Source organism: Cryptomeria japonica, chromosome 5 (genome assembly GCF_030272615.1).
Source record: "Cryptomeria japonica chromosome 5, Sugi_1.0, whole genome shotgun sequence".
Taxonomy (NCBI): domain Eukaryota; kingdom Viridiplantae; phylum Streptophyta; class Pinopsida; order Cupressales; family Cupressaceae; genus Cryptomeria; species Cryptomeria japonica.
The window spans coordinates 601,068,267-601,140,355 of NC_081409.1; the positions used below are offsets into that span (position 1 = coordinate 601,068,267).

Sequence of the window (72,089 nt, forward strand, 5' to 3'; positions counted from 1 at the left end):
AGGGGGTTGTGGATAGGGGGTTTTCCTTAGGTCAAACCTCAAGTTTGGAATTAACCCTAATTGAAATAGAAATTGAACTTGGAGTAGATTGGAAAAGCCTATCTTTTGAGGGCAAGACTAAAATGCTTGAATGTAGATGATTATACCTTAAATAGGTGACACAATTCTCTTAAGATAAGTCCTCCATCTGTTGATGCAATAACATGATAAATCACATAAAATTCATCATGAAATCATAGATAAAACATAAATGGAAGATGCCTTGATATAGTTTGCTACTCCTTGAATCAAATCTACTCTTGAGGATGAATAATTGCTCTTGAATTGATGATAATGTTAGAATAAGATTAGATTATGAAAATGAATTGAGAGGGATGTTTTATAGGGATTTCATAATTAAAATCACCATCAGGCCAACTTAGAATTGATATATTTTTGCACAAAGCGGGATTTAAATTAGATAAGGCTACCAAATTATCCTCCCGAAATTCGGGGAAAAAAGTATAGGACCAAGTAGTATACTACTTACCAATCCTATCAACTTTTTTTGAATTTTTATGGATGTGAGACAACATGATTCTAATGACAATTCCAGCTCAATGGCTCAAACGATAATGCATAGGTATGTGAAATGTGCTTTGATAGTTGAAATGAGGGTGAGATTAAGGATAAATTAGGATAAAATAATAAATGGCACACCTAGAATTAAGGGCCCAAATAAGAGTGTGATGATGTAATAAAGAGGAACAAGACCCATAATATTAATTTAAATCAATAAAGGTCCTATAATGCATAGAGGAAAGGGAAATATTAAAATAGGTGCTAGTAGAGTGAAATTAGACATACTAATAAAGGTGTACAATTTACGATGTTGTAATTATAATGCTACATTACCATACTTTTTAAACTTAACTTTACATTTTGGTACATCATACCTTCATCCTTGCACCATAAGCTATCATTGCCACATATTTACATTGGGAGACATCATGTTTTCCCCATACACACTTATATGCTTTCATTGTTCGACCTTCACATTTTGGGGTACCGTGCCTTCCCCCATTACACATCTCTTTGTGTCTTACAACATCATTTCACCTATTTGACATCAATTACTATAACATTGTGCTTTCATGCTTACACTTTCACAGTTTTGTATTTGTGTGAACTAACCATGTTCTAAGAGTTCCAATAGGGACATTGTGAACCTTCCCCGCTTTACCAATTACATGGTATGCCATGTATTGAATTCTTTATTACTCTAAGGACACTACAAGCCATCCCCACACTATCAGCTATATGTTATTCCATGTATTAATGTTTTTACTACCATGAGGGACCCTATCATCACCCTTTTGTTTCTTATGCTACTACATTGGGGGCATGTGCCTTTCCTAGTATCCAATATGCTTACACGAGTGTTTACGATCGTTAAGGGCCACATCACCACTATTTCTTATGATGGGGATCTCATTCCTCAACGTTTTCTCTAGCTCATGTGCTTGTATCCATGATTATCATTTGACATATTTTATTTTTTTGATATACAATTCATTCATTTACAACTATTACTTTACATGATTTACATGCTTACACCCCTATCTCACATATATATTTCATGTACATTTTTCCTTCTACAATTCCTCATATCTTATAGATGCAACCAATTATAGTGGGGACACATTATGTCACTAACACTCTCATGTTAAATTTTGTAGGCAGATATAAATGCCTACAAATGTGTCATTAACATGTGACTTGCTAGAACCCTAAACACCCTATCACCCAGCAACCACCAAGTGAAGTGGAGAATCATCACTTGTGTATAGGAAAAGTCTATTTAACCCTATTTGGACTCTCTTTTGATAATTAACAATGAGATTCATATTTTCATTGTCCTTGGTTCTACTTGATATAGACTACTTATGGCATATTCAGTTTCCCCAATTTTGTGAATCCCCATGGAGAGTGCATGCCAAAGAATGTACCTATGCAATCACACTTTACAATGTTCAATACTATATATGAACCTGTTGGAATCAATGAAAACTAAGAGAGGGGGGGTGAATCAGTGTTTTATAATTTGCAAACTTATTAAGCTGATTCTTAAACCACCAGATGCACAAGAAAGCAAGTGAAATGCAGAAACATAAAACAATTAACCATTCAACCATAACACCAAGATTTTTACGAGGAAACTCGGAAAGGGAAAAACCACGATGGGATTTGAACCCACAATATTATTATGCTATGGCCAGGAGTATGATAATATTACATGAGGGGAATGCATTTGCATTTAGGCACACTGCATAGAGCTCATTGCTCAATTACAAAAAGGGCTGCAAACCAAAGGAAGGCTCACTGCCTTAGAAGCTAATACAAATGATTAAAATAATGAATGAACTGAAGTATAGCATCTAACTATGCTAGAATGCAGTTCTAGTTAGGTTCAGATTCTCTCCTGCACCTGATCTGTCACTCTACTATGTTTTCCTGCTCTCTCAATCACCAGACCACCAAAACCTCCAATCGCATTCACCAGACTTGCAAATTCGCTCATACAGACTCTCTTCACTCACAACATGCATCAAAATGATCAACCAATTCAATCTTATACATCTGCACCAACAAAAAGAATCATTTACTAAGTCGGCTTCCAAAAACCGCATAACACGCAACATGAAACTTGTATCACCAAGTCGGCTCAATCTATCCACAAATCCGAATGCGGACCAAAACAAGATGATAATAAGCTTCCCATAAGTCGGCCCAATCACCTCAAACATGGAACTGATCACCAAAATCAACCCAACAAATCTGCAGCACATGTTACACCAAAATAGCTCTGCCCTAACTAAATTATCGGATATCAGACCTCTAAACTTGCTCACAAATCAACACCGGATATCAAAATCACGAGATAATCCACCTCGAACCTTGAATCAACTTCCTTGATCACCGCAACCCAAAATACATCACCAAAATCAAGATATACACAATGATCTCATTCTCTACCTGTTACTACATTCCACCTTCTTGACTTATGCCTCATAAACAATATGACTTCCGGTAAACCAATTCTATGTACACCGGATGTGATTTCTGAATTGAGTTGCCATCAAGGACAACCCCTAAGCATTAATCATGCACCAATCTTCACCGGACAATGTCTCTTGCCAACAATATCCCCCTTTGGCATTGATGACAACACTATGAAAAATAAATGTACACTCAAGACTGCAAAACTTCAAAAAATTTAAAGTTTCAAACTCACTAAGAATGTACAAGATCCCCTTGAGAAAAAGCACCATTTTTCACTTTGCTCTCTCCCCATTTGACAGCAATGCCAAAGATAGAAATCCGCCAAAATCTATATACAAATATATGTACAACTGCTCACAAAAACTTGAATATGTCTACAAAAATTGTTCTAAGGGACAACAAATGATTATCCCATGCTTTCTTTAAGCTCTCCAAAATGCTTATCATCCCACTAAAAAAGGTAGACATGCATCTCTGCTCCTCTTCTGTCTACCGGAACAGGCTTATCCAAAACATCCTTAGCATATTGCACGCTACTCATCAATGAATCTATCTGGGTAGTGATAAGACTTCTCACTTTTGACACTCTACCCAGAACTCTTTCCTTTTCTTGATTTAAAATTTTAATCTTGTCTAATATACTCAAAACTTGGGGTTCAAAATTGCTAGTCGGGACTGATTGTGGTGCGTATGACTGTGATCTGTGAGCTAGTTTCCCTTCACATTCCCTTATTTTCTTGTCAATATCTATAGTGAACTTCGACAAAATCAGGCATGATTTGTATAACTGACCACCTTCATCAAAAGCATCCTGAATACTTTTCATAGCAGTCACTAAACTGACTCTATCATCCTCAATCATCTTCAAAAATTGTTTTAATCTCATAACATTGAATTGATTCAAAATTTTAGTGTCTGCAGCCTTCTCCAAGGACTCAAAATGGGAACCTACAGCATTCAACAAACCTTTGATCTTCCTGGAGGGATCGGATGAGTCTGGTTTGAAAGATGGCATTATTTTCTCCAACAAGTCTACTGCCAATGATATCAACTCTTTGTCAACAGAATGGGACTTAAGTAAGTCCTTACTAGCTTTTTCTTGCGTAAGAGTTGCCAATTTTAGTGCTTGAATGGGAGATAAAGAACTCAGATCAATCAGCCCTTGACCAAAATCATCTAAATCAGTAGCAATTTGTTTCCCTTTATTAGGTATAGTGTCTCTTGCCATTGTTGTCGGAGCCTGATCTGCCTTCTCCTCTCCTTTCTCCTTATTTGCAACCTCTGCACTCTCTTCTTCTTCACCTTTCTCACCATCATCCTTATCCTTATCCACACCAACTGTCTCCACAACAATCTTTTCTGAAACAACTTCAATTATCGGAGGTTACTGTACAACATCACCGGAGATATATCAACATTGACATGAACTTCTGGAACAAATGTGTCCTGAGATGGTTCTTCCGGATTCACATCAATTCTTTAATCTATCAAAAACTGTTTCAAAATTTTCTCTCTTTGGTTACCTCATCTATTTTGCCGAGCATAAGCTTATTTACCCTCTTCTTGCTTCGAAATTTATTCTTTGCAATCTTTAATAATCTAATAACTTCATCTTTAGAAATGATTGAGGATAGATTTACTAGTACATACTCCTTTATTCTCTCATCCTCTAGACTAGTCGTATGCCTTCTAGCATCCAAAATGTCATACAAACTTTTGGGGATCATAGATGAAAGTTCTATCAATGTCTTACTATAAATATCCACGTATTCAACAACTGCTTCCTCAATTGCCCTATGATCTTTATCATCAAATTTTTCATAATATATAGGTACGTTTTTCAAATTCTCATCCTTAAGAATTTCATCAATTAACTCTTTCAAGGTCAATGGGGGCACAACTTCAAATGTACCTTCAATTTTACCAGATTTGAGAGTTGCATCCAATTTTGACTTCTACTTCTTGCTTGCTCTAGCTTTTCTGGATGACTCAGTTTCTGCTCTTGGCTTCTTTGATTGCTGGGGTCCATCGGTTTGTTGCTTCTTCACCACTCTAGCATAGGTGGTTGTCTTCTTCACCTCTTTTACTACTTCATTAGATTCAGTTTCTATGTCCTCGGCAGTGGCAACAACATACACTCTTTGGGGTTTCTCCTTCTTCCTTTTCTTCGCTCCATCGGATGATGTTGTTTGTGACTTGGGTGGAGGAATGCGCTTTTGCACATTGGAGGTAGATGCAGATTGAGACTGTCTAGGCTTCGCCTTCTTGGGAGGAGTGGGGATCGATTTTGACTTCTTGGGCTTTGCCATGTCCTCATCCTTCAGTATGTTTTGTTATCTTTCCCTCTGCACAACCTCCTTAGATAGACCCATTTGTTCTGCCAACTCCTCAACCTCATTTCTTACTTTCCTCTTCCTTGCCGGTTTGGTGAATTTCTTATGCAAGTCTAAGTCATTTTCCTTGTATGTTTCAAACCTTTCTTCCTTATCATCCACCGGTTGACTCAACAAATGTTGAGCATATGCATCAAGAGTATTTGCATCAACTTCATACCCCATGGGCATGATCCAAACAGTTCTCAGCTCAACTGCCTCCATGTGACATTGGTCCTTATCAATCATGATTCAAATAGTTTTCTCATATTTCTCAACAATCTCTTTTGAAATCCTCTCTCTATTTTGCATTGTTGCTTGAAAGGATTTGAAATATCCCCACAAAGTAGATTTTTGTGCAACTGTATCACCTAAGCCCTGCAAACCTTCCTTTATTTGAACTGCCACCAGTCTATCATAAGTCCATTGAATCTTCCCAATATTGGGGATCTCATTCAGGAAATATAGTGCTAAGCAAACAATCAAGGAACCAAATTTTAAGACATGTTTCTTGTCTTGGTTTATCTTCTTCAGATTGTTTAATAACTCATTTAGAAGAACCGCACAAAGATCATACCTTTTGCCTTCCTTAAGAATCTCATAGGTTGCAAATATAGCGGTGTCGGATACAGACTTTTGCTTGCTAGATTGATATACCTTATATCCAATTACCATTGAAGAAAATCTTACGTCATCGGCTATCATGTTGGGATCTGGTAACCTTTGTTACCATTGTGTTCTGAACTTTCCTTAATCTGGGGATCTCACCGGTTTCATTTAAACAGGTAACTGCTTGAATGACTTACTTGGTGATTTTGTAAGGTTGGTCCAGCCATATGAACTCGTCATGGACTCTGCTTAGAATATATCGGACCCATTTGGGTTCATCAAACACCGGGAACTGTACAAACTAAATGAAACCCTTGTCCTACAATGACTTGTATTCCGGCTTCAGATTTCCAAATCCATCCATCATATGCTTGGTATAGAGGGATAGCATATCTACATTTCCAATCTCTTAGATGTTGCAATGGATGTATTCCCTAATGTCCTCGTTATGAAGCACACCATACGGAATAGAGGAAAAGGCACCTCCCGGATCATCTTCAACAAATTTAAATGGATGCCTCTTGAATACGGGCCTTGCCCTCTCTGTAATCTCTACCACCAATGGGGTCGCAACACTGGATGCAGATGCCATTTTGAAATTAGGGTATGAATAGATAGCCTCGAGAACGGATAAATACCTTTTGATTCTCAACCAGATGCAAGGAATCTCTGTCGAATCGCTACAAGCTCGGATTTCACTGCTAAATCTTTTTTGCTCACCTCTTTACTCTTCGTTCGCAATGTGAAGAATGAATAAGTGATATGCCTTTTTATCTTCCAAAAACCTAACTTTAAGTTGTAATAAATGCATAACCCTAAAATCTTTTGTATACCCTGCATCTTCATAAATTCATCACCGGATACTCAAATCGCCATGAAATCTACTGGATATCAACAACACAGCTAATCTCCATCAACTGCAACCGTCCTTGACCAATTACAGGGCTCTGAAAATGGGCATTGTAAAGATTTGCATGAAAAACTTCCCCCTAAGGCCAATATGCATTAGTTACCAGATGAGGTTACAACACCGGAATCAAGTGTGGAGCCATTCGGCACATTTGAATCTTCCTTCTTCACCCACATCTTCTTATACTGATATCTTATCTCTTCCACCTTAGCTTTACCCTTTTCATTTGATTTAATCTTATCTACCGGAGCATTCCTACTTTTGCAATATCTTGCAATATGACTGGGTTTGTTGCATCCATGACAAACATCACTTGTTTGCATAGGCCTGAAGTTCATCTGATTTGCTCTCATCCTGCATTGGTTAGAAATGTGTCCAAACATTCCAGAAGCATAGCATCTCTTATTTTGAAAGTTATTTATCATTGTTCTACACATGTTTGATTTATGACCAAAATTGTTGCATATGAAATATTGACCAGTAAAAGTAGAACCATTATTCATCATGTTGTTCATCATCCCATTATTCATCTTACTTCTACATTGACTTGCCATATGACCAGATTTATCATAAACAAAACATTTACCATTGAATTTATAAGCATTAGGTTGTCTTACTAGAGGTTTCTTGTTCTTCTGTTGATGATTGCTTTGTCCAGAACCAAAGGATTCTCCTTTCTCAAATCCAGGTCCTCACATGTATTTCCCATGTCTCTGACTTTCCAGCATCTCATCTAACCAAGCTAAACTTGCTTTGAATTTTTCTTTGTACTTATTAGCAGTAGAAAGCTCATCTCTCAAAATTATGATCTGCCTTTCAAGTTCCTGTCCATCATTCTTGCATTGCACTAGTTCAAACTTCAACTGATCATTCTCATATGTCAATTTGCAACATTCATCAAATCTATCCTTCAGTGACTGAGTCAAGGATTCTTCATTTTTCTTCCGGTCTTCAATCTCCTTTGTCAACTTCATCATAATAGATTGTATCTCATTCTTTAGGACTGCATTCTCTCTAGCAAGCTTCTCACATTCATCTGTCTTGTCTTGTAGGGCTTGATTGTCAACACTTTGTTCTTCTTTGTCATTTAGCTTATCCATCAGCTCCTCCCTCTTTTCTCTAGAAGTGCTCACTTGATCTTTCAATGTCTCAATGAGGTCTTCAGCTGCATTCAAATTTATTTTCAGAGAACTTACTTCGTTTCTTGTTGCATCAAGATCTTCAAGTGCCACACTAAGTTGTTTCTACAAACCGGAGTCCATTGATCCAATCTTCCAGATCTTCCTCGAGCTATTAGGCTTCTTTCGAGGCACAAAGATCTGATACCAATTATTGGAATCAATGAACAATAAAAGGGGGGGGGGGGGGGGGGAGCGAGCCGAGGGTTAAATCAGTGTTTTGTAATTTGCAAACTTATTCAGCTAATTCTTAAACCATCAGATGCACAAGAAAGAAAGTGAAATGTAGAAACATAAAACAATTAACCATGCAACCATAACACCAAGATGTTTATATGGAAACCTGCAAAGGGAAAAACCACAATGGAATTTGAACCCACAATATTATTATACTATGGCCAGAAGTATGATAATATTACATGAGAAGAATACACTTGCATTCAAGCATACTACCTAGAGCTCACTGCTCAATTACAAAAAGGGCTACAACCTGAAGGAAGGTTCGCTACCTTACAGGCTAATACAAATGATTACAATAATAAATGAAATGAAGTATAGCATCTAACTATGCCAAAATGCAATTCTGGTTAGACTCAAATTCTCTCCTGCACCTGATATGTCACTCTGCTCTGTTTTCCTGCTCTGTCAATCACCAGACCACCAAAACCTTCAATCACATTCACCCGACTTGCAAATTCGCTCATACAGACTCTCTTCGCTCACAACATGCATCAAAATGATCAACCAATTCGATCTTATATATCCACACCAACAAAAAGAATCATTTACTAAGTCGGCTTCTAAAAACTGCATAACACGCAACATGAAACGTGTATCACCAAGTCGGCTCAATCCGTCCACAATTTCTAATGCGGACCAAAACAAGATAATAATAAGTTTCCCATAAATCGGCCCAATCACCTCGAACACGAAACTAATCACTGAAATCAGCCTAACAAATCTACAGCACACGTTATACCAAAATAGCTCTGCCCTAACTGAATTATCGGATATTGGACTTCTAAACTTGCTCACAAATCAACACCGGATATTAGAATCACGAGATAATATACCTTGAACCTTGAATCAACTACCTTGATCACCGCAACAAAAATTACATCACCAAAATCAAGATATACACAATGATCTCATGCTCTACTGGTTACTGCGTTCCACTTTCCAGACTTATGCCTCATGAACAATATGACTTTCGATTAACCAATTCTATGTACGCTGGATGTGATTTCTAAATTGAGTTGACATCAATGACAACCCCTAAGCATTAATCATGCACCAATCTTCACCAAAACAATGTTTCTTGCCAACAGAACCCTCATAATATCCTTTAATTTTTAGATACTTTACATGAACCCTCATAATATCCTTTAATTTTTAGATACTTTACATGACTGTTTGTGATATCTTTATTTTAAGATAATAAACCATGCCTACATTCACATGCACCTCAAAGTGGGGGTAAATATAATGTTGAGATTTCCATATCCATGTCATTTCCTCCTTGTATAGTACCCATTTTGAAAGAATGGTTTGATATCTTTACAAATCAACAAGCAGCACAATCTCGTACAATGTTGTCTCGTTTCTACATACCATTGCCCACCTACCTACACACATTCCTATACATTCCATCTCTACACCACTCCTATGTGCACACGTTCCAATGTATTCACCTAAGCTACACATTAATTATATTGGTCCACGAACATATCCATGTACGTTCAACATCCACTTAGATATAATTGTTTTCATGTCGAGTCATTTTTACAAACGCAAGGTTGGTCCCATGACCACGGACTTAACCCTGGGACGCCTCACAGCCATTCATTTCCTACCAAAGGCCAACTAAACACACTTTGTGTAATTTGATAATATATATAATTGTATTTAAAGGCCTTCATTTCATATCTATTCCATTCCGAGCATCTCATCTGAATATCAGTTGTGTTACAAGTAAGAGCACTTCAATTTGGTGAAATATAACATATCTAGATCTTCACATCCTTTCTAGAACATTTAGATGGTTGAAATCTTGTCTTCAATTATTCACATATTTTGTCCAAGGTTTGATCTAGGAGACGTGTCCCCTTATGATATATCAGCAATTCTCTACTGACATTTTTAAATACTGTCAATTCAAATATTAGAAAAGACAGAAGTAGAGGCAAAACAAGCAACTCGACTGGCAAAAAGGTGCAAAATACTAGATAATTCCCACGGAAGCGAAACCAACCCTGGTAAGCAAACTTGACCCCACACAATGCAAACCAAATATCCAAATCCCCGGGCAAGCAATAGAGCGTCATATCTTGTTTATAGTATGAGGTATCTAGAATTCAACGTATTGACATAATTATTCTTCTCCTTCAAACACACAGCAAATATCTTTATTTTATCACAATTACTTAAATATACAGCTGAGCATTTACTATTTCAAAATACACATTGCCTATAGCTGTCGATCATTTAATCTAGATTATTTATGCCTACATGTTTGCATCTTATTGGATTAACCTTGATTGAGTTTAGGGAATGTTTATTTTATCTTTCCAATAATTGGCTATAGTAAAAGAGTTATATGTTGCTGATTTTAAATTATTGGTCAAGGAATCATGCACCATGTACTGTTAACTGTATTACTGCCATGGGGTATGCTAAATGAAATTTGTCCCTTGAAATGTTCTATCCAGTGCAAAGGATAACCTCCACTATTTTAACTCAAGCCATTTTTCTCAATAAAATTCCAGCTTCAAACTATTAAAAACATTTCAGCAAACAACAGGTTATATGAATCAAATTTGTCATATCATCAAATTAAAGGAAGCACTCGTCTCAAAATTATCTGAACAAATAAAAATGTCCCAAGGAACAATTTGGATGAAACTCGAGAACACTATTTATTAAATGAAAAAATATTGCAATCAGCAATTGGTAACTTACAATTTCTACTGCATGGTCACACCCACCAAGCTTTCTTTTCTTGGAAATCCATATTTGACATTAAAAAAAATAATTTCTAGGATAAGTCCTGAAATGCAGGAGGTAAATTCTCAATCTTCTTATCGCTAGAAGCAGCCCAAATTGGTGGTTTTCTGTTTTGGCATTCTGGCTCTGGCTAGTCCTTCAAAATTTAATGGCTATTTAAATGACAAATCTTAGCAGAAGCATGAATAGGCTATATGATTTTTGTCAATTATATAACGTGAAATGGAATCTGACAACATATCAGTAGAACTTTGTCTGGTTGTGGGTACAAGTATTTGTGTTCGCCCTGCTGCTATCCTCTGTCCAGCAACATTTGCATAAAACATACCAGAAATTGCAGGCACAAAGACGTCACTTTGTGAACAAATGTAAAAATCAAGCGCTCTTTCAAATTCTGTTTTTCCTGAATGAAAAAGCTTCATCTTTTCATCAGAAGGCATACTAGTTTCCTGTCAAAATAGAAGATCAACGTAGTTAGATAATGGAATTCTTCCATCTATACATTATGAACGCATACAAATGATGAGTTGGCATGATTCAAATAAAACAGATCAAAAATATCAAGGCCAGAAAATAAATAAATACCTTGGTATAGACATTTGGAAATATATCTTTAAGAGAATTGAGGTTTTCATGCCATGTTGACTCTGTCAAATAGAGCGGGGTGTCTTCTTGGAACCCAATTTTTCTCAAAAAAATGCCAACATCTTGTGCTCCAAAACATTTTTTGGTTCCCGATTTGAGACTCCCATCAGCATTTTCACAGCCCCTGTGGAGCAAAATGTCCATTCTTAAATCTACTGCAACAAAATGCCTAGACGATCCATCTTCTGCATCACGTAATTTCTTTAGCATTTTATCTCCCACCATCCGAATCTCTGGGCGAAATTCTAGTGCGCCATACATGCCAAGGCAGCGGATAGATTCCATTTCAGAGTTTGACCCTTGCTTGATTTTCATATCTATTGATGGAAAGACAATACTGAGCATGATGCTGCGTTTCTTTCTAAATAATGGTTCAACATTTTCTGAAATATATTGTTCGGTGACCCTGTGTGGAATCCTCACAATAACAGTTTTTCTGGCTATCTTATTATTAGGTAATTGCCTTGCCACTTTAACCACACCACTGAGACTGTCGATAAACTTATCAGCATCATAAATTTGCTCAAATTTACTGTTCAAGATAAGTGCACATAAATGCTGATCAGGTTAATTGCATAAAAGCAAAGAATAACAGTTTACATGAAACTAGAGATCTTGAGTCCAACATACAAAGATATTCATTGTTAGTATAATTTTGAAATCACTTACAGTGCAACCCTCTATGCACAGATTACAAAAGGCAGTAAAAAATCTGTCATAGCTATCTCATTTATAGCTGGTCTGTTTTGACAATACATAAAGATTTAAAAGGACATGTACACTATTCTATTTCATCGATACCTTAGCTACACTAATTAGTGATTATATTCATCTGGAGTGAATTTAATGGGATAAGGTGATAATTAGTGCAGTTCACAGGCAATTTATATGCTTTGTCTACTCTCATATTCAGCCACAAAAGCTTATGCAAAAGATTCAAGCATGATTACTACTGTCAAAACTGGAAGAAACAAAAGATGAATTGCCCCAGCATCTTATTCTCTCTCAAACAAATGTCACACAATCTAGTAGGAAAAACTCAAAAAAACTTGGTAGTACATGCCCCTTTCTCAATACTTTCCCCATCTTATGTGTAGCAATAACCTACCATTAGGGCATCTACTAGGCTGGTTGATTTTAGAGGCATCCCCAAGACTAATATATTACCAGTTCTAAAGTGATCTCTTATCAATTCTTTCTCCATTTTTTATATGTACCAATCACTTAGCATTAGGGCATCTATTAGACTGGTTAATTTTAGAGGCATCTGAGAGACCAAATAAGTAATAAAAGTGATCATTATAGAATTCATCTTTGTTATGAAGGGTACCCAGTGCTTTAATGAAACTGTAGAGAAATTATTATACATAGAAAATGGACTATTAACACTTTTAGGTCAAGTGACATGGTGGCCCACAGCATTTCCCATTCATTAAAATATCATGGGATCAAGGTGGACTCAACTAGAGTAAAATGTTGCTGTAATCGAGTAGGTGCTCTTAATGTGTCCTTATAAACCTCCTTTGACATTTGAAAAACTTTATCATCTCATGCTTACCTTTCATTAATCACTTAGCCTCCCTAATCCTCCTTTCATTCATTTTAGTGTGCCTCTGGAGCATTTTTCAACCAAGGTTGAAAAATGCAACTAATTCAACTCTGGGTGAAAATGCCCAAAATGCCCCTTCGCTGATTTTCTCTAGAGTACACAGATTACCTCAATCACAGTCAAATACATTGGTCACCTTGGAATTAGATCTAGCAATCGACATCTGAAAATAATAAACAATTTGCATCCTCTAGCACATTTACAGCAAGTCTTCACAATGGCTCACAAGTTCATCTTGGGAGGACAAATAGAGACTTCACCAAAGGAATCTCATCATGTGCTAATGATGGAATAAAATTTAAATGAACACTGTCAATCACAACAATCTTAGGCATCAATAAGTGTTGAAGTATTAGCAGCGTGAGACTTAATTTTTATGATCGCCGACCAAGAATTATTTATAGGCCGACTTTAATTGAGTCGCCACTCTTCTAATTGAACAGTCGTCCACTCATATGTAGGGGCACGATGCACATATAAATGCATATGGCAACTTCATTCTTTGATATCGAATTCATTCACTCACTCAGATCGCTCTCCTTCACTTATCATTCATACTTCAGCAGTTCAGATTTACTTATAGCAGTTCGATTCTTATATCAAAGAGGTCGATATATATTATAAAGTGGTGCCATTATTATAGTCTAAGTTACCGATTCGGGTACAGGTATGGATACAGATACAGGTACGGATTCGCGGGTACGGCAAAAAGAATTGTTCCCTGGGTACAGATACGGGTATGGGTACGTCCGTACATACATACATACATGTTCAAACATTATAGACTATATCATTGTATAACTACAAGAAGAGTGATACTCATAAATCCATAATTGCCAATAAATATCAAAGAATAGAATATTTTGATACCTCATTCATAATTTGCAAAAATGAAGATACTCAAGTTTCAAAATGTCGTTACACAATGAAAATTCAAATTATAATTGATTTTAAAATTCATGTTCTTCATCAGAAGAGTCAAGGTCAATATCAACATTTGGTTCAATTTCATTTGAACCACAATCAATTGGATTGCCACTACCACTAGCTGTGTCAAGTGCAGAAGCTGGTTCGATTTCATTTTTCAAACATTTGACAAAATGCCAAATCATTAACAACACAAGGAAAGTGATTTCACAAAACATAAGCAAACAGCTGCTACGTATGCATAATGTAAATCAACTGAAATCAATCTCAGTATTACTGATATAAAGTTTAGTAACCTTGTGTTCATATGTATAGTTCGCAAATGCAACTGAAATGATATTTAATTGCTTGCTTGCTGGCATATTCTGATAAAAAATGCTGTCACAAAGTTATGGGAGCGAAACTGAGGTTTTAGTTTATGAAACTATGCTTGGGTACGGCCCTTGGTACTTCCTGGATGCCTGGATTCTCTGTGGATTCTTCACAAAAGGACCCATAGAGAACCCAGGTACCTAAGAAGAACCCAAGCCGTACCTAGGAAGAACCCGAACAGTACCAGTACCAGGACCCGAGCTAAACTAGAAGAATCCGGTAACTTAGATTATAGTTGCAGATTGGCCTTGTGAGTGGCCTCATAATTGGCTTTGTGTTGGCCATATTGTAATTGAATTATTTCAATATATATAAGAGATATTGTTGCTGGGTTTTTTCTCCCTCAAGTAGGAGGGTTTTTCCAGGGTATATTGCTGTGTTAATTGTTCAAATATTATTTGAGTTCTGCTTAACCTAATTCTGATCATAAAAATAACATGGTACCAGAGCGGGTTTAAGAAAGATTGTGATTAGAATTGATTGAGCATCAACTCTCATTTGTTCTTCTCATTCTTAAAAGTGTGTCTATCCTAGCATCAAAAATGGTCAATGGACTCAAGGTCGAAGATAGATTTGATGGTGCCTCTAACTTCACCTCTTGGAAGTTTAGAGTTCTAATTGCACTAGAAGAGAATGATATTCTCGAATTTGTGGAGAAGGAAGTGCCCAAACCTGATGATGAGAATGAGAAAATTCAATGGAGAAAGAATGGCACAAAGGCCAAGAAGATCTTGATTGATTCCGTAAAGGATCACCTTGTGCCTATTATATCCAAGTTGAAAACGGCTGGAGAGATGTTCAAGTCTTTGGAGGGATTATATGAGATCAATAATACCAGTAGAGCTCTTGCACTAAGGCAACAACTACATCAAATCAAGATGGCTAAAGGAGATTCAGTCACCTCCTTCTTCATGAAGATCACTGAATTGAAGGACCAACTATATGCTATTGGAGATATAGTTGAAGACAGAGACTTAGTGATGTTGGCTTTCAATGGTCTTCCTCAATCTTGGGAACCCTTTATCCAAGGTATTAGTGGAAGATCTAAGATACCAAAGTTTGATTGCCTTAGGGCTGATTGTATTCAAGAAGAATCCCGATTGGCTGCAAGAGGGATTGGTCGAAGCTCCCACAATGAAGACACTCATGTACTTGCTGCTCAAACTTCAAAGAAGAAAGGAAGAGAAGGGAGAAAAGGAAATTTCAAGAGGAATAGAGACAAGAAATCAGATGCTGCTCCTCATTCAAAGAAGAAGAGAAATCTCTCTCAAATTCAATGCTTCAGATGTGACAAGTATGGTCACTATGCTCAAGATTGCCCTACAAGACCAAAGCAACATGCTTCTATGGTGGATGTTGGTGAAGTATCTCCTCAAAGGGAATCTAGAGACAACAAAGAAGGGTTTCTATTCATTTAGGCCCTATCAAGCAATGTTCCAATTGATAGCAACACATGGTTGATTGATAGTGGCGCTTCTTGACATATTACAAGATATAGAGAGCATCTTTCAGATTTGGTGGAAAGAAAAACCAACCTTCAAGTCATAATCGGAGATGATGCTTGCTATTCTGTGAAAAGTGCAGGAACCACCTCTCTTCACCTAGATTCAGGCTTTCCTCTTCACTTGAGTGATGTCTTGTTCGTACCAGGCATCAAGAGGAGCCTTATATCAATTTCAGCTTTAGAGGATAAAGGATATCAAGTTGCATTTTCAGAAGGGAGAGTTCTTGCCTAGCGAAAAACAGCTAAGGTGATTGGTGTTCGCCAAGAGAGTCTTTATAAACCTTCCACCAGCCCAATTCAAGCATTACTACATGATTCTTCCAATTCAAGTGAGCTATGGCATAGGAGACTTGCTCATCTTCACTCCAAAGCTCTTCCATCCATGCAGAAGATGGTTAGAGGCCTTCCGAAACTTAGTGAGGAGCATGATGGTATTTTGTAAAGGATGCGCGATGGGTAAGAATTCTAAAGGTCCTTTCCATAGTAGTGAAAGTAGATCAAAATGCATTTTAGATCTTGTTCATTCTAATTTGTGTGGACCAATGTCTGTGGCATCCTTGAGTGGTTTTTGGTATTATGTAATTTTCATTGACAACTACTCTAGAAAGACTTGGATTTATTTCTTGAAATCAAAAAAGAATTTGAAGAAGTGATTGAAAAATTCAAAGAATTCAAGGCACGAGTAGAAAATTTGTCCGGGAAAAGGATCAAGGTTTTGAGATCTGCTAACGAAGGAGAATACACCTCTGGAGGCTTTCGTAACTTTTGTATTGAGGCGGGGATTAAGAGGGAGTTTTGTGTTCCTTACAATCCTCAACAAAACGGGGTTGCAGAAAGGAAGAATAGATCTATAGTTGAGCCAGCCAAAGCCATGATCCATGATCAAGATCTACAAACCTTCCTTTGGGCAAAAGCATCTAGAAATGCAGTGTATGTTCAGAATTGAAGCCTTCATCGAATATTGGAAAATATGACTCCCGAAGAAGCATTTACAGTTGTGAGACCTGAGGTTAGTCATTTGAGAAAATTTGGTTGTCCTGTTTATATTTGTGTGCCTAAAGACAAAAGAAATAAGTTAGAACCATCTGGCAAGAAAGGAATATTTGTGGGTTACAATGAATCTTCAAAAGCCTATAGGATTTATATTCCAGGACAGAAACAGATAGAGATTAGCAGGGATGTCTTTTTTGAAGAAGATGTTGCATTCAAAAGATCCAAAGGTTCACACATGGAGATAGACAATGAAGAACAGGAGACTCTTCAAGACATGGGCGTTGATCATACTCCTGAGATTCAGAGGGAGTCTACTGATCCGATAGAGACCATTGATCCAGTTGAGCCCTTGGAACCTACTGATGGTCCGAGAGACATTGTCATAGGTCGGAAGAGACCTCTATGGTCTAGACAAACTATGCAAGAAGCAGAAAATTATGTAGCTCCTCGAGGCACCCTTAGAGAAAGCAAGAGACCTCAAAGGTTTACAGGATATGTGGCATTGATGAGTCACATCATTGATTCTGAGCCTTCCACTATTGAGGAAGCTTCAAGTCAGCATGTATGGAGAGATGCTATGGATGAAGATTATCAATCTATTATCAAAAATGATGTTTGGGACATTGTTCCGAGACCTATAGTAAAATCAGTTGTATCTTCCAAATGGCTTTTCAAGATCAATCATGCAGCTGATGGAAGTATTGAGAAGTACAAAGCAAGATTTGTAGCTAGAGGATTCTCTCAAAAAGAGGGAATAGATTATGAGGAGACATTTGCTCCAATTGCTCATTGTACATCCATCAGGACAATTATTGCCATTGCAGCAGCAAAGGGATGGAAGCTCCATCAAATGGACATGAAGACAACATTTCTTAATGGCGTGATTGAAGAAGAAGTATACATTGAGCTACCTAATGGCTTTGTGATTCATGGGAAGGAATCTCATGTTTGCAGACTATAGAAGGCTTTGTATGGCTTTAAGCAAGCTCCTCGTGCTTGGTATGAGAGGATTGATCGATATTTGATGGGCTTGGGCTTCTTCAAGAATGACGTAGATTCAAATCTCTACTTCAAGGTAATTGATGGCGAGGCTATAATATTGGTTCTTTATGTTGATGACTTATTTATCACTGGAGAAGATCATCTCATTGACAAATGTAAGGAGGAGTTAGCTTTTGAGTTTGAGATGAAGGATCTAGGTCTTATGCATTACTTTCTAGGATTGGAGGTATGGCAAAGACCCAATGAAATTATTCCAAGTCAAGGGAAATACACCATTGATATTAAAGAGATTTGGAATGATGGACTGCAAGTCCATGTCTACACCTATAAAAAACAAATTTGAAGAAGTTGAGGGAGTCTGCAACTAGTTCAGATTTAGTAGATCCTACCATGTACAGGCAGCTGATTGGTTCATTGATGTATCTAGTCAATACTAGAGCTGACATTTGTTATACAGTAAGTGCTCTCAGTCAATTTATGTGAGAACCAAGACATTCATCTAGTTACAACAAAACATATCTTGAGGTACTTGTGTGGCACAATAGGATATGGTTTGAAATATACTTCCAGTGCAGATTTGAAGTTACAAGGTTACACTGATTCTGATTGGGCCGGGAGAGTGACTGACTGAAAGAGCACATCTAGTTGTTGCTTCAATTTGGGGTCTGCCATGATTTTTTGGTGCAGCAGGAAGCAGACTTCTATAACACTTAGTACTGTAGAGGTTGAGTGCATTGCAGCATGTGTTGCAGCTCGAGAAGCAATGTGGCTTCGAAAGCTCCTTGCAAGATTGTTTGGACAGTCAGCGGAGCCGACTGTCATTCACTGTGACAATCAAAGTTGTGTGAAGCTATCTGTCAATCCAGTGTTTCATGACAAAACAAAACATGTTGAGATCAAATACCATTATATTAGAGATATGGTACACAGGAAAGCTATTCAGTTGAGATATATTTGCACTGATGAACAGACGGCTGACATTCTCACCAAGCCTCTCTCCAGAGTGAAGTTTGTGTACTTTCGAGACAAGCTTGGAGTTGTGGAGTATATAGCCCTTGCTGAGAGGGAGACTCGGCATGAGTGATCTTTTGTGACTTGCCTTAATGCATCTTTCTCTAAGACGGAGAAATTTGAGGTGAAAGCCCTTGTTAATGCATTTTTCTCTGAGACAAAGAAATTTGAGGTGAAAGCCCTTGTTAATGCATTTTTCTCTGAGACAAAGAAATTTGAGGTGAAAGCCCTTGTCCATCTTTGAGACGAAGATGTTGTTCCTTCCACCCTCTGGGTGTAGCCATGGTGGATGTCATGTTGAGAGACTCCATGACAACATCATGTTGAGAGACTTCGTGATGAATTCTTTATACTTGTGTTTTTCCACATGGGAGTAGCCATGGTGGACATCATGTTGAGAGACTCCATGATGACATCACATTAAGTGAGTCCGTGATGGGCACTTGTACCCATGTTTCTTTCCACATGGGAGTAGCCATGATGGACATCATGTTGAGTGACTCCATGATGATATCATGTTGAGAGACTCTGTGATAAACCCTTTTCACTAATGGGTGTAGCCATTGTGATTGTCATGTTGAAAGACTCCATGACATGAGTATCTGAGAAAATATCTCCCTAGCTAAGAGGGAGTGTTAAAGTATTAGCGGTGGGGGACTTAATTTTCATGATCGCCGTCCAAGAATTATTTATAGGTCGACTTTAATTGAGTAGCCACTCTTCTAATTGAAGAGTCGTCCTCCTTGTGAAGGAGGATGACTCATATGTAGGGGCACGATGCACATATAAATGCATAAGGCAACTTTATTCTTTGATATCGAATTCATTCACTCACTCAGATCGCTCTCCTTCACTTACCATTCATACTTCAGCAGTTAAGATTTACTTATAGCAGTTCGATTCTTATATCAAGGAGGTCGATATATATTATAAAGTGGTGCCATTATTAATTTATTATAGTTGCAGATTGGCCTTGTGAGTGGCCTCATTATTGGCTTTGTGTTGGCCATAATGTAATTGAATTATTTCAATATATATAAAAGATATTATTGCTGGGTTTTTTCTCCCTCAAGTAGGAGGGTTTTCCCAGGTTATATTGATGTGTTAATTGTTCAAATATTATTTGATTTCTGCTGAACCTAATTCTGATCATAAAAATAACAATAAGTACTGATGTGTAAGGATTTCTATATCCGTCTGTATGTCTCCTATTGCTGTTAAACTTCACAATGTGGTTACTCCAGTCAAAGATGGAGATCTCTGTGCGACAAGTCCCCCAGTTAAGTTTCTCTTTGCCATTCTTTATGTTATTTAGTCAGTTTATTTCGTTTTCTTTACTGGACGTTTTGGACACTCTATCTCTTTGCATTGATTACAAACTGCCTATTGAGTCTATGCCAAAATATTCCCCTCCTCTTATTAAAGCTTAGAGACTTGACCATGCAATTCCTTAGGTTTATACATTTGGGTGAACCAGATGTGAACCCTCCTTTTGATTGGTTTGCTTTCTTATTTTCAACCATATTACTCAAATCTTTTATCTCAAACCTTTTAACTTCAAGAGTCCCAAAAGCTATTCATCCATTCTCACAGTTTACCATGTTGAATTTAGTATCGCTGATGAGTACCCAACTTGGACTACTTTCACTCAAGATTAACCTACATCAAACATAGATGCAATCATGGTAGGAGCCACAACTCATAGAAACACCATAGAAAAATTGGACGCTCAAAATAAGCAAGTTAAAACTAGGTCCTACCAAAAACTCTTTGGAATTGACAGTACGGAAAACCTGTCAATGTCCAAACTTTACCTGAGGATGAAGTGTACTATGACAGTGATATACTAGAGGAAATTGAGTTGGATCCACATGGTACTCAATAAGATGACGACCATTGCATTTCTCAAGGTTACACTCCTGAAATGATCAGTTATATAAAAAAATACCCCCAAGTATACTGCAAAGAATCCTAAATCTCTCTAAAGGTCAAATGCTATTCACATGCACACAGAAAATATCCCTGCATTGTTAATGTCTTCCTTTCCTATCGCTTCTCCTTATGCTATTGCCTACACGATAGCTTTTTTACCAGGACCAATACCACTACAGCCATAAACACTTCCAGAATGGCAGGAAGGGCTACAGAAATAGGGAATTTTACCCAAATCAATATTCCTCAGTTTACACAATCTTTACAAACTTTTACACTGCTCTGTATACTTAACCACTGCAAAGTCAGAAAATCCAAAAATTTCACTACCAAAAGAATCTCATTTGGATGTGCACAGTTTCATGCTTCAAATGATTGACTGAGCACATCAAATGCAAAAAGTAACTAATGACCAAATGCTTCAAATGAGAACTCAGAGAAATAACATGTTTAGGGTCCCCACTTGCTTTGTCATGCCCCATACCCTGTACCTCTTAGTGATAGATTATCCAAAACAATAAAAAATGATACCCTATCACTGTGTGTAACTTCCATGGATATAAAAAGTGTCACTGCTAGTATCACTTTGAAAGTATTCAAGATCGCATCGCCCTTCTAAAGGAATTTGGCAACATCTACATAAAATGGACATTGCCAATCAATACTCTGTAACTAAAAAAATTGCCATAACACTTACTAGAGATGCCCTAGAATGGTAGAATACTATAATCAATTGAAACCTCGTACAATTTGGAAATCGAAGATCTCATCAGTGATTTTGACAAGGAATTCACAACTGAGAATCTACCTGAAGAGAACTAGGGGTGCCTCATCAAAGAAAAACAAATAAACAATGAAGCAGCCCACAATTTTATCAAATGCTGGAGAAACTGAGGTCACAGGACCAAACAGAACATGGTAGACAATCTTCTATTCAACTTCTTCATGATAGCCTTGCAACCCAAATTGCAATACAAAATTAGGTCATTCACACTTAGAACCCTAGAAAAAGCCATTAATAACTGTGGAGGATGAAAATGTGAATCAAAATAGAATGGAACAATGCAATGAAGCATCAAATTCACATCCATACTCACTCAATAAATCCTGAAATCTGTGCATAAAATCAAATGATAAATTATAATACCATAGCAAAGATCTTAGATTGTTATATTGTTTCTTTGATATTTGCTTGAATGCTTGATGTGTGGGTTGCTCTTAAAGTAAGATAACCATGATAGCACAAAAATAGGATGATAGCTTGATACTTAATACTTGATAGATAGGAAAGCTTGCTTGCTTGTGTAGATGATTATGCTCTTGCTTGGTAATAATGCTCTTGATAATGATCTTGCTAGCTAGGAAAAGATGTGAAATGGAGGATTTTATTTATATGATTCACTTAACATTTGATCTACAATGGAGACAAATTAGAAAGATCAATGGATAAGAAAATTTAAGATACGGAATAGCACATGGATTGATGGAGTGGAAGAATTAAAAGGGATAAAATGTGTAAGTCTGGTTAAAGAAATAAATAAAATATTTATTTTATTTATTTTTTAAGAGAATGAGATATTCAAATAATTATTTAAAATTTATTTAATTTTGGAAGAAGTGTTAGCTAGTCAAATAGTTTTAAAAAAAAATTTAATTAATATAATAAGAAATTAGGATAATTAATTTTTTTATTATTATAGCTGAAAAAGGAAAAAATTATTTGATTATTGTGGACCAAAAGATGAATTAATTAAGTACTTAAATTATTTCATTAATGTTGGGGGGGAATGATGAATTATTAAATAATTAAAATAAATTTAATTAAAATAAAAAAGAAATTGGGATAATTAAAATTATTTTATATTTAATTAAAAATAAAAAAAATTGGAATAGTTAAATAATTAAAAACTATTTAATTATTATAGATGAAAAAGGGAAATATTAGCTCAATTAAACAATTAAAAATTATATAATTTTTATGGATAGAAGAATAGATGGGAAAATGATGAGATAACAAGATGAAAATGCATTAGTCATTTTTAGGTGTTTACAATGACAAACAACTCATGAAAACATACTAAACAACCACAAACTAGGGTTCTTCAAGGAAATAAAAATTGTCACAGAGCTGTGATTATTTGCAAGAATTCGGTATTCATAACCCACATCTGAGTACATTCATGTATAGAATCCGTAAGAGACCAACTTTTATAGGGATTAAAGACATTTGGCACGAGCTTAGTAAGTGATTGTTTTAATGATTTCGATATATAACTCATGCCAAAGTAGATTCATAAATTCAGCAAGCGACCAACATTTATCAGGATCAAAGGCATTTGGTACTAGATCATAAAAAATGTTTCTGAAATTCTTTCTTTAAGGTTGTGCATGAAATGCTTCAGTTTTTTCAGGAGTTGTGTATATCAATCTTTTTATGGCAACCAAATGTGTAATGCTCAACTTTCAATCGGCAGTAAAAGGGGGCAGTTGTTTCCAGTACTTTAGGCCAAATCAAGCAACTTTGACCCATACAAGCTATATCCAGTCATGTTGGGGCCTGCTTGGAAGTTTAACATGTATTCTATCATTCTATCTTAAAGAGGCAAGATGAAGATTAACTAAATGCTAGCAGGATGAAACTGACAATATCTACCCTTAACTATTGATAATGATAGCAATAAAGGGAAGTGAAAGCGGCAATGGCAGAGTAAAAGGATTATGCAAATAGCAGTTTGCAGTGCTTTTCCTGAAGTTGCAAGCTTTTAGAGATGCACAATGCTATGCCTCAATTATATATTACTGACCAAATCCTGAAAGAAAATTAAGTTAGGGTAGGTGAAGGCTTCCCTTTAGAAGCACCACCAATGGGTGACCAAAATTTTCTTCTGGGAAGCGAATATGCTAGTCAAGGCTAACACATCATTATAGATCAGTAATCTGATATCCTTCATTACTTAAAGATTAAAGTCTATGTAGATCTCTTGGTTGATAAGCATACATATCTAGGGCAAATAACTTACCTTGATATTAAAAGCTGAAACTACATTGTTGATTTACAGCTTAACAGTTGTTCCGCATCAGATGTCAGTACTAATTTTCTTTTTCATGCTAACGGAGGATGTTATAACCAAGATATGTGAATTAAAACTGGTATCCTTCAAGGCCTTTTGTGATATATGAATCACATTACTTTAGTATGTTGATGTTTACTTTCCAAACCCTGGTTTGCTAATAATAGAATCAGCTAAACTTTTAAACAACTAATCCATTGATTCTTCTCTGGTACACTGCACGAAACTAATACTGGAAAAAGAATGTTAGACTTGACTCTTGAGGGCAAAGTTCTGATGCACAGTCTCCTTTGGCTAGCTTTCAATCTTTGGGAATTAAATAGGCAACATATTCTTTGGCATAAATATATGATATTTACATAGTCATGCACAAACTTGTAAAATCAATCAGATGATTGAAAAATCTGATATGGGGCTTAACATAACAAGATCATGTTTCATGGATTGAGTATATAAACCATACGTCATGCATTAAGCTCATGTGTATTTGCAACATGCATACACAGACCTTCAACAGGATCCTAACAATATGGTGTCCTCAGAAATGTTAGGTCTTAATCACCTGGGAACTCAAATTTCATCTGGTTCATAGTTTGGTAGCCAGTATCCTCAGTAGATGTTAAAAATTAAGCTACCAGAGATGGCTTAGCTTGCAAGGTTCAATTTAAAATACAAAACGGGCACATATACACCCAAGAAAGTCACTCAATGGAAAATCTTTCTGCTTAAATCTGTTGATAGCATTTTCATCAAGAAAACTAGTTATCACCATCTACCAGTACTAGGTAGGATTTAAAATCAATACACTAACCTGTTTTCATCCTCTGAACTTTCTTTTATCTGTGGAAGTATCAAGGTTGCTCCTAAATACTTAGCAACCACCACTGCATCTGCAACCTGGTCAGTGAAGGAAGTCAGATAAGAAGTTATGATGATAGAAGATCGCAGAAATGACTAAGTAGATACAAGCAATACAAAGAAATCTTGATACTTAAACCAAAGCCATATTCCAAAGCATCCAACATCCAAAATGAAGGCACCACAAAGCTAAGTGCAATTTACAGATCATCCCAAGATAACAAATTGCCAAGGATCAAAAGATTTATCTAAATCTATGTTTACACCTGAAGCGGCTGGCATCTGTTCCAGGGATGTCATATGAACACCGTTTGCTTGTCCCAGCAACAATATACATTTGATCAGCACAATTGCATTTTCTTGACATCTAAAGTAGACCTAATGTTTTAATCATTAATGGTTATCCTGGGATTTGATCTCTTATTTGTTATGGATCAAAAATGGGCAACAGAATATAAAGTTGGCACAAAGTTGTTCAATCAGTGTTTGAATGGCACATAACAATATTAATTGGGAAAAACAAAGCCATATTGTAGTGAAAAAACCCTGTAGAAAGGCAATAAACAAATGGTGGCTGAAGGGCCTACTGGAAGCCACCTATTAACCAAGAAAACACTAAAAAGCACTGCCAATGAGATCATAAGCACATACAAGCATGAAGGGGCGGACATAGGCCACTTGGGGCACCCAATATGTATTACAGAGGTGTATAAATACTTCACGGTGACCCTCCTCCACAACCCTTGTCATAAGTTGTCCTCCACTCTGGCTGTATTAGGATTGGAAAAGGTCTGACTTAAGTAATTTCAAAGAGCAAATTGATCATGGAGGTGTCAACTTCCTTGAAGATGCATCTTTGGTCATTGGCAATTGCTAATACCTAAGACAGATGGTGGCTTGTCCTAAAAGGTGATTTTCTAATATTTCATTTATGATTATCCTTTGCATAATTCCTGTTACAAAATTTATGCATTTATACAGGGATATAGCTGCCAATTATATATATTTGAGAACTATTAAGTAAGTTCCCATGAATGTCAACCCAATTTGGAAAGAGTATGACCTTGTTCGGATAGACTATGATATCCTTGCCTCAATATAAATCTCTTTTTTGTCGTACCATGACAATATATGAGCTATGATGGCTTCCCACCCCCTTCTTTTGTGGAATGAAGATTATCTGATGAATAAAATTTTTAGGCATGACATATGAGCCATAGAGCCTTATTTTAAGGAAATTGCTGTGGAAAATGGAGGGTATAGAGGTAGTGAGCAAAAAAAGTGAATGTTTCTGACTCCACAATAGATTTTGATTAATTCATGTTGACTGCATGAGCCCCCATAATTGATGTTTCTGCACAAATATGTAGCACTTCTTATAACCTATGGACAGGAATCGAAGTCTTGTGTGTTTCAGGTGTGTTTATGATATTTACATATGCATCATCACCTTAGAGCTAACCCTGGAATCATCTCAGTGTTGTCCTTTACAATGGTCCTCATCTCAGTGTGAAGGCAAAAGGTTTGTAAGAGCAAGGCTAGAGCTTCCATAAAATATTTCATTAAGCATGTTTTGCTAAAAGAGAAAATTTCAAATTAATCGACATTTCAGATTTTCCCCTTCGAATTTGGTATTTTGTTCTTCATTTTATGAAAAAAAAGGGGATAAGTAGAAAGCAATTTAACATACAAAACTTGGTGGCATGGTAAGTGGCCCTGAGATCTACTCCAAGGCACGAACTGAGTATCCAACCACCCAAAAAGATACAAGCCAGTCTATAGATGGAGCAGGGGTATAAAAAAGTCATGTGGTGTCAACCCCAATGGCAGCATTAGGAGGCAGATCACAATCTTTAACCCAGAAACCAACCTGTTGATGGATTTGAAAGGGACATCCGACATTGTTTTCACCCTGCTATTTCTTTTCTTCAGAAATACTTCAATTGAGGTGAGGGAACTCGTCTTTGCAAGGTGGTAGGGTCTAACTGCTAGCCTTTTCACAATTTGGAATCTATATTGGACAGGAGACCGGCCATCTAAAATTCCTAGTCTCCTATACAACCCATTTTGAATGTGTTGTATGAGAAAGATGAAATGGATATGATTCAGCAGTAATTGGATCAATCAGCAAGCGGAGCTCATAATTCAAGTTTGATGGAGCTCGTTAACTCGTTGGTTCCAGGATTTAAGATATATGCAATGCTTTAGCTGATTCTATTAAATCTAGGGCTCTATCATTCTTAGGAGCTTGAACTTACTCTAAAGGGTGGCTATTACATGTAATTCCATGTCAGATGAATGTATAAACGGTCTTTAAAGATTTCAGATTTTCATAGTCACATAATATCACGCATCTGGATAACACTGTGTAAAGCTTTTAATTCCAGTGTGCACCAATAGTGAATTACAAAAAGCTGATGTGGCTTCAGACTATATAAGAATAATTGCTCAAAATATTGTTAGATCCAATGCAGTTGTTTCGTATGGCAGCATGGACAGCAAGGTACACCGTGTTTGGCATTGCAATAAGCTTTCATAAGAGCGCAAAAGAAACATCTAGTGACCTCAATGAATCTGCAAGCAAATAGTTGGGGAACTCAAATTTTTGACAGCCAGCTGAAAAGAGCATACCTGTGAGAGATGATAAGAAGGACCATTTGACAATGTAAAGGAAACAAAGCCGTTGTTCTTCTCCATGCTTTCTGTTTCACCAAAAACACTATATCAGCTCTCTCCCGCTCTCTCTCTCTCTCTCTCTCTTCAAAAGCTCTCAAAATATAAACCCACCTGTAATTTTATCTTCCCAGCAAGGCTTCAATGCTGGTGCGGATAATCCCCACAGATTTTCAGGTTCTTTTCCCTTTGCAAGAAGCTTATTTGTAGCATACCGCGCATCTTGTAAAGGATTTGATGCATTTGAAGAGCTAACCTATTAAAAATTACGACAACAGGCACATGTATACTCTGTTAGATAACCACTCCAATTTTTCTGGCTAAGAAACCTTCCATAAAACAATGCCTTACCTCAAGAGCAGGAGTGTTATCACTGAAGTGGTCCTTTCTAATCATGTTCCCCAGCATTGCAAACATAGACAGTGTAAGGAAAGCTCCCCCAATTTGCCTTACATCAATAGCCATTTTGCAGATACAAAATGTCAAAATCCACAAGCAAAATTATGTGTTCTGCTAGGCTTATTAACTCCTAGGAAAACCTCGGACAAGCATAGCAGAACTACATACACTCTGGATCTGGGAAATGATACTTGACACAGTCCTTAAAACTTGTGCAACTGATGCAGCCTATATAAGGAAGTAAAACCCACGGGAAAACCAGCCAAGATTTAATCTTTCTGTGGATCTAGATGCCCAATCGATCTTTCCTCCCCAACCACTTCCACTGGCCACCTTTCCAGAAATTGCTCACCTGCTTGAATATCAGCTTTAATGATTGACAAACTACCTTCTAACAACAGTGACAGCTCATCTTCCTCGCCTCCCCTCTCATTCATCTTTATATGTAGGTACATTACTTCTTCCCCATTCTCAATTCACAGAATGCCATTAATTGCCCACCTATTTTATTTATCTATTAGCTTCCTGCTTGTCCTATTTGAAACTGTCTTGTAAAGACAGAGACCCATGTGGAACAGCTGGTTAGTGGGAGTAACCCCGCACAATTTTGTATTCAGCTTATTAATGAGAAATTATTTAAATCTGTTCACAACGGGTACTGTGCAAGGTAGTAGTAAATTGGCTCATGGGCAATTGAGCATAATGAGAAGGAATCCCCGTTTAATGTTCCCTTCCAAGAAAGCATAGAATCTCTCGATTCCAGACCTAACTAGTTCTTCGAAATTAGGGTCCCTATTAATACGAAATTAATCTAGATTGGAAGGTGATGACTGAGAAGTGAACTTATGATTAGCGTCTCCATCACTTGCTTATTGAAAGAAAGCAATGTGTAACTGTGTCAAAATGTAATGAATAAAATAGACTAGAACATTTTTTTAACATTTACAATCAAAGCAGAAAATTTGGATTATGGGATTGTTAAAGAATTCTGCAATGAATAAAATAGAATAAAAAGCCAGTCATTCATTCCTTGCTTACTCAATTTCTTAATTACTAAATTTAAAAAAATGTTAAAAATGATAATTAAAAGTTCATTAATAAATTTCACATGTATCAATAGCCCACCACTTGTACCTAGCAATTAAAAATTGTACATAATTATTGGTACTCATAGATTATTGAGGCATTTGTACATAAGTGTTTTTAAAAAAAGTTATTAGAGAAAAATGTATTTATTTTTAAAAGAATATGTATTGGATTAGTTGTGCAATTTTTGAGGTGGTTGTAGTGCACAGTTATTGGGACATCATTAAGTAAGTTTGGAGTGACACTTCTTAATTACCACTTTTGACCTTTGTGTATATATCAAATCATCCAACATTCTTTGTAACTATCCAAAGGCCAAAAATGGCTATAAGTAGTTAGGTCACGAAGACAACCAAAAAAGAACCATTGAAATTTGATGTATCGTTTAGGATATGTGGGTGCGTGAAGTTAAATATAACGGCTAGTAACCTTCCCCTAATTGTCTAAAAATGTAATGAATAAAACATAGTAGAATAAAATGTTAGCATTCACAAGGTCAAAGATAGTCTATCAAACAGAAAATTCACTTGGTACAATCCGTTCAATTGCATCAATAGTATAAGGATCCATTGACCTTGATAAATTTAGATTTATGATCATCTATAATATTATATTAAATTTTTTATAAAAAAAAATTCGAGTTAATTAGTCATAATCAATTAGATCAGATCTCATTTTTATAAATGAAGGAACACATTATCTTATTTCTTCAAATTACTAAATTTGATAGCTACATTGGGTGCACCACATGTAAATTTGTTTTTTAATTGAACATCTAAATCTCTTACGAAGGTAATCATTTCAATACCAAGGTTATGATTAACGAAAATGATAAAGAAGAGTCATTCCATTTGCAATCTAAACTCCTTTTCTTGTATTGCAAGATAATTTTACATCCACTAAGGTTACATCAGAAGGCCTTATCATGGTTGGCAATTTATGCAAAATGGGGCCCTATATAAAGATTGCAAAATTAGACATGATTTGTTTGGAGCATCTTCCATTGTACGTGGAACGAATGGGACTGACAAAATATAGGTAGGTAGCCCGCTTCGCCATATTCGAAGCCCATAGCAATCATGGTAATTAACTTTCTTTTTTGTAATTTGTAGCAAATTCGGAAAGAATGTTCTCTTTTTATCCCCACCCAAGCGCATATCCATTCTACCAACTCTAGGTATATTACTTAATATCTTGAGTCAACTACTCACAAATTAATTTAATATTTACAATATTGAGATTCTTGTAATTATAAATATTGTGGTATTAATTTTGTTTATATATTGAACTATAATTTAAGTATCTAAAATTAATTTTATTGGTGGTTAGAATGTTTGTTATGGTTTGAAAAACTAAAATATTCTTATTTAATTATTATCTATGTTTATAAATAATTTTTGAGAATTTTTAGGTTGGTGAGAGTAGGTCTAGATTCTAAGGGAATCCATTTTTTTAATTAATATAAGTGATTCAAATCTACAAGTTTAGTGGTCTAATGAGGTATACAGTTTTTGAGTTTAATGATTCAATATTTTTCTATGATTGAAATATCAATGATAATTTGTGAGATTCAATTGTGTGTGAGTGACGTCAAAACTCTCACACAATTGAATCCGGAAATTACAAATTATCAACATAATGGATTGTGGAAATCTAATGTCCTTAATTGAAACAACGATACCAAATTTTAACCAACGCATCATATTATTTTAGGAAAGATATATATTGTGCTAATTCATAAAAATGAAGGTGGAATAGAATTACACCTCAAAATATTGAAATTTACTATTGAGATTAAAGCTTTTGTACAAAATTTTATCTAAAGATTAATAGAAAAAAGTGAGTGTAGGGAGGAAGAGTTGAGATAGTAGGCCCGAAGAGGTAAAATTGAATTTTGATAAGCTTTCAAAAGAAATTTAGTTAAATGTTAAATTTTGATAGAGCTTTCAAAAGAAATTTGGGTTAGGTTGGTATTGGTTATGCGATACATGATCATCTCATAGGCTTTCTATTGGGAGGTTTGGAGAAGTAAACAAATAAGTATGTTGAATGGACATCTTTGTTAGCTGGTCTTAAAGCTATTTTTGAAATAGAATAGCAAGAGGTAGAAGTAGATGGTCATTCTCAAACAGTTGTCAATGTGATGTTAAAAGGTCATTATCCAAATTAGAAATTGAATGTGATGTTAGAGGAAGTTCAATGATGGACAATTGTGATTCTTCTCCCTCAAGATTTTTCATTGCTATAAAGCTCAAGTGTCATGTCCACATTTTAATGTAGACATAACACACACAACTAACAATGCTTCTTAATTTCACTAAATTTTCTTAAATTCAAGAGTTAACGTAGAGGGTCCTAGCCTCATTGCCCCCTACCAAGATCCAAATAATCATTCAAGTGAAGTTACATTAAGTTAAACATATTTTGATGGGATGAGTATATGACGTCTTTGAGTTTAATGGTTCAATAGATTTCTATGAGTGAAACAATGATACCAGATTTTAACATACACACCATATTATTTTAGGAAAGATATATAATGCTAATTCATAAAAATGTAGGAGGAATAGAATTACACCTCAAAATATTAAATCTTACTATTGAGATTAAAGCTTTTGTATAAAATTTCATTCAAAGATAAATAGAAGAAGGTGAGTGAGGGAGGAGTTAAGATAGTAGGATTGAAGACGTAAAATTGAATTTTGATAGACTTTCAAAATAAATGTAGGTAAATGTTAAATTTTGATGGCTTTCAAAAGAAATTTAGGTTAGGTTGGCATTGGTTATGTGCTACATGATCATGTATAGGCTTTCTATTGGAAGGTTTGTAGAAGCAAATAGATAACTGTGTTGAATGGGCATCTTTGTTAGCTAGTCTTAAAGCTATTTTTGAAAGAGAAGAGAAAAAGGTAGAAGTAGAGGGGCATTCTCAAATAGTTGTAAATGAAATGTCAAAAGGTCACTGTTCAAATTATAAACTGCATGTGATATTAGAAAAAGTTCAACAATGGTGATTGCAATTCTTTTCCTTCTAGATTTTCCATTACTAAAAAGCTCAAATGTTAGCACGTACACAACTAACAAAATTTTTTTAATTTCCCTAAATTCTCTTGAACTCAAGAGTTAATGTGGAGGGTCCTAGTCTCATAGGCCCTCACCAAAATCCAAATCATCATTTGGGTGATATTTGATTAAGTTAAACATATTTGGATGGATTGAGTATATATTAATCATTTGAGCATTAAATGTCATCCCTTGGATGAAATTGATTGACAACCTTAAGATTCTAGGGCATCTTGAAGAATGTTTGTTGTGGTTTGAAAAATTATATAATTTTTATAATTTATTTTTTATTTTTGTTTATAAATAATTTTTGAGAATGTTTAGGTTGATGAGAGGAGGTTTAGATTACAAGGGAATTAATTTATTTTATTAATATAAGTGGTTTAAATATACAAGTTTAGTGTTCTAACAAGATATAAAGTCTTTGAGTTTAATGGTGCAATAAAGTTCTAAGAGTGAAACAATGATACCAGTTAACCTACACATCATATTATTTTAGGAAATATACATATTATACTAATTTATAAAAATGTAGGTGGAATATAATTACGCCTCAAAATATTGAATTTTACTATTGAGATTAAAGATTTTGTATAGAATTTCATTCAAAGATAAATAAATAAAAGTGAGTGTAGGGAGGAGTTGAGATAGTAGGCTCGAAGAGGCAAAACTAAATTTTCATAGGCTTTTAAAGAAATTTAGGTAAATGCTAAATTTTGATAAGGATTTCAAAAGAAATTTAGGTTAGGTTGGAATTTGTTATGTGTTACATGATCTTGTTGGAGGCTTTCTATTGGGGGGTTTAGTTTGCTTAGGGAAGCAAATAGATAACTATGTTGAATGGGCATCTTTGTTAGCTAGTCTTAAAGACACTATTGAAATAGAATAGTAAGAGCTAAAAGTAGAGGGGCATTCTCAAATAGTTGTAAATGCAATATTAAAAGGTCATTGTCCAAATTAAAAGTTGAATGTGATATTAGAGCAAGTTCAATGATGATGATTGCAATTTTTCTCCTTCGAGATTTTTCATTACTATAAAGCTCAAACGTCACAATCACATTTTAATATGGACATAACACCCACAACTAACACATTATTTTTAAATGCACCAAATTCTCTTGAACTCAAGAGTCTGCCTGATTACAATCATACTCAATGTTCAACTTAGTATTTAATTCTACACCTTTAACACAAAATGAAATATTTCTCTATTCAACACTTAAATAAAATCTTGAATAAATTCACATTTTTCAAGATTAATATTTAAATAAAATAGTTTAAAAATTTTGATAAACCAATTAAATAACCTTTTGTAAAAATGTTTCTTGAATGGATATTCTATTTAATTTGGTAAACAATTTGTCCAGGTAAAAGGTTTGTCGATAATTATAAAACTAGACTATTAGCAAGAAAGGGGGGAACACGAAACAAATTTATGAGGCACAAGTAAATTATATATGTTGTATTTATACCCTAGACTCAGTTATACAAACGAGGAGTTAATCTAGGCAGTGCCTTAACTACTTAACATAATACTGAAATATAAAATATTCATAATGGATAATATATCATGACAAAAATTTGGTATATCTTTATTATCAAAGATAATTCATATACATTGGTATGAGCTATTCCACCTTTTCTAAATCCTTGCATCTCCTTACACTATTATTATATTAAATAGATGTTTCATGTATCTCATATTACTTCCTCTCTATTACATTACACCTTTTTCTATACAAATTTATATCTAATGGGATGTGAACCATTCATACTACTCTTATTTTACATGATACACATTCAATTTGAAGATCCACAACCTCTTTGTGGTGAAGTGTTGTAGGATCCTCAATGACTATATGATTGCACTACTACTTTCCTTCCAACATCATCCCCCTTTTCAAAATGTTGGCTTTTCCTCAAGCCAACCCTACTCTGGATTGGTATGATAGTGTCTAAGTTAGGCTCCATTGACATAGCATTGCAGGATTATTCCATCTAACTTCCCTAGTATGCTTTATCCAAAATCCAAATTGTCATTGATTTAATAAGGACCAAGCCACCAAACTTTCAATTTACCTTGTTTCTTGAACTTGTTGTCATATAGGAGTGTCATTTTGTCAATGTGAAATAAATTTAATTGTATATTATAGTCATGCCAAGCCTTTTGCCACCTTATTTTTTAACAAATGGCGTTCTACAAGTTGTCTTGCTTCATCCAATTTTTTTAATTCTGCGAGCCTTTTCTTGATGGAGTTTTCATATGTGAACCTCAAGGAGAATGTTTTTTGGAGATTGTGAACGATGAAGTTGATAGGTAAAGCCTCCAACCCATAGAATAGTTCAAAGGGAGTAAACTTGGTAGAATGTTTGTAGGTAGTGCAGTAAGCCCACATTACTACGGGTATCTTAAATATCCCAATTTGTTCTATTAGCATCACACGTCTTAATAGTTAATGTATTTCCAATAATATTTTTTAGTGCTTCATTGGCCCCATTGGCTTGTGGATGGTATGATGTGCTCCAATTGTGAGTTATCATAAAATTTTCAAAAACCTCCTTTTTTTATTTTATTTACAAAATGCTTACCTTGGTCACTTTATATGCTTAATGGACATCCAAGTTTAGCAATTATGCTATGGTACATGAATTTAGTAGCATCTTATGTCCATTACAATATTTAGTTGGTTTAGCTTCAACCCATTTTTTTTGAATAATCAGTTTTAGTGATGATTAAATAAGCCTTGGATATCTTTATTGGAGGGTTAATGGGTTTGATGAATTCAATAGCCCTTTTTTTGAAAGGAAGTTTTGCTAGGACTAGGTAAAGGGATTTTTATCTCTAGTGGTGGGTCCTTCTATTCATTGACAAATGTCGTAGTTTTTGGTGTAAATTTTTAGCATCTTTGTATAAAGTAGGCCACCAAAGTCCAACTAGTAGAACATTTTGAGTGTAGTGGCTTCATTGCAGTTATGTCCATCGACTATCCTTTCATACACTTCTCTTAGAATTTCATATTGTTCATGTTAATATATCACTCTTTGAAGAATTCACAAGGCTTCACTAGTTAGGCAATATTATATCATGTGCATTCATATTGGGGGTTTTAATATCCCAAAATTCTTTAACAATATATTGCCTATTTGGTGAAAATAGGGGGTTTTCAATTTAGGCTATGAAAAATACAATATTTGGTGAAAATGGGGGGTTTTAATTCGGGTTGTGTATTGGGAGGGGGTGACAAAAAAGGAGTTTAGGGCAATATTTTTTGAAAATAGGGGGATTTTCTAGTATGTCATGAACACGTGTTCTATAAGCCAGGTTCACTAAGTGAAGCCCCCATGGGAGATTTTTATCTCTTCTTTTTTGTATAGTACTCCTATCATTGTAAAGGGAGTCACTTTCATAGTAAAATGCATTTGTTGTATGCTGACATGTCAATAGGGTATTCAATGATAGAAAGCAATGTGCCACATCATAAAATTTCTCTAATACCACTTTTATTCTGAGTAAGTATGTGTGAGGCAAGTCTTCCTTGACCTCATCTAGTTCTTCTCGTGTCATTTTGGCTAAGGTAGTTCAAACCTTGGTTGTTTCTACCAAGTTTCACCCTGATATTGAAATTGAACTCTTGGAATATTAGTAGCCATCTATAGATTCTCCCTTAAATTATTATTTTATTCTATAGAAATTTCAAAGGTTCATGATGTGTATAGAAAGTGAAGGGTATGAAAAAAAGGTAGTGGCATAATTTATGTAAAGTGTATACCATTTCTAGGTCCTCCCTCTTAATGGTTGTATAATTTCATTTTAATTGGGAAAGTTTCCATCTAGAAAAGGAAATAGGGTGATCTTTTTTACCATGAGGTCGTGTAAGAACCACTCCTATAACTATCCCAAAGGCATCTACATGGACATGGAAGGGGGTTGTCTAGTCTAGAAATACGAGGATAGGTGTTTCTGCTATCTTTTTATTTTAGAGTGTCAAAATATTGTTGGCGTTGTTTAGTCCATGTGATTACTTTAGTAGTCTTTTTCTTCAAGATTTATTCTAGAGGGGTTGCTAGTGTGTCAAACCCTTTGATATACTTTCAATGATAGCTGGTATTTCTTAGAAATGTTTTGACCTTCGGGGTTGTCTTAAGTGGTGCTAGTTTCATGATTAGATAAATTTTCATAGGGTCCACCATGAGTCCCTCCTTACAAATAATGGATAAAAGCATTAAGTTGAGTTAAATTCTAGTGGAAGTTTTGGACTTAGAAAAAAATATGAAAAAACACCTACAAGAATGGGAATCTATTATTTTAGAAAAAATATCTCATTATGTATCAACATCTTGACCCTAAATCTAGGAAATGGGATCACATTATTTTACAAAACATTATCCCATTATTTATATAACAAGATCTCATTTCCTAAATAATGGGATATCATTTCTAGATGTATTTTTTAAATGACTACAAGTTCATTTCCAATTGAAAATGACCTAGAAAAAATGGGATCCTACTTACACCCAACTACTTCTAGCCACAATCTGAGATCTTATTCCCTCTACATTCTATACCTTTCCTTTTTTGTATTGTGCAATTTTTTGTTTTAATTTAGAAATGAAGAAATTTAATTATTATTTTTTTAATTTTTATTTAGGGTTTAAAATGTTTTTTATTTTTAAATTAGGGTTTCTAATTTTACATTGGTTTGATTAGTTTAAAACATGAATCTTGGATAAACGTAATCAACAAGCCAAATATACCACCAAAATAGGCAAAATAAAGGTTAAGAAACACGCTTTCCTAAATAAATTTTGAAAATACCATATTAAGATCAGGAAAACATGAAAATGTATAAGGATAATTGTTGGCAATTGACACTCATTTGGTTGGTTTCAATATGTTGTCATTGATGGAAAAATGTTCTGACTTCATATTTTGGTTTAGTTGTGTACCAGCAGACACTTCACCGACACCGACACAAGCACTGGCACTGGCACTGACAGGTTGGAAGGAATTCTTTGGTTATCGGCATTGCAGGCCGACATGACTTCATCGGGTTATAAGTATTCGAGGCCGACATCATTTGGGAGATCTGACATCGGCAATTGTTTTTGATATTCATGTGTTTATGTTATTGAGCCGACATGTATATTCATATTGTAATTATCTTTGTAAGCCGACATAAGGCATGATGGATTGTAAAGGGGTATATAGGTCAGTTGATTAGATCATTTTGTATATAGGCAAGGATATGGATATGTAAGGTTATGGAATGTAATGGAGATGCGAAATATATAAGAGAGATCATGTATGTGAGGATATTTATGTAAGAGGGTATTTCGGTAAGGGTTTAGGGTTTCAGACCGGAAACAGATAGAGCTTAACTGAAACTATATTCAGGCATAGAAGATGATCTCATTGCAATTTACTCATTTCTTCAGATTGTAGTCTGGATTTGTATGTAGTCAATGAGGCTCCTTTTGTGATTGAGCAGTGTGCTCTAGGTTATAAGCCTTCCTGCAAGTGCAGGCCCCTATATTTTGTAATATCTCTTCATATGGCCAGTGGATTGATATTGTGGGTCACAAATCCCACCGTGGTTTTCCATGTATAATTCTTTGTGTTATGGTATTCATTTGTGTGATTGTCTTATTGGTTGCTTTACTTCTTTCAATTCTATATGTATCGGTATACCGGTTCGTGAATGCATGTTTTAATAAGGTTAAAATTGATCATTCTGGTAGAACATTGATTCACCCCCCCCCCCTCAGTGTTCTTGGATTCCAACAATTGGTATCAGAGCCTTCTGCCTCAGAGGAAGTTTAACATCTTGAGGAAGATCCTGAATCTGGAATCCGTGGATATGAGTTTGGAGAAGCAACTTCAGGTAGCGCTTGAAGATTATGATGCTAAAAGGATGAAGAACTTGAAGTTACAAGATGAATTGAATTCTTCTCAAGAATTCATTCTTGTCCTACAAGAGAGACTGTCATCTATTCAAGCCAGGAGGAAGGAAATTTTGTAGAATAAGGATAATGAAGAGAAAGATGCCCTTAATGAGAGATGTCAAAAGTTGAGTCAGGAGAACATGGTTACGAGGAATGAAATGCAAGCTATAACTATGAGGATGTCTAAAGAGATTGAGGACCAGAAGAAAAAGGAAGAAAATCTTGTTGTATAGATCTGAAAAATAAATTTGAAGAATGTGGAAGGTTGGTTCATGAAAATGATATGTTGAGAATTGATTTAGTACAAAACTAGAGTAATGAACAAGAACTTGGGAGACAAAAGATAATTCTAAGAGATGATCTGACTATTGCAAGTGAGTATAAAGAAAAATTCAAGATTAGTTCAGCACAACTAGATGAGTTATTGAAAAGACAAAGGTAGAATGGAGATTCCAATGGACTTGGATTTGAACAAGGTCAGAGTTTTGGTACTGCAAATGAAGATCAAAGCCATAAGGCATCAGTAAGGTAGCTTAATGCTTACAAATTTAATGGTAGATTCTTCGTTTGTAATAAATTTGGTCACTTGGCTAGGCAATTTAGAAATAGAACAAATCAGAACCCTGATTATGCTCCCGGTCAATGTTCTAAATGCAATAAGTATGGTCATAAGATAGAAGAGTGCAGAATGAATGTTAAATGTTATGCATGTGGAAAATTTGGACATATGGCTAATCAGTGTAGGTCAAGCAATTATACTGGTTTTAGCAAAGCAATTCAAAAGAACAATGTTACATGTTATGCATGCAATGAGGTTGGACATATTGCTAAGTTCTATAGAAGCATAAATCCATAGGTTGGTAATGATGGATCAAATGTGAAAGGGAAAGAGAAGGTTAATGAAATTCGGCAATATCATACCCAGAGATGGGTCAGGAAGTTAGAAGAACAATCAGGAGATGGAAATGATCTGGTTACTCAACCGACAGAGGAGGTTGCTCCGGCACTGACAGGAAGCTCATCCGATAACCAAGGCAAATGCCTTAGGGGTAGGAAAATTTCATGAAGATAGTGCATATCCCTCGGAAAGAGGTTCTGGAAGATGTTCTAGACATTGGAGATGCTTATTCGGCATGAAGATGTTTAATCGAGATCCGGTATCTTCCATCGGAAGTCATTCATATCAATGATGGATTAGGGTTTCTTGGAGGTTAAAAGGATGAATTCACTTCATTTCTGATCACTTTGCATTCAGAGTGATTCATAGCGATTCAGAGGAAGTCTAAGGTGATTCAGTGCGATCAATATCTTCTTGAGTGATTTCACCAGCGATCGGAAGAGTTCTTGAGGGTTTTTCATCGTCAGCTATTTACAGGTATTTATCTTTCATCATGGAAGCAGGATCATCATCTATACCTATGTTTATTGCAAATCCTATTATTGTTGAGGTTAAGGACCATCCTAGGCCTATTTTCAAGCGATATCCGCATATTGCTACCCTGGACGATTTAGTTGGTGCATTTTCCCATGTCCCGGAAGGAGTCATGTATGTTGAAGATGTCAGAGCTTACATTCACTATCATATTGATGATTTAGGAATGAGTGATATTAAGAGAATGTACATGAGTGAGTTAATGGGAGATTCTATAAAGATTAAGCTCGAGTACCAGCATATTGAGGATCTAGGGTTTACCAGCATTCTGGATATTCTGGAATTTGAAGATGAGATTGTCAGATATGTTTTGAGCAGAGTGCATGGAGAATTTATCTGGTTAGACAAACCGTATAAGATTTCAAAGGAGGCCATCAAGGCCATCACCAGTTTACCGCAGGTTGGACAACGTCCTGAGAAGAAGGTTTCTAATGATTAGGTCAACAAGATCACCGATGCAACATCAAACAAGTGATCAATGAGGATTAGCACTATCACCGAAAGAGATATCAGATTCAGAAGCATGGTAATTGGTTACAAGGTAACACAATCAAACCACATGAATTTTGTTTCTAGCTTCTACATTTATGCAATCTATGTGGTTGGATGTTGGATAAATTATTGATTAACCTAGGAAAGATCAAAGGAGAGAAGAAAGGAACATTCCAGTATGGAAACCTAATTTTTTGTTTAATGTTGTTTTTCATTAATGGGACTCTTGGTTCTAGGAAGAGACAATGGGCATTTGATATCCCGGTAGGGAGGCAACTAAAACAATCAATTTCTACATTGGGTAGTTAGAGAGATGACAAGGTGTGGGGTTACTTTAAAGTATTTCAAAAGGCTATGAATTTTAGGGAGAGGGTTCCAAAGCACATTGTTGAGAAGTACTCAACCAAGATATCTTCATGGTTAAGAAAGATGAAACTTTCATGGAAGTTGTAAAGCCCCGAAAGATTTGGATTGAGAAAATGGGTTATGAAGTTGAAGCTCAGATTATAGATGCTTATGCATAGTTGCTAATTGATGCACCTATTGATGAAACTGTAAAAACTTTTGCAATTGCTAAATAGAAAAAGAAAGAGGTTGAAACTGAGTTCAACTAAAAGAAGAGGGAGAAGCAATAGGGCAAGGTAAGCAAGTCTATGGAACAGGTTTCACAGGACTTCAAGGCATTAATTGATGCTATTTTGGAGAAAGGGAGAAAAAGGAAAGAGCCGGAAATATTCATTGAACCAATTGTAGCAGAATCTGGATCTGATGATGGTCCACACCCTTAGCATTCAAGAGGGTATTAAGGAAGAAAATTGGAGAGACTAAGGTAGAAGAAAATAAGCAACCAGTTAGGAAAGTTACAATCAGGGTACCAGCATAGAAACGAGCTCCAAAGGAAACACCTTCAGCCCCATCTAGTATTGGAAGAAGTAAGAAGAAGGATGACACTGATCTTGCACTTGTATTGGAATCAATGGCTCGATCAGTGGCTGGCACATCTCCTTCATCGACAATTGGAGCGTTGCGGAGTGACAAATGCCTGATCTGATTCATTGACCCACCCGCCCATTCCATAACTATTATGCCACCCAAGACTTGTGCATAATTGATTGATGAAATAACTAAAGATGGTATGTTGAAGAATGTGCAATTTTATTATGAGCATTTGGATGATGTTGAACATAGAGAAGTTGAGGAATCAATTTTGTTGTATTTGGATATTTATAAGAAAGCCTTGCAAGTGAGGAAGCTATAAAACTTAAACCATCAGAGGAGAAGAAAGGGGAATATGGCAAGGAACCGGTAGTGAGTCCATTATTGTTGTCAATTGACACCTCGCAAGTTGAAAATAAAAACATTACGAAGATGTTATACTAAACTCATGATGATGGTTGCACAGAAAATGATGAAGGAAGGATCTATGGATAAAGGGGTTATTGATCAGTCTATCACTATTTTTCATAGACTTGTCCCGGAGTGCAAATTTGACAAAGAAGTGAGCCCATCCGACAAGCTTAAAACAATCAAAGAGCACATTTCAAAGGACTTTCAGTCTTTACATCAAGTATCAAACCGACATGCACTAGAGAGGTTTACACAGGCAAAGAGAGCTACATTTGATCAAATGATTGAGTCGGAGAGGAAGGAGATTAATGATAAGTTGAAGTTGATAGATAATTCTTCAAGGTAGTGTACTAATATTTATAGAGTATGTTGTAACATAGGTTTACTCACAGCTGAAACAGATAAAAGGATTAAGGATACTCAGGAGGAGATTGTAGGTATAGTCAATTATTTTGATGGTTCACACTCATTGACTACATCTATAGATGGCCCGATTTTGGTTTTGGAAGTCCAAGTTTTAGCTCTTGAGAGCGAAAAAGATAAATTCATAAGGAGAGCCAGAGGTCTTAGAGGATTGGTGAGTCCCTGGTTGGATTCATTAAGTGTGGATTCATTAAGTGTAAATAAGAAGGAGTGTATAGATATGGTTGGTAATCCCACACTGACAGAGCTAAATGAGAAAGAGTCATATGCCCATATTCTAAATGGACTAGTATCTATTTCTGACACTTTCAAATCAGGTTGGGATACTTATCTAGAGCTTTTGGAGAAGGCCTATCCGGATATTTTTAAATATATTTAGCTCCGGTAAGGTATTTTGGGACATTCATTGTACAGTCTTTCATTCTTCATCTCGGTTTTTGGTATTTTTTGGTATTTTTGGCATTGATGTCAAAGGGGGAGTATAGGTGAAAAATATTCAAGAGGTATGGATTATTTTGTTCAGATGGATATTTATCTTAGGGGGAGCACGCTCAGAATGAAACTGACAAATGGAAATCATGATCATTTTTCACATGAGTGTTGCCATCAATGCCAAAGGGGGAGATTGTTGGCAATTGACACTCATTTGGTTGGTTTCAATATGTTGTCATTGATGGCAACATGTTCTGACTTCATATTTTGGTTTAGTTGTGTACTGACAGACACTTCACTGACACTGGCATCGACACTGACGGGTTGGAAGGAATTCTTTGGTTACCAACATTGCAGGCCGACATGACTTCATTAGGTTATAAGTATTAGAGGCCGACATCATTTGGGAGATCCAACATTGGTAATTTTTTTTTATATTAATGTGTTTATGTTATTGAGGCGACATGTATATTCATATTGTAATTATCTTTGTAAGCCAACATAAGGCATGATGGATTGTAAAGGGGTATATAGGTCAGTTGATTAGATCATTTTGTATATAGGCAAGGATATGAATATGTAAGGTTATGGAATGTAATGGATATGTGAAATATATAAGAGAGATCATGTATGTGAGGATATTTCTATAAGAGGGTATTCTGGTAAGGGTTTAGGGTTTCATACCGGAACAGACAAAGCTTAACCGAAACTATATTCAAGCATAGAAGATGCTATCATTGTAGTTCAATCATTTCTCCAGATTGTAGTCTGGATTTGAATGTAGTCAGTGAGGCTCCTTTTGTGATTGAGTAGTGTGCTCTAGGTTGTAAGCCTTCCTGCAAGTGCAGGCCCCTATATTTTGTAATCTCTTCATATGGCTAGTGGATTGATATTGTGGGTCACAAATCCCACCATGGTTTTTCCTCTTTGAGGTTTTCCATGTATAATTCTCTGTGTTATGGTATTCATTTGTGTGATTGGCTTATTGGTTGCTTTACTTCTTTCAATTATATATGTACTGGTATATACTGGTTGGTGAATGCATGTTTTAATAAGGTTAAAATTGATCATTTTGGTAGAACACTAATTCACCCCCCTCTTTGTGTTCTTGGATTCTAATAGAAAATACAATATCAACTGTTGGTATTTGATTGAAGATTGCATTGATGAACTATTGTGTTGTCATTGATGTCAATTGTAACTGGTAATGATTTTGTTATGATGTTGTTTTGCAACTGGTAGATGAGCAAGTGAAGGAAATCGATATTACTTAAGAAGTAGTGAGATCAACTGGTAACCCTACCCGTTGATGTGTCAAACCCTAATCGATGGAGCTTGGTGAATCGATTGTATTGATTTATGGTCAAATGGTGATCGGTAATGATTATGCCATGTATGCATGTTGTATGTGATGAGTTTCAAGTGGTTTTTGGCACATAGAGATAATAGTTTTATCTTGGGAATGAGCGAGTGCATTGCATGAAGAGGAAACCACGTGATGAGTTATAGGAATCAATGAAGTGGTAATCAAGGAGAGGTTGAGGTTGTCTTGAACAATGTGCAATGATTGCTATGTAATCCAATGGTCATACTTGAACCGATTTATTTGTAATCTCTATGAGATCTTAGGTTTGTGATGTGTTACCGACCTATTGTTTTGCTTATAAGGCAAATGAGTTGTTTTGTTGTAGTGTTGGCAATTTTGGTTAAGTGTCAGTGTGATTGATTGTCGAACCAAAAGGAGTATTTGTAGTATGTGTGAAGGCAGATAGGAGCATGAAAAGGATATGATCAAGCAGAGTAGTGCTATTTAGTAGATCAGCAAACCCCTGTTGTTCTCTAACAATTACAACAGTTAAATCCCTTAACCAGGTAAGCTTTAACAAGCTTAGTGCTTTCTAAATCCTCTAACTAGGTGATCCATTAGCTTGGATTTCAAATCCTCTATCGAGGTTACTCCTAACAGGGTATTGCTTCTAACAGGGCATTATAGTCAATCTCTTAACTGAGTGGTCCCTAATAGGATTTGTTCTTAGCAAGACATTTTGTAAAGCTTTAACAGGCTTGGCTCTTAACAGGGAGAACTTCAAAAGAGTTTAGAATACTTATGGGTATTCATCCCCACTATGGTTTTTCCCATTTGGGTTTCCACATCAAAAATTATTGTGTCAAGTGGTGAATGGTTTTTATGGTTATGTTTGATATGGTTAATTTGCTTAACGGTTAAATCCACTTACTTATGTTAAGATGAATAGTAGTTATCTGAAATGTTCTTTTACTATTGTTAGTAAAATGATGTGATGTTTTGGTTAAATGGTTTGGGGGTTTTAGATCCGTTACACTGTTATTTTGATATGCCAGTCAAACTTGTAAACTGTCAGTGCTATTGTAGTTTGTAGTTCAATGTTTGAATTAGTTTGTTAGAGATTGACTTGTGAGATTATTTTTGAGTTTGCTGAAAGTTAAGTCAGTTTTCTATCTACTAATTCACCCCCCCTCTCAGTAGTTGTCTGGATCCTTATTGATTCATCATATCATCAATTGGTATCAAAGCATTTCAGGTCCTCTAGTGTCTAAGCCTAACAACTTGAGGTAAAGATATAGAAGAACATGATGAAGAAAGGAGGTCTGAAGTTTAATAGGGAAAACTACATAATATGGAGTGATAGGATGAAAATCTATATCAAGAGTCTAGGAAGTCAATACTAGGAACATGTTGTTACACAATATACTGCACCTAGTGGGATTCTGTCTGATGATCAAAAGAAAGAGCAACAAGAGAATAAGCAAGCATTGGAGGCCATTATCAGTTCTTTGTTTGATTTAGAGTATGATGATGTCCATGGTCTGGAGACTGCTTATGATGTGTGGAAGAAACTTGAGGAGATCTATAGCGGTGATGAGCATGGGAAGTTTGCCAAAGAAGAGAGTCTGAGAGGTAAATTTGATGACATGTGGATGGTTGAAGATGAGAATATTCAACAGTATGGTCAAAGTACCAAGGATATAATCAGTGAGCTCAAGAGTGTTAGTGGTAAAGTGGAGGATGCCACAATGGTTAGTAAGTTTTTGAGAACCCTTCTACCAATCTACGCTATTTGAGTTGCAGCCATTCAAGAGCTAAAGTCTATTGATAAAACAAATGTAACTCTTGACTCCATCATTGGTAAACTTAGTGTATTTGAATTAAATAGTTATGATGGTAGTGCTTAGAAATCTGAATCTACATTTAGAGATTCAGTTTCTAATCCACCTATGAGTAAAAGCAGAGATGTTAGTCACAGTTATGAGTCTAGATCCAGTAGAGAAGTTGATGATGAAGACAGTTTGATCAAGCTTGAAGCATTGTTGGCCAAGAGGTTACCCAAAGGTACCGGTAAGTATAGAGGTAAATTAACTTTGAAGTATTTTGCATGTAACAAGATTGGACATATTGCAGCTAGTTGTACTAATGATGACAATGAGCATAAACGTGAGAAGTACAAGAAGTACAAAGGAAAAGGTAAAAGATATTGCCTCATTGCAATTGATGATGGAATCATTGATGAGGAATCTAAGGGAAATGCTAATGAACACATTGTCTTTGTTGCCATTAAAGAGGAGACATTTGCTCAGAAAGCATTAGTTTATCGCATGGATAGTTCTGATGATTGGATCATAGATAGTGGTTGTTCACACCACATGACCAGTGACCGGAGTAAATTTCTTACTTTGAAGGAATTTTATGGAGGAGTTGTGAAATTTGGAAATGACTCACCCTGCATGGTAAAAGGAAAGGGAACCATTTCTCTTAATGGAAAGAGTAGTAAAGATGATGTATGTTGGGTTGAAGGATTAAAGAACAATCTGTTGAGTGTAGCTCAACCAAATGACAAAGGTTATCCATTGGAATTTAAGAATGAAATGTGCAAAATCTATGGGAGCAAAGGTGAACTGATTGCAACCAGCAAACAGAAAAAAGGTAACCCGTTTCACCTGAATCCTAAAGTCAACAACTATTTAATTGCTAAAGTAGATGATAGTTGGCTTTGGCATCGAAGATTTTGTCATATAAATTTTGATAACATTGTCAGAGTTAGTAAGTCCAAGTTAGTAAGAGGTTTACCTTAGTTGGACAAACCAGTGAATTCTCTGTGTAAGGAATGTCAGTTAGGGAAGATGACATCCTCAACTTTTAAGATAAAATCTTTCTCAGCAGCACATTTGTTAGATTTGGTTCATATAGATCTCTATGGACCAATAAGGACTAAAAGTATTCAAGGTGATAGATATTTTATGATCTTCATTGATGATTGATCAAGAATGATGTGGGTCACATTCTTGAAGGACAAAACAGAAGCCTTTAGTAAGTTTAAGGCATTCAGGGCCTTAGCTGAAAAGGAAAGTGGTAAGAAGATAAAGTGTCTGAGGACTGATCAAGGAGGTGAATTTACTTAAGAGGAATTCACTAGATATTGTGAAGACAATGGAATTAAGAGGCAACTTTCTGCACCTAGGACACCATAACAGAATGGCATTGCAAAGAGGAACAACCAGTCAGTTGTTGAAGCTGCTAGAATGATGCAAATACAAGGAGGTGTAGCAAAAACTTTTTGGAGAGAAGTTGTTAGCACAGCTGTATACACTATGAACCAAATATTGGTTAAGAGAGGTAAGGATAAAACTCCTTATGAATACTGGTATGGTAGATCACCTAATGTCAGTTATTTTTGTTAGGTCCTGGAGACAACTAAGAGGGGGGGGGGGTGAATCAGTTGTCAAATAAATTCAAACTAAAAACAACTTAACCAACCTTAATGCTTAATACCGATAAATCAGACTTTATGCCAGTAGACAGTTTATCAGTTAATTACAGTACCGGTAAAGATTAATGCATGAAACAGAAAGACAATAACATCCACAACACATAACACCAATATTTGTACGTGGAAACCCTGTAAGGGAAAAAACCATGGTGGGAAACCTTACCCACAATTAGATGATACTACTGTAGATAGTATGTGTATACAAATAGGGTCTGTACATGTAGAAAGGCCAAGCACCTAGAGCTCACTACTCAAACACAAATATGAGTCACACTAACTACAATTGGATGGTTAAATCCAATAATGATGTACTGCTCAAAATACCATCTTCATATGTTGGATTTAGTACCGATGTAGTTCTGATTGCCTTTACAAAAACCTTGCTTCACCTTAAATGATGTCTGTGTGTATAGCTCTGCTTATTCTCGCATATACCTTCTTATAATTCTTTTTCCCAAAAGCCTATCAATCTTACAAATAAGATCTTACATATATACCATAACATAAGACCAATTTTAGTAGGTCGACTCTAAAATATATTACAATAAAATAATTACAAGTAAATCAATAACCGATGCAATATTCGATTCAACATGTCGTCTTAATGCATTTAAAATAACAACAAAATCATCTCCAAAGTGTGTCATGCTGGTCTGGAATAGATGAGCTGATAACACAATGATGAACGGTGAGTACCAACCAGTACTGAGAGGGGGGGGGTGAATCACTACAGGTACAAAAACTTTTCCTGAACCGGTTTGACTGCAAACAGTGAACTTGACTGACAATCACTAACACCGGTCATAAACCAAAATACTACCAGTTAAGCACAATGAGACTGTGAAAGATATAAACCGGAAACATTTATCTTACCACACAACCTACACCCTCATTTCCACATTATCCTTGTGCATAAACAGGTAATCTATCATCAGAAATATAATTTAACTTGCTAGATCAACATGATTCACCTCTTGACAGAAATCAACAAAGCATCACATGAAAAAGACATCACATATGACACACATATTTTCACACGGAAACCCAACTGGGAAAAACCATAGTGGCGATGAATACCCACATGCTGTTTTTGAACTCTTTAGAAGTCTGCTATGTTAGAAGCCTAGTCCGGTTCAAGACTGTTACAACAGGTTATGTTAGGAACCGATCCTATTAGGGATCACCTAGTTAAGGGATGGCTAGAATACCCAGTTAAGGGTTAAACCTTGTTAAAGGTTACCTTGTTAGAGGATTTTATGAACTCAATGGCTTTGAGTCACCCTATTAAAGGATTTACAACAAGTTGGTTAAAGCTACCCTGTTAAGGGATTTTCCAACTGTTGAAGTGATTAGAGATCAACAGGTATTACAATAATCTGGTAATAGCACTCAATGCCAATGTAGACCCACTTTAGTTCCTTTCTTCTATATACACACTTTGCAGGTATCAACCCTCTTATCTGGTCTGGCAAGAATCACGTATCTTTGCACCTAGATACACACACAACATTTGCCAACAACTTCAACATGAAACACAACATCGACCTTATAGGAAATAGATAGGTCGGTAACATAAACCCTAAACCCTAAACCCTAAACATTTAGGTTGAGCAATTCAGTTGGTTCAATCCTGACCATTGAATACTTTGCATTTGAATACAACAGTCTTGAACATATCTCAAGACATTCTCCATCGTTCGTTCTTCACCGCTTCTTGGAGGCGATAACCCATCACGCATTCTCCACTGTTTGCAGAGACTTCGCACATTCCCGAGGTTGATAGGATCAATCTCCTTCATGCAAGATCCTTCACATGCATGAGGTTGACATGGCAACACAATCTTATCTCCATTACAATGCTAATTCATCACACAATGCCATCGGTTGAATCACACAGGCTCGAAACACTTCAACTAGAAACCTTGAAGCTGAGACTACCAACCGGTAGTCATACCATATTAAACCTTGATAGAAAACATTCCATATACCAGTTCACTTGGAAAAATGTACCGCTTCACCTTTTGCACATATACCGGTTCTCAACATTATACCGGTTCACTTTTCCAGTTGCTTAACTTCAATAAACCTGTTCACTCTTCAACATATTACTGGTTCACTCTTCAGCATATAACCGGTTCACTCTTTCAGCATATTACCAGTTCTTTCTTCAACATATTACCGGTTCATTCTTTCAGCATATTGATATCAATAACAACACAATATCATCATGTCAACATATTCTGCACATATGCCAACAATCTCCCCCTTTGGCATTGATGGAAATATACAAAGATATCTCTCTTTCTGCATCACATCTTCTCCTTAATACTGCAGATATCTTCTCCACTTCACATCTTCTCCCCCTTTGACAACAATGCCAAAGTGGAGGCACAAGCTTCCCTGTTCCACTATGTTGCTCCCCCTAAGGAGTAGCATCCTTCAACACATCAATCCTGAAAAGATATAGCAAAGTAAGATCTGACTAATGTGGAGCACAAACCTTTAGTTTGCCTCTTGAAGGGGCAACACCCCTAATTCACCTCTCAGATAGGTAAAGGTAGCCTTCGGGAGAGGCTTGGTGAATATGTCTGCTAATTGCTCCTTACTGGAAATATGTTCCAATACTACCTCTTTGTTCAGAACCTTTTCGCTCAAGAAATGATACTTGAGTTCAAAGTGCTTGGTTCTAGCATGTAAAATTGGATTCTTGGAAATGTTAATTGCACTTGTATTGTCACAAAATATACTTACCGGTTTAGATACAGGAACTTTGAAGCCATTCAATACATTCTTCATCCAAATAGTCTGGGTGCAGTTCATAAAAGTTGCAACATACTCCGCTTATGCTATAGACTGAGAGATACAACTCTGCTTTTTACTCATCCATCAGACCAATCTACCACCGAGAAAGAATGCACCACTGGTTGTGCTCTTCTGGTCATCCACATTACCAGCCCAATCAGCATCTGTGAACACTTTCATATTGAAATCATTGTATGGGTACCATAATCCATAGTCAATAGTTCCCTTCAGATATCTAAGAATCCACTTGACTGCTACCAAGTGGGATTCTCTTGGGCTTTGCTGAAACCGAGCAATAATACCCACTGCATGTGCAATGTCTGGTTTGCTATGCACTACATAATGCAACTTACCAATCATTGATCGGTATTCCTTCTCATTTACCAATGCTGAGTCATCCTCTTTTGATAGTTTACAACCGTTCACCATTGGTGTACCAACCGGTTTGTTGTCTTCCATGCCAAAGGTCTTCGACACCTCTTTGACATACTTGGACTGAGTAATAAAGATTCCATCTTTCATTTGCTAAATCTACAGTCCAATAAAGAACTTAATCTCCCCTATGAGCGACATCTCAATATCCTTCTTCATCTCATCTGCAAAGTCATGACTCATCTTGTCATCTCCACCAAAGATTATGTCATCAACAAATACTTCACAGATCAGAATTTGATCTCCTTTTGATTTCAAGTAGATATTTCTATCTTCACTTGTTCTTTCAAATCCAATCTTCACAAGATGGGAGTGCAACCGTTCATACCATACTCTAGGTGCCTGCTTCAGACCATACAAGGCTTTATGTAGCCTACACACCATGTCACTGTCTTTGGATAGGGAAAACACATTTGGTTGCTCTATATACACCTCATCTTCAAGTATTCCATTTAGAAATGTATATTTTACATCCATTTGGTATACCTTGAATCCTTTAAAAGCTGCATATGCAAGAAGCATACGAACTCCTTCCAATCTTGCTACTGGAGCAAAGGTTTCTCCATAGTCTTGTCCTTCTTCTTGGGCATATCCTTTACATACTAGTATGGCTTTATTCCTTACCATTGTGCCATCCTCATTTAGTTTATTTCTGAAGACTCATTTGGTTCCAATGACATTTTTATGCTCTGGTCTGGGTACCAAAGACCATGTACCATTCTTCTCTATTTGATCAAGTTCCTCTTCCATTGCCTTGATCCAGTCTTCATCTTTATGTGCCTCTTTGAATGATTTAGGCGCAAATTCAGAGATCATACATGAGTTTTCTCTGACCTTTCTTCTTGTAAGAATTCCTGAATCTTTGTCTCCTATAATCTGCTTTGGATCATGATTGGGTTTTACATACCTAGGTATATTATTAATAGATTCCTCTTGCTTTTCTTCTTCATCCTCATCTTCATCAGCATCAGCATCCACCGGTGTAGGAGCACAATTATTGGTACTGGGCTAATTTGCAATCGGTTCCCAGAAGGTTACTATCGATTCATCTCCTACATGCTCTCTGCTAGTTTCCTTAGGTTTCTCATAGTTTTCATCAACCCTAACATTGATGCTTTCAACAATTCTTTGAGTCCTATTGTTGAAACATTTGAGAGCTTTTCTCTTTGTGGAATACCCTAGGAATATTCCCTCATCACATTTAGCATCAAACTTGCTCTGATGTTCACTCCTCTTGATATAACATTTACTACCAAACACTCTAAAGTAGCTTACCACTGGTGTCTTACCGGTCCAATACACATAAGGAGTCTTATCCTTTCCTTTCTTGACGAGTACTCGGTTCATTGTGTAGACTGTAGTGCTCAACGCTTCTCTCCAAAAGGTGTGAGAAACCTTTTCTTGGATTAACATGGTTCTAGCCGCTTCAACCACAATTCGGTTGTTCCTCTCTGCTAAGCCATTCTGTTGTGGAGTCTGGGGGGCAGACGGTTGCCTCTTGATGTCGTTCTCTTCACAATATTTGTTGAATTCACTGGAAGTGAATTCTCCTCCTTGATCAATTCTAAGGCATTTGATTCTTATACCGCTTTCCTTTTCTACCAGTGCTTTGAAAGCTTTGAACTTTCCAAAGGCTTCAGAACTATCCTTCAAGAATGTGACCCACATCATTCTTGAGCAATTGTCTGTAAGAATAAAAAAATACCTATCTCCCTGCACACTCCTAGTTTTCATACGACCACACAAATCAGTATGCACAAGATCAAGTAAATTGTCTGCAGTGAAATATTTACCTTTGAAGGTTGAGGAAGACATTTTCCCCAGTTGACACTCTTTGCACAGAGGATTTTCCTATTTTCTCAGCATCGGCAATCCTCTAATTACCTTGATCTTAATGGCCTTCACAATGTTATCAAAGTTTACATGGCAAAGTCTCCTATGCCATATCCAGCTATCATTAAACTTAACCATAAGACATGTACTTATATTTGCATTCAGCTAAAATAGGTTACCTTTGGTCTGCATACCGGTGGCCATCAGTTCACCATTCTTTCCTTGATTTTGCACACTCTATTTTTGAATTCCAGAGTGAGTCCACTATCATTCAGCTGGGCAACACTCAATAGGTTGTGTCTGAGACCTTCCACCCAATACACATTGTCAGCACTGCTCTTTCCATTCAAAGAGATGGACCCTCTGCCTTTGACCATACATGGTGCATCATTACCAAAACGAACCACACCACCATCATACTCTTCCAGAGAAAGAAACTTACTCCGATCACCAGTCATATGGTGAGAACAACCACTGTCAATAATCCACTCATTGGAATTATCAAAGCGGGAGACAAGAGCCTTCTTGTCTAACACATCTTCCTTGACTGCTACAAACACAATATCCTCATTTTCTTCATCTTTTTATTCCTCATCAGTGACACCTTCATCAACTGCTACAAAATAGTTTCTCCAGTTTCCTCCTTTGAACTTCTTGAACTTTTCTGGTTTGTCCTTGCTATCACCATTTGGACAGTTTACGGCAATGTGTCCTATCCGGTTACAAGAAAAGCATTTCAAAGGGAGCTTACCTCTGTATTTACCGTTTCCCTTAGGAAGTCTCTTGGCAAGAAGAGCTTCAAAGTCCATCAGGATCTCCTCATCATCCATTTCTCTGCTCTGTCTTGGTTCACAACTGGTACTAGCTTCTTTGCCTTTTCTAGATGGAGCAGCAGATGCTCTAAAGGCTGATTCAGTCTTCTGAACACTGACATAAAAACTATTTAGCTCATAGACTATCAACTTTGCAATGATGGAGTCTAGGGATACCTTATTTTTGTCTATTGACCTCAACTCCTGAATAGCAGCAACCCTTATTGCATAGACCGGTAATAAGGATCTCAAAACTTTGCTAACAACAGTGGAATCTTCCATTTTACCACCTGCACTCTTGATATATCCAACAATAGTTTTGATTCTTATTCCATATTATTGAATGGTCTCTCCTTCAACCATCCACATGTCTTCAAGCTTTCCTCTAAGGCTTTCTTCCTTAGCTTGTTTCACATGCTCATCACCACCATAGATATTCTCAAGAGTATCCCATACTTCTTTGGGATTCTCTTTGTCCTAAACATCAGTAAACTCAATGTCAAATAAACTACTAATTAGGGCTTCCATGACTTGCCCATTCTCCTGAATCTCTCTCTTTTGGTCATTGGTGAGAGTACCGGTAGAAATAACATAAACATTCTCAACATAGCTCCAATGTTGAGCACCCATGCTTCTAATGTATATCTTCATTATGTCCTTCCATATTTTAAAGTTATCTTTGTTGAACTTTGGACCTTCCCTCTTCATCATTACAATAGGATCTTTCCCTCAAGCGGTTAATCTTACAACACAAAGGACCTGGAGGATGCTCTGATACCAATTGATAACACAATGATGAACAGTGAGTACCAAACCGGTACTAAGAGGGGGGGGGTGGGGGTGAATCAATACAGGTACAAAAACTTTTCCTGAACCGGTTTGACTGCAAATAGTGAACTTGACTGACAATCACTAACACCGGTCATAAACCAAAATACTACTGGTTAAGCACAACGAGACTATGAAAGATATAAACCAGAAACACTTATCTTACCACACAACCTACACCCTCATTTCCATATTATTTTTGTGCATAAACATGTAATCTATCATCATAAATATAATAACTTGCTAGATCAACATGATTCACCTCTTGACAAAAATCAACAAAGCATCACATGAAAAAGACATCACATATGACACACATATTTTTCACGTGGAAACCCAACTGGGAAAAACCACGGTGGGGATGAATACCCACAAGCTGTTTTTGAACTCTTTAGAAGTCTGCTCTGTTAGAAGCCTAGTCCGGTAAAAGGTTGTTACAACAGGTTCTGTTAGGAACGGATCCTGTTAGGGATCACCCGGTTAAGGGATGGCTACAATACCCGGTTAAGGGTTAAACCCTGTTAAAGGTTACCTTGTTAGAGGATTTTATGAGCTCAATGGCTTTGAGTCACCCTGTTAAAGGATTTACAGCAAGCTGGTTAAAGCTACCCTGTTAAGGGATTTTCCAACTGTTGAAGTGATTAGAGATCAATAGGTATTACAATGATTCGGTAATAGCACTCAATGCCAATGTAGACCCGCTTTAGTTCCTTTCTTCTGCATACACACTCTGCAGGTATCAACCCTCTTATCAAGTTTGGCAAGAATCACATATCTTTGCACCTAGATACACACACAACATTTGCCAACAACTTCAACATGAAACACAACATCGACCTTATAGGAAAAAAATAGGCTGGTAACATAAACCCTAAACCCTAAACATTTAGGTTGAGCAATTCAGTTGGTTCAATCCTGACCATTGAACACTTTGAATTTGAATACAACGGTCTTGAATAGATCTCAAGACATTCTCCATCGTTCGTTCTTCACCGCTTCTTGGAGGCGATAACCCATCACGCGCTCTCCACCATTTGCAGAGACTTCACACATTCCTGAGGTAGATAGGATCAATCTCCTTCATGCAAGATCCTTCACGTGCATGAGGCTGACGTGGCAATAGGATCTAATCTCCATTACAATGCTAACTCATCACACAATGCCATCGGTTGAATCACACAGGCTCGAAATACTTCAACCAGAAACCCTGAAGCTGAGACTACCAACCGGTAGTCATACCATATTAAACCTTGATAGAAAACATTCCATATACCGGTTCACTTGGACAAACGTACCGCTTCACCTTTTGTACATATACTAGTTCTCAACATTATACCGGTTCACTTTGCCAGTTGCTTAACTTCAATAAACCTATTCACTCTTCAACATATTATTGGTTCACTCTTCAGCATATTACCGGTTCACTCTTTCAGCATATTACCGGTTCTCTCTTCAGCATATTACCGGTTCATTCTTTTAGCATATTGACATCAATGACAACACAATATCATCATGTCAACATATTCTGCACATATGCCAACATGAGCCAGTCGGTGCTTATTCTGGACCTATTTATCGGTAACAACAAATATGCAAATACGAATATGCCAATGAACAAATCTCCAAGGCAAAGTGTCCAAACGATGTCTTCGACATAACCAAGTGATTTCCATGTCATTCCAAGTGTTGATGAACAATATATCCTGTCGGTGAACTAGATACCGGTGACTGTGCATAAAGTCACTTGTTTGTCGGTGAACATTGCTAATCCTCCAAAGTGCCAGAGTTGATAAGTGTTATAGGTGTTGACATCAATGACAAAACCATACCAAAATACCAACAATTTTAAGATTTTTGGTAGTAAATATTTTATCAAGAGAGGTGACTATGTTGGTAAGTTTGATGCTAAGAGTGATGAGGGCATATTTCTTGGTTACTCCACCAAGAGTAAAGCCTACAAATGTTACAACAACTGGACAAAGAGAATCATTGAAAGTGTTGATGTTTGAGTGGATGAGTGTCCTGAAGTTTCAGGAGAAACCAGTGAGGAGAAGAAGGAAGATGAACCTTACATTTTGATTTTGGAACCAGAACTGGTGAAGCTAGAAGTTGGTGAAGTGATGGTTGTAGTACCTGTTCAATCGGAACAGGGAGATTTTGCAGAAGAAGATGATGATAGTGAGGAAGAAGAACCTGAAAATAATGATCATGTTATTCCAAGGTATATGAGACTCAATCATAATCCTGACCAAATTATTGGAGATAAAGATGTTGGATTATTAACCAGAAGAAGAATTAGAGAGAATTCTTGCATGATCTCCACTATTGAGCCTATAACTGCTAAGGAAGCCTTTGGAGATGATCACTGGATCAAAGCTATGGAAGAGGAGCTTGACTAGATTGAGAAGAACAATACAAGGACCCTAGTACCCAAATTGGTGAATAAAAATGTGATAGGTACTAAATGAGTATTCAGGATTAAACTAAATGAAGATGGAGTAGTAGTTAGAAATAAAGAAAGATTGGTATGCAAAGGTTATGCACAAGAAGAAGAAGAAGACTATGGTGAGACATTTGCACTAGTTGCTAGATTGGAAGGTGTTAGGACTCTACTTGCATTTGCAGCATATAAATGATTCAAAGTATATCAGATGGATGTGAAGTCAACATTTCTAAATGGAATACTGGAAGAGGAAGTATACATTGAACAACCAGATGGTTATTCTTTGACTGATGCAAAGGATATGGTGTGTAAACTACACAAGGCATTATATGGTTTGAAGCAAGCACCAAGAGCATGGTATGAAAGACTACATTCACACCTGATGAAGATATGTTTCCAAAGAACCAGTGAAGACAACAATATATATCTCAAGACTGAAGGAGATAAGATACTGGTTAGTGAAGTGTTTGTGGATGATATCATTTTTGGAGGCAATGATGACAAGAGTGACGACTTTGCAAATGAGATGAAAAGTGAATTTTAAATGTCTCTGGTAGGAGAGATAAAATTATTCATAGGTTTGCAAATTCAATAGATGAAGAGTGGTATTTTTATCACACAGTCCAAATATGTGAAAGAGGTATTGAAGATATTTGGAATGAGTGACTGTAAACCAGTTGGGACACCAATGGTTATAGGTTGTAAACTGTATAAGGAGGATGATGCCACATATGTTGATGAAAAGGAGTACATATTAATGATAGGGAAATTGTATTATGTTGTTCATAGAAGATAGGATATTGCTCATCCAGATGGATTAGTTTCTAGATTTTAGAAAAACCCCAAGGAGACACACATGATTGCAACTAAAAGGATATTCAGATATTTGAAAGGTACCATTGATTATGGATTATGGTATCCATATGCAAGTAACTTTGATTTGAAAGTTTATACAGATGCAGACTAGGCAGGAAATGTTGATGATAGTAAGAGCACAATCAGTGGTGCATTCTTTCTTAGAGGAAGACTTGTATCTTGGAGCAGAAAGAAGCAGCGATGCATATCACAGTCCACTATTGAAGCTGAATATGTTGCAGCGTATATGAATTATACCCAGGAAATATAGATGAAAGACATTCTGGAAGGATTCAAGTTGAAGATCACAGAACATGTAAAGATTTTATGTGATAACACCAGTAAAATAAATATCTCAAAGAATGCGGTGATGCATGCTAGAACCAAGCATATTGAGCTGAAATATCATTTCTTGAGGGAGAAGTGTTGAGTAAAGATGTGTTACTGGAGCATGCATCTACTAAAGAGTAGCTAGTGGATATCTTTAATAAACCTCTGCCTAAGACTACTTTTGAGTATCTTAGAGGTCAGCTAGGGGTTGTTCCCCTACATGAAGTCAATTGAGCAGATGTGGAAGACATCCGTCCCAGAGCTCATTGAAGAATCTTGAAGTAGGATTGGTGTGGAGTGGAGTTACTCCATAGGGGGAGCATCAAGTTGTAGATCGTTGATGCATAATAGTGAAGTATGACACTGCATGTTTTACTTTCACTTTGGCATTGTTGTCAAGGGGGGAGAAGAACTATTTGATTATAGGGAGAAGAATTGTATGATTGATAGAGAGAAGAACTATAGCCACTTACCAGCTGAAGACATGGAGACTCAGTTAAAGGAGAATACATGGTAAAATGTAAACCAATATTCCTATAAATGTGTATGTGCATTACTCTCAATCATCACAACCAAAGGTATTGATATTTGTATTGCCATCAATGCCAAAGGGGGAGATTGTTGGTATTTGATTGAAGATTGCATTGATGAACTATTGTGTTATTATTGATGTCAATTGTAACTGGTAATGATGTTGTTATGATGTTGTTTTGAAACACGTGAGAAAGTGAATGAAACCGGTATTACTTAAGAAGAAGTGAGATCAACCGATAACCCTACCTGTTGATGTGCCAAACCCTAACCGATGGAGCTTGGTGAATCGGTTGTATTGATTTATGATCAAATGGTGATCGATAATGATTATGCCACGTATGCATGTTGTATGTGATGAGTTTCAAGTGGTTTTTGGTGTGTATAGATAACGGTTTTATCTTGGGAATGAGCAAGTACATTGCATGAAGAGGAAACCACATGATGAGTTACAAGATTCAATGAAGTGGTTATTAAGGAGTGGTCGAGGTTGTCTTGAACAATGTGCAATGATTTCTATGTAATCCAATGGTCATACTTGAACTGATTTATTTGTAATCTCTATGAGATCTTAGGTTTGTGATGTGTTACTGACCTATTGTTTTGCTTATAAGGTCGATGAGTTGTTTTACATTATAGTGTTGGCAATTTTGGTTAAGTGTCAGTATGATTGATTGTTGAACTAGAAGGAGTATCTATAGTATGTGTGAAGGCAGATAGGAGCATGAAAAAGATCTGATCAAGCAAAGTAGCGCTATTTACTAGATCAACAAACCCTTGTTGTTCTTTAACAATTACAACAGTTAAATCCCTTAACCGAGTAAGCTTTAACAGGCTTAGTGCTTTCTAAATCCTCTAACCAGGTGATCCATTAGCTTGGATTTCAAATCCTCTATCGAGGTTACTCCTAACAACGTATTGCTTCTAACAGGGCATTATAGTCAATCCCTTAACTGGGTGGTCCCTAACATGATATGTTCTTAACAAGACATTTTGTAAAGCTTTAATAGTCTTGGCTCCTAACAGGGCAAACTTCAGAAGAGTTCAAAATACTTATGGGTATTCATCTCCACCGTGGTTTTTCCCATTTGGGTTTCCATGTCAAAAATCATTGTGTCAAGTGGTGAATGATTTTTGTGGTTATGTTTGATATGGTTAATTTACTTAACTGTTAAATCCACTTGGTTATGTTAAGGTGACCAACAGTTATCTGAAATGTGCTTTTACTAAATAATTTGATGTTTTAGTTAAATGGTTTGGGAGTTTCATATCTGTTGCACTATTATTTTGATATGCCAGTCAAACCAATAAACTGTTAGTGCTATTAGAGTTTTTAGTTCAGTGTTTGAATCAGTTTTTTTAGAGATTGACTTGTGAGATTGTTTTTGAGTTTGGTGAAAGTTAAGTCAGTTTTCTATCTACTGATTCACCCCCCCCCTCTTAGTAGTTGTCTGGATCCTTATTGATTCATCATATCATCATCAACAAGCCAAATATACCACCAACATAGACAAAATAAAGGTTTAGAAACACACTCTCCTAAATATTTTTAAAAAATACCATATCAAGATCAAGAAAACATGAAAACATCACACTAGCACCTACATGAGGAAAAATGGCAAAAGTCATTACTTAATGACCCTAAGACATGATACAAGGATGAAGACCAAGACAAGTGAAAATAAAAAATGTGGAAATTGTAAGGTATGAATTTTTTGACATTACAAATCCCTATTCTAAAAGAAATTATTTTTACTCTTAGGTTTTGTAAATTTAGTGTAGCTGACACCTTTTGGGAATGTCACAACTCTATCCAAAATAATCACCATATATATTAAAACCTTTTCATTAAGTAATTGAGATTATTATGTATACTATAATTAAGATGTTTTCTATTAGGGACATTTACCAATAGACTTATTGTGGTAAGGATTTGGAAGTTAAGATGTTTAGGTTTTTGTATTGCAGCTTTAATGTATGGATTGCCATATAAAAAATATTTTTGAGTCAAATATAGGTGTGGGTAGTGCTCTTGGTTGATTGGGTTGGGGGGGGGGGGGGGTTAGCAATGATAAATTAAAATGTAATAAAAAATAAGAACATTTGAATTGAAATTCAACCAACTCTTCCCCAACCCGCCCATGAATTTTTGAAAGAGTCTTCTAGGTCTCAATTTTTAAGAACTTCACCTCTTGCAAGGTTTCTCTCTTCTTCAAGTGTTGGAACTATAACTCCATCCTAGATCAAGGATCAAACATTTTTTTCTTCAACAAATTAAGGTTATTGGATATTTTCTTTAATTCATGTGTCATGTCATATAGCCAAGTAGATTTTATATTTCAATAGTAATTGAATGAGTTAGGCCAAGGTGGCATGACTACACTAGTTAATTTTAGATGGTAACCCCATTATGTTTCTCATGGCCATGATCCCACTAACAAATCAGGTTAAGGCCCTAAGGTTTATTTTCAATTTAGATAGCCAATATTTTTTTAATGTCAATCTCTATACCTTAACTGATGCAATGAAAAGGATAATACTTTATCATTTTCTTGTAGATGAAATTTAACTAGTGTAATGAGTCATTAATGTCAACTTCAATATAGTTGAGCTGGCATTGGATAAAGAAGGCTATTTAGCAATGTGTTGGTTAGCTAGTGAAAGAAAGAGAATGAAAAAATTGGGCTTTAATAATTTTAAGCTTGGTTGTCAAGGCATAGATCTACAAATTAGTACACTTGGTCTAATTTGTGTATATATCCCAATATTTTACAAATTTGAATTTGCAAAATTACTTAATATATTAATCATATATAGAATGCCACATTGAGATTATAACAAAATCATTCCATCAGAATGAAACAGGTCATTGATTAGAATTAACCATGACAACATAATTGCATCCAAGGATTTAAGGTTCATAAATGTCATTTATCTCATTTCTTTGTTCTAGAATCTAACATCTTAGTTTATAGGTCTATGTTCTAACTTACAATAGTAAAATCAACATTAGTTTGGAATCTCTTGAGCTAATCTCTAACTTATCCCAATTTTAATATAGTTTAATGTGTTTAATTTATAAAATTATATCATGGATTAAGGGGATTTAAGATAATGGCTTAAGGGGATTAAAGGATGGGTTAATGACCTAGGAAAGATGATGGTTTGAGGAGATTTAAGAGAATGGCTTAAGTAAGGGGTCCTTAGAGGATGTAGATGGTACAAGAAAATAGTCATTACTTCGCTTAAGCCACTAATAATGCAAAAGAAATTTGTCATTAGTACAACTTAAGACAAAATCATTCTAGTAGTTCAAATACAGTCCTTCATTCAATTAAATAAATATTTAAGAACAAATTAAGTTTATTTAGCTTAGTCAAATTCATTTGTAGCAGTCACATTGCCATTCAATCTCATACTTTATCTTTTATTTTATTTTATTATTGACTCTTGATCTCTTAGGGACCAAATTGAGGGTTAAGGAATATGCACATGTCAACCCTAGCAAAATAGGCTAGAGCATTACTAGATTTTTATTACAAGTTAGATATACAATGTTTTTTATTAAAGGGGTCAAATAGGTTTTGAAGGGACTCAAAACCCTTTTTACAAAAAGTTGTCGTTAGAATACCATAAGTAAACTATCAACAAACAGGCAGCCAAGACATGCAAAAGACCAAAAAAGAACACAACACAATGGAACAAGAAAACACAACTAATTCAAATTCTTAAGGGCTTCAACAACTTCCACTTCGAGCTAAGACAAATTCATGGACAACTTCTTCATATCTTTCACATCTTGCACTGCTTGGTCCACCATCTTCTTGTTGCTCACTTTGGTACGGGCAGAAGGGCCTTTACCCTCCTCCTAAGTAGCCTGATTGCCTTTCTTAACAACATTGATATCAATGAAGAAAGATTTGGCTCCTTGAGCTCTTTCAAACTTCTCTATCATAACTCTAACACTTTCAAGATTGGATTTGATAACCTTGTAGCTCAATTTGAACAACGCAATTAGATTATCATTAATCTTCTTGCAATTTGTTTCCAATCTCATAATTCTCTTTTCAAAATCTTCCTTCATATGCTCTATATCCTTTACAACATTTTGTAGGGGGGAAACCATGTTATCTCCTTCCTTCTCTAGCCAGTTCAAATTCAGGTCCTTAAAGTTATCCAGTTTATTCTTGACTCCTCGAATAGATATATTAATCTCATTAATTTCATGAAAGAAAAATTTTTATAGTCTAAAGTTATCAACAACCACATTCCTTACCACAACTATGAGGTCCAAAGGGTGCTCCCTATCGAAATTTAACATTTTGGAATCATGTTTTAGGTCATGAGGGAAGAGGGGCCTCCCATCATGGCTAGTCTCTAGGTGAGAATCCTTAGAAACCCTCAATCCTTCCTAATCACCCTCCTTGAGAGATGAGCCCACTAGAGAATCTCCACTATCCCCATCATTCTTTTTCCTTTTCTTAAAACTTGTTCCCTCTTCACTATTAAAGAAATTATCTTGTGACACCGAAACAAGAGAAGCCTTTCTACATTTTATGGTTTTTGCCACTCACTTTCTTCCCCTTATCCTCTTCCCACTCCTCATTAGAATCATTCCCCTCCTTAGTATTCCAACCACTACCCTCAAAAAAGGGGGAATTAGACCCTTCCAGATTAGAGCATTCCCCACCTTTAGCAGATTTACTTTTCCCCATAATTTTTTTAAAATGCCCCATTAAAAGTAAATTCATACCTTCATATAGAGGGATCTTTTGCTCCTTTTTTATACTCCCTAATAGCCGATTCTAAATAAGAATGCAAGAAAAAATGAAAGGAAATCCTATCCTTATGCCTAAAGTGATTTAGGAGGGAAAAATGAAAATTATACACAAGTGAATAGTGTTCATCAAGAGTGAAGATTGGTGTGAATACCTTCAAAACTTCAGCCCACAAGGGTTTGATAGAATTAATCTTATATCCACCTCTGTACTTAACCAGCTGCTTGCCCTCTTTACCCTTAACAAAGTTCTGGACCTCTTCATCTACCAAATTTCTTCTTTGAAGAACATCTTCCCTTCCATGCTTAGCCCAGTAACTTTAGTGATAAGTTCTTCTGAAGTTTGAAATTATGCCCATAAACTATTACCTGCCCTTTATTCCAACCTTTAGCAAAGGGCCTAGAAATACTGTGATTGCAACCATGAAGCCTTTCAAGGTAAGGCGTAACCTCTCCTCTCTAAAATATTCTCTAGATAGTACTGTTTTTCTTGATTTTGTCACACTTTAGGGGCTCGAGCCTATTCCTATCGCCGCCCATTGCATAGCTCCACTGCAAGATATAGAATGATTCTCTAAGCTCTGAAGCTCTGGAATTATCAAGAAATAGAGGACCCCCATTGAAGCTACCACCATTCTTAACAAGGACCAAAAAAATACCCAGAAAGCATGTCAAAAGCAAGACAGTCATAGAAATCATAACTCTAGTCATCATGAAATAGCAAGGGGTTAATAATTCCCATGTGGAATCTATCATAGGCCATCAAATAATTTAAGTTAGTTGGAAAATTAACACCCTACCCCAAGTCAAGTTTATGATTACTAGACACTCCCAAAGTGTGTTGGCTTGATGATGATTGTAATGAATAACTTCATATGTTGTCATTGATGAAACACATACACACACACACATGTTCATATTGTCTACTGATGTGACTTCAAAGTTGTTTATATTACAACCGGTATACTAGAAGTTTATATCTAACCGGTACATGGTGACTGTTGGTATTATGGATGTGTTGCATTGGTTTTGTCATTGATGTCAACACTTATCCTTCTAGAGATCTTTGGTTATGTTGAACCAACACATCATGTTCACCGACAAGTTCAATGACTTATGCACAGTCACCGATATATCACTCACCGACAGGTTATATTGTTCACCGGCACTGAGGATGACTTGTTATTGTCTAGAGATCACTTGGTTATGTCGAAGGCATGGTTTGGACACTTGATTTTGGTATTTTGGTTATTGGTCTAATCGGGTTGACATATTTGTTGTTACCGGCAAATTGGTCTAGGTTATGGACCGACATGCATTATCTATTCCAGATCAGCACGACACGTTATGGAGATGATTTAATTGGACATTATTGTAAATGTATTGAGCCGACATGATGCATCGCATCTTGACTTATTTGTAATTGATTTAATTATAATATTCTTAGTTAGTCGACCTACACATTTGGTCTTAGGTTTTGGTATATATGTAAGATCTCATTTGTGAGATAATGTAATAGATAGAAGTGATGGTATATGGTTATGGTAATGTAACATGGTATGTGCAAATATTGAAGATCATATGAGCAGACCATAGAGAAGGTTCAAGGAAGGTTTGAAGGTGATTATCAGAGCTTAATCGGTACTGAATCCAGCATTGGAGATGCTACTTTGAGTAGTACATTATCATTGGATTTAACCATCCAATTGTAGTCAGTGTGACTCTTATTTTGTGATTGAGCAGTGAGCTCTAAGCGGTTGGCCTTTTTGCATGTGCAGACCCTATTTGTATACACATACTATCTGCAGTAGTATCATCTGATTGTGGGTAAGGTTTCCCACCGTGGTTTTTCCCCTTATAGAGTTTCCACGTACAAATCTCTATGTTATGTGTTGTGGATGTTGTTTCTCTTTCTGTTCTATGCATTAAATTTCACCAGTATTAATATTAACTGTTAATCTGTCAATCGACATTAAGTTTGGTTTATCGGTATTAAGTATCAAGTTTGATTAAGTTATATTTGGGTTGAAATTAATTGACAACTAATTCAACCCCCCCTCTCAGTTGCCTTCAGGTCCTAATAATTGGTATTAGAGCTAAGTCCTCATTTTGTAGAAGTTTAACAGCTTGAGGAGATTCTATGGCAACTAACTTTTTCAGGAAGGACAGTCTAAAACTTGATGGAACTAACTATGGTATATGGAAGATCAGAATGGAGACACATCAGAATTGCATTGGAAGAGACATATGAGATGTTACAAAGAATGGCTATGTTGCTCCTTTACCGAATCAACCTCATCCACCAACATTGGCTAAGGACATGAAAAATGATTTCAAAGCAAGAGAAGCACTTTGAGTGCCTTGTCAGATCAACAAATCAAGGGATTATCAGACCGATCTATTGCTAAAGCTATTTGGGCTAAATTGGAGACATTGAATGAAGGAGATACCACTGTAAAAATTGCAAAACTGGAATGCTTCCGGGTCAGGTACGAAAATTTGAAAATGGAAGAAGATGAAATAATTTTTGCTTTTATGGAAAGGGTTAATGAAATTGTTTTGGGAATACAATATTGTGGAGGATCCTTGAGTGAAGATGAAATTGTTTCTAAAGTTTTAAGAGAATTGCCACCGACATACAAAATGAAAGTAACTGCTATTAATGAGTTGAGAACAATGCCTCATACATCAGTATCTAGAGATACCTTGGTTGGAAAACTTTTAGCATTTGAGCTTGAGGAATTTGGTCCTGTTGCTACAATTAAGATAGATTTAGCCTTCAAAGCATCATCATCTACAACAACATCATCATCATCATCATCTGACAAATCTGATTGGAAAGTACTTTATGCAATAGAACTTGAAGATATCAAAAATGAAAATGAAGAACTGGAAGAACTTGAAGCACTATTTGCAAGGAAAATGCCTAAAGGTCCTATTGGAAGTAAGTATGAAGGTAAAGCACCATTTAAATGTTTTAACTACAATAAAGTTGGTCATATGGCATCTAGATGTCCTAATAGACATGCAAGATTAAGAGAAGAAGCTAAAAGGACATATAAACCTAACCTTGAATATCAGAGATACATATTTAAGAAGAATAGAGACAAATCATGTTACTATGTTGATGAAGGAGTTACTGATGATTCTGATGAAGAACCGACAGACAATGGATGGGATTTTGTTGCAATAAAAGAAGATCAATTGGCACCTACTATTCCACCGGTAGAGCAGGCCTTGGCAACTAAAATTGAAGAAAAGGATGAATGGATTATAGATTCTGGATGTTCACATCATATGACTGGTGATAAAAGTAAATTCTTATCATTTCAGGAATACAATGGAGGTCTAGTAAGATTTGGGGATGATAAAGCTTGTTTGATTAGAGGAAAAGGCACTATATCTTTTGATGGTAAGCACAATATTGACAACGTTTACTATGTTGAAGGTTTGAAGCATAATCTTTTGAGTGTTGGTCAATTAGTTGAAAAGGGATTTCAGTTACAGTTCAAGAATGGTAAATGCAAAATCATGAATAGAACTGGTTTGGAGATTGCAACCGGTAATTAGACTAGAGGTAATATCTTTCATTTGAATAACAATGAAAAGACATGCTTGATTGCACATATTGATGAAAGTTGGTTATGGCACAAAAGGCTCCGTCATTTGAATTTTGATTGCATTATAAAGATTAGTTCATCAAAGGCAGTAAGGGATTTACCTAAGATTGTAAAACTTCTTAATCCGATATGTAACAAATGCCAAACGGGAAAGCAAGTTAGAACAAATTTTAAGAGTATTTGTGAGAAATCCAATAATGTTATTGATTTAATTCATACTGACTTGTGTGGTCCGGCAAAAACAAGAAGTCTATAGGGAGATAGATACTTTATGCTAATTATTGATGATTATTCTAGAAAGTGTGGGGTTACTTTTCTCAGGGAGAAATTAGAAGCTTTTGAGAAATTCAAACTATTCAAGGGAATGGGAGAGAATGAAACTGGTAAGAAAATCAAATGTTTAAGATTAGATCAAGGAGGTGAATTTACATCTAAGGGGTTTAATACAATTTGTGAAGTGAATGGAATTAGAAGGCAACTATCAACACCCTAGACACCTCAACAAAATGGAGTTGTGGAAAGGAAGAACATAACTATTCTGGATGCAGCTAGAAGCATGATATTAGAAGCAAATCTACCTCATGTGTACTGGAGAGAAGCAGTGAATACAATGGTTTACACTTTTAACAGAGTTCACATCAAAGGTGAAACCGATAAGATCCCTTATGAACTATAGTTGGGTAATATTCCTACTCTTAAATACTTCAAAATATTTGGAAGCAAATGTTACATTAGGAGAGATGAGTATATTGGTAAATTTGATCCTAGAAGTGATGAAGGAATATTTCTTGGTTATTCATCTAAGAGCAAAGCAAATAGATGTTTTAATAAAAGATTGCAAAAAATCATTGAGAGTGCAAATGCGAAGATAGATGAACAATTTGGAGGAAATTCAAGGTCTATGGATTCTGAACCGACAGTTGAGATGATCATAAATGAGCCTATACAGAGTGCACCGATACAAAATGTGGATCCACTCACACCGGCATCATCAAAGAATTCCACAGTGACTGAAGAACAACAACAAGTGAACACACCTAGGTATGTAAGACTGAATCACTCTGAAAGTCAGATAATTGGGAATAAGTATCAAGGTGTTATGACAAGATGAAGACTGGCAAATGAAGAGGTATGTTTAATTTCTCAAATTGAACCAACATCTGTTATTGAGGCATGAGAAGATAAACATTGGATTAAAGCTATGGAAGATGAATTAGAACAAATTGAAAAGAATAATACATGGACATTGGTTCCCGGCCTAAAGACAAAAATGTAATTGGAACTAAATGGGTATTCAGAAATAAACTTAATGAAGATGGTAAGGTAATCATAAATAAAGCAAGATTAGTGTGTAAAGGATATTCACAGAAAGAGGGAATTGATTACAATGAAACCTTTGCACCGATAGCTAGAATTGAGGCAGTCAAATTATTTCTTGTATTTGCTGCCCAAAAGAACTATAAAGTATATCAAATGGATGTAAAATGTGCATTTCCGAATGGTGATCTAGAAGAGGAAGTTTACATTGAATAGCCTGATGGATTTTCATTGGCAAATGATAAAGATATGGTTTATAGATTAAGGAAAGCTTTGTATGGATTGAAGCAAACTCCTAGAGCTTGGTATGCTAGATTGGACAAATATCTTTTGAAGAGTGGTTACACTAAAGGTAATGCTGACAACAACTTATATTTGAAAGTGACTAATGATGACATCCTGGTTATTGAAGTTTTTGTTGATGACATTTTTTTTTGGAAGAGAAGATGGATTGTGTAAAGACTTTGCTAATAAGATGCAAGAAGAATTTGAAATGTCTATTATTGGGGAGATAAAATTCTTTTTAGGATTGTAGATTTCATAGATTGATAAAGGTATATTCATATGTCAAACAAAGTACTTGAAGGAAATATTGAAAAAATTTGGAATGGAAAATTCTAAACTGGTAAGTACTCCTATGACTACAATTGATAAATTGACATTGAAGGATGATTCAGCTCCTGTTAATCCGACACGATATAAATCTATGATTGGAGGTTTACTGTATTTGACACAAACAAGACCTGATATAATGAATGCAATATGTATTGTTTCAATATTTTAGAGTAATCCTAGAGAAAATCATGAATCAACAGTGAAAAGGATTTTCCGATATCTACAAGGCACAACAAATCTTGGTTTATGGTATCATAAAGATGAAAGTTTTGATTTATGTGCATACACTGATGCAAATTGGGCAGGAGATACAGATGACAAAAAGAGCACCACCGATGGGGCATTCTTTCTTGGTAGCAGATTGATTTCATGGTTGAGAAAGAAACAGAGTTGTACATCATTATCAACAACAGAATCAAAATATGTTGCAGCAACAACTAATTGTACTCGGGTATTATGGATTAAGAAATTGTTGAAGGACATAAAGGTAAAATGCAAAGAACCTATAATCATTTACTGTGATAATTCAATAGCAATTGATATATCTAAAAATCTGGTATTTCACTCTAAGATTAAACATGTTTCTATCAAATATAATTTTCTGAAAGAGAATGTTGAAGCAAAAGAAGTGAGATTGGTTTATGTGAATACTAAAAAGTACATTGCAAATATTTTTACTAAGCCTTTGCCTAAGGAAACTTTTGAATATCTCAACGAGCAGCTTGGGGTTATACCCTCACTAGTAGTGACTTAGACAGTTGGTGATTGGCATCAAACTAGCAGAATTAACAGAGAAACCTTTTTCCGGCTTTGATGGAGGAGAGCTACTTCTTAGGGGGAGTAGTTGGTTTTAACAATTGGTTATTATAATTGGTTGTATGTTCTTGTATTTGTATTGTTTTGGCATTTGATGTCAAAGGGGGAGAGATATCTATGAAAAAACATTATCCTTTGCAGAGAGATTATTCATTGGGGGAGTGATATATACTCTTTGCATTTCCTTTGGGGAGAGATTATTCATTGGGGGAGTGATATATACTCTCCGCATTTGTATTTTGATTTCTGGTATTGATCTATTTTGGAGATTGTTGGTTGTTGGTTTTTGGCATTCTGTTTTGGCACTTAGATGTTTTTCCATCTTGTGTTGCCATCAATGCCAAAGGGGGAGATTGTTGGTATTATGGATGTGTTGCATTGGTTTTGTCATTGATGTCAACACTTATCCTTCTGGAGATCTTTGGTTATGTTGAAGCAACACATTATGTTCACCGGCAAGTTTAGTGACTTATGCATAGTCACCGGTATATCACTCACCGACAGGTTATATTGTTCATCGGCACTGAGGATGACTTGTTATCATCTGGAGATCACTTGGTTATATCGAAGACATGGTTTGGACACTTGATTTTGGTATTTTGGTTATTGGTCTAATCGGGTTGACATATTTGTTGTTACTGACAAATTGGTCTAGGTTATGGACCGACATGCATTATCTATTCCAAATCAGCACAACACATTATGGAGATGATTTAATTGGACATTGTTGTAAATGTATTGAGCCGACATGATGCATGACATCTTGACTTATTTGTAATTGATTTAGTTATAATATTCTTAGTTAGCCGACCTACACATTTGGTCTTAGGTTTTGGTATATATGTAAGATCTCATTTGTGAGATAATGTAAAAGATAGAAGTGATGGTATATGGTTATGGTAATGTAGCATGGTATGTGCAAATATTGAAGATCATATGAGCAAACCATAAAGAAGGTTCAAGGAAGGTTTGAAGGTGATTATCAGAGCTTAACCGATACTGAATCCAACATTGGAGATGCTACTTTGAGCAGTACATTATCATTGGATTTAACCATCCAATTGTAGTCAGTGTGACTCTTATTTTGTGATTGAGTAGTGAGCTCTAGGCGGTTGGCCTTTCTGCATGTGCAAACCACATTTGTATATACATACTATCTACAGTAGTATCATCTGATTGCGGGTAAGGTTTCCCACCGTGGTTTTTCCCCTTATACGGTTTCCACGTACAAATCTCTGTGTTATGTATTGTGGATGTTGTTTCTCTTTCTGTTCTATGCATTAAGTTTCACCGGTATTAATATTAACTGCTAATCCATCAACTGACATTAAGTTTGGTTTACCAGTATTAAGTATCAAGTTTGATTAAGTTATATTTGGGTTGAAATTAATTGACAATTGATTCATGCCCCCCCTCTCAGTTGTCTCTGGGTCCTAACAGTGACAACTGGTATATACACAGAGACAACCAGTGTGTATTTATATATGGCTATACATAATTCGGCGATAACATGAAGATCCAGCGGAGATTATCAAAGGAGCATCGAAGGACAAATGGTTTTTATGTTTAACTCCAACCGGTATTCATTATTATGTGATGAGTTATCACTAGTCGTGATGAGTTATCCTAACCAACAATTTTTGGCGGTATTTTTGTGATGAGTTATGATTGTTTGACCAGATACACTGCACCTAGGAAATTGTGATATGATTTTTAGAGGCGGACATAAAATCTAAATGTCTATATATTGACATCATAATGAATTATTTTGTATGAGCGAAGGAGATATGTTATGAGATGATTTGATGCAAAGGAAGAAGTGTTAAGTTGCAGAGTATGTTGGTATTGAAGTTTTGAGTGCGCAGAAGAGGATCTATTCAAGCAAGTTATGCTACTACTAGATCACACCACCTGTTGTTTTCTAATCACTGTAACAGTCAAATCCCCTAACCGGGTAAGCTCTAACAAGCTTCATTGTACAAATCCTCTAACTAGGTGATCCATTAGTTTGGATTCATAAATCCTCTACTGAGGTTACTCCTTACAGGGTACTACCTTTAACAGGGTATAGCTTTTAACTAAGCTTTGGGATCTTTAACAAGATTCACTCCTAGCAGAGCAACTTTTTGTAGACCTTAACCAGTCAGTTATCTATTACTGCAGATAGTTAACTTGTGAGTCCCATCTCACCGTGGTTTTTTCCATTTGGGTTTTCCATGTATAAACACTTATGTTATGGTGGATGTTTTACTTATTGTGGATAATTTTATATCATTTTGGATTGCATACATATTGTTTAACAAACTTGTTAAGTATATCTATCAGTTAGTGTTTAAAGTAGTATTATTTCTGGTGTCACTAATTCACCCCCCTCTTAGTGCTTTACATGTCCATCAATTGGTATCAGATCTGGGTTCTTTAAAGCCTAATCACTTGGAAGGAAACCCTAAAGCCACCATGTGGGATATGAGCTACTTTGAGATGACTAGAGAGCTTGAAGCTAGTAGAAATAAGCTTGAAACCCAAAGGGTCAAACTGAAAGCTTTTGAAGTCAAAAGGAGAGAGCTAACTGAACAATTGTTGGATATATCTGATAATAGTTCTTCAGATGAGGCCAATATTGATGCTTTAGTTGAGGAAGTTTAAAAACTAAATAGTGAAAAGCTAAATCTGAGGAGAGAGCTAGAAGGCCTAACTATCCGCATGAGTCAACAACTGGAAGGCAAGAGGACTGTTGAAGATCTCATCAAAGAAAGAGATCATGAGATTGCCAAGATAAAGCAAGAGAATGCTACTTTGCACGAGCATTGGAATGTAGAGAAATAAGAAAAAGAGACCTTACAGCTAGATCTTGAATTGGCATCATCTCTAAGAGAGGCTTTGTCAAAACATAATGAAGATTTTACCAGACAACTCACTGAAGCTAATGGGAAACTGGAAAAGTT

General features: G+C 36.0%; 1 protein-coding gene across 1 annotated transcript; it reads right to left on the minus strand.

Moving 5' to 3' along the window:
- Nucleotides 1–11,001: 11,001 nt before the first annotated feature.
- LOC131068745 (protein MANNAN SYNTHESIS-RELATED 1) lies at nucleotides 11,002–28,845 on the minus strand. The gene is made up of 6 exons (XM_058003995.2): nucleotides 28,063–28,845; nucleotides 27,826–27,967; nucleotides 27,670–27,740; nucleotides 24,992–25,077; nucleotides 11,700–12,291; nucleotides 11,002–11,563 (listed from the first exon to the last, which is right to left on the minus strand). The coding sequence occupies exons 1-6, from the start codon at nucleotides 28,174–28,176 to the stop codon at nucleotides 11,285–11,287; spliced, it is 1,284 nt and encodes a 427-aa protein (XP_057859978.1). The 5' UTR covers nucleotides 28,177–28,845; the 3' UTR covers nucleotides 11,002–11,284.
- Between the last annotated feature and the right edge of the window lie 43,244 nt (nucleotides 28,846–72,089).

Bases quoted from the DNA above. Each gene is read 5' to 3' on its own strand.
- LOC131068745 (XM_058003995.2), bottom strand. From the start codon at position 28,176: ATGGCTATTGATGTAAGGCAAATTGGGGGAGCTTTCCTTACACTGTCT. The intron at 27,968-28,062 runs GTAAGGCATTGT...AATTTTTAATAG, and splicing joins ATAACACTCCTGCTCTTGAG to GTTAGCTCTTCAAATGCATC. The intron at 25,078-27,669 runs GTATGCTCTTTT...TTCACTGACCAG, and splicing joins CTTCTTATCATCTCTCACAG to GTTGCAGATGCAGTGGTGGT.